General features: G+C 31.8%; 4 protein-coding genes across 4 annotated transcripts; 1 reads left to right on the forward strand and 3 right to left on the reverse strand.

Annotated features, from left to right (window-relative positions):
• Positions 1 to 1761: 1761 nt before the first annotated feature.
• On the reverse strand, positions 1762 to 18156 carry LOC111717445 (serine/threonine-protein kinase spk-1). Its single transcript, XM_023492948.1, has 11 exons — positions 15336 to 18156; positions 13972 to 14150; positions 11147 to 11196; positions 10676 to 10734; positions 9820 to 9907; positions 8464 to 8571; positions 6740 to 6826; positions 4776 to 4876; positions 3192 to 3253; positions 2822 to 2888; positions 1762 to 1882 (listed from the first exon to the last, which is right to left on the reverse strand). The coding sequence occupies exons 1-11, from the start codon at positions 17075 to 17077 to the stop codon at positions 1777 to 1779; spliced, it is 2649 nt and encodes an 882-aa protein (XP_023348716.1). The 5' UTR covers positions 17078 to 18156; the 3' UTR covers positions 1762 to 1776.
• Positions 18157 to 23755: 5599 nt separating this feature from the next.
• On the reverse strand, positions 23756 to 31021 carry LOC111717446 (putative uncharacterized protein DDB_G0290521). Its single transcript, XM_023492950.1, has 6 exons — positions 30744 to 31021; positions 28109 to 28181; positions 26089 to 27411; positions 25862 to 25920; positions 24456 to 24539; positions 23756 to 23773 (listed from the first exon to the last, which is right to left on the reverse strand). Exons 2-6 carry the CDS (start codon positions 28152 to 28154, stop codon positions 23756 to 23758), a joined length of 1530 nt encoding a protein of 509 aa, XP_023348718.1. The 5' UTR covers positions 28155 to 28181; positions 30744 to 31021.
• A 4770-nt stretch (positions 31022 to 35791) lies between these two features.
• LOC111717443 (ubiquitin carboxyl-terminal hydrolase 31) lies at positions 35792 to 41204 on the forward strand. The gene is made up of 2 exons (XM_023492946.1): positions 35792 to 37739; positions 39879 to 41204. The coding sequence occupies exons 1-2, from the start codon at positions 35992 to 35994 to the stop codon at positions 40714 to 40716; spliced, it is 2586 nt and encodes an 861-aa protein (XP_023348714.1). The 5' UTR covers positions 35792 to 35991; the 3' UTR covers positions 40717 to 41204.
• Positions 41205 to 46031: 4827 nt separating this feature from the next.
• On the reverse strand, positions 46032 to 50954 carry LOC111717444 (SET and MYND domain-containing protein 4). Its single transcript, XM_023492947.1, has 6 exons — positions 50891 to 50954; positions 50082 to 50165; positions 48972 to 49024; positions 48312 to 48362; positions 47299 to 47405; positions 46032 to 46176 (listed from the first exon to the last, which is right to left on the reverse strand). The coding sequence occupies exons 1-6, from the start codon at positions 50898 to 50900 to the stop codon at positions 46089 to 46091; spliced, it is 393 nt and encodes a 130-aa protein (XP_023348715.1). The 5' UTR covers positions 50901 to 50954; the 3' UTR covers positions 46032 to 46088.
• Between the last annotated feature and the right edge of the window lie 4053 nt (positions 50955 to 55007).

Consider the following 55007-nt stretch of genomic DNA (forward strand, 5'->3'; position numbering starts at 1 on the left):
AAGAGAAAGCAAAACTTTTACTTTGATGCAGTGTTGTAAACGTTATAGTATCTACATTATTTTAGTGATGGACAACGTGTTGAGACATTTAGGTTTTTTTTTGACGTAAAAAATTTTCCACAAAAATGTATATCATTAGTTCAATGGTATTCTCGATAAATTTACTTTTATTACATTATGCGAACATTATGATCAAAGATATTTACCAAAAAAAACGAAAAAACTCTTTTCTAATATCTTTGGTTAGAATAATTTATTTTTGTATAATGTAATAAAAGCAAACTTGTCTAGCATCGAATATGTTCCACATCTCAGAATGTTAAAAAATATTTAAATATTTTTTAAATATTTAAAAACTATGCTCATCAGAAAGTACACATATAATATATATTTTTTAAAAAGGTGTGTCCGCGTGTTTACCACATCTGATAAAAAAACAACTTGAACAACTTGGATTGGATTCAAGTATATTTAACTTTTATTTTTATTTTAAGAACTAACTTTAATTTTGCTATGACGTTAGTTTAAAAAATATTTTTGGTATTAATGGTGGTAGTCGACCGTAGAGCTATCATAGACAAAAAATTCCCAAACCCTATTTCATAGGGGCCCGGCATTGGGGGCATTTGTAAGTCACTTCAAAAAACTCTAATCAGCCCAAAACTAAAGAATGTAAAAAAATGAATGAAAGTTCTAAATGTAATCTTAGACTATAATGGGTTTTATATATATTCGCAAGCGTCACTATGAATATCTATTTCACTTCCAGAGAATCATTGTTGGTTGATAACAAATAAACTACGGGGATTTTACTGGTTTAAATATTTAACTCGTTGATTTAATCGAGTAAGGTAAATATTTGGTCTCTAGCTAGTTTACAGTCACGGCTTTATTTAAGTCACGAGTGGCATTTAAGCTGTGACTTTTTATTCTCTGGACTCTTTTCCTTGATTAAAATAAACCATTATTCACACAGCAAGGAAGGTTCTAGAACTTGTCTACAACCACTATAGGTTCGGTTTTATCTGTATTAACTATGGTGGTGTATGGTGTATTGTGTATTGTATGCAGTATTTTCGTCTAGTTGGTTAAATTTTAGACTTGCAAACTGTTCAAATACAGTCATGGTTTTCTTTTGGAGATTAGATAAGGAAAATACATGACAAAGACAAATTATCATCAGCAAAATAATCCAAAATTTTAATCCTTGGCTCCCTTCTTTTCCTCCTTTCTCTCGCGTGCGCTGTACGGACGCGAGGGAGGAAAGGCAACTACCTCATGTGCCACAATTAACCATATCGTTACGCAATACGCAGTCTCCTTTATTCAGGAAATACAGCCTTTAAGCATCATTTTGAAGTGGAGTATTGTTAACTTTAAAAACTTGAACTCGATTTCCAATTTCAATGTGGTTGCACTTTTGAAATTTGAGGATAAATGCTTTATTCCTTAATTCAAGTTATCTCTACAGAATATGACCACTATAGGGATAACGAGGAGTCATTAAATTAATCTAGCTGCATAAGATGAAGATGATTGATTGATTTCTAGATTTACAGATATAAGTTCAGGCTGTTTATTAAGGCAAGAGACTATTCAATGATTAAACTCAACGCTCCCAATTTTTGGATTTAGTAACACATACAAGCTGATCTTCTCATTCAACGTTTTTTTATTCATTTCAGGGAAAATCTTTTAGGGGAAAATACTCTTAAACAGAATAATTTAACAATGTTAAATTTTATTTTAATTACTGAACAGTTCCTTTCATTGTTTTTAAATGTTCATAATTACCTCGTTAAAGTTATCATCATCAGACATTATTCTACTTCTAGGACTCACAAGCTCATCCGGAGCACTAGAGTAGCTGTCTAGATTCCTCCTAGATTCAACATATATTGTAATATACTGAACACTAGAGTAGCTTTCTAGATTCCTCCTAGATTCAACATATATTGTAATATACTGAACAATACTATACATATTCCTCCTAGATTCAACATATAATGTAAATGAACTGAAAAAATCCACAAAAGAGTTTATATCCCTAAATGCAGCCTTTTGCCTAGAGTTTCTTTCTATAAATGTAGTTTCTAACCTAGAGTGTCTATCTATAAATGTAGTTTCTAACCTATAGTTTCTATCTATAAATGTAGTTTCTAACCTAGAGTTTCTATCTATAAATGTAGTTTCTAACCTAGAGTGTCTATTTATAAATGTAGTTTCAAACCTATAGTTTCTATCTATAAATGTAGTTTCTAACCTAGAGTTTCTATTTATAAATGTAGTTTCTAACCTAGAGTTTCGCTCTATAAATATAGTTTCTTACCTAGATTTCTATCTATAAATGTAGTTTCTAACCTAGAGTTTATATCTATAAATGTAGTTTCTAACCTATAGTTTCGATCTATAAATGTAGTTTTTAACCTAGAGTTTTATATATAACTGTAGTTTTTAACCTAGAGTTTCTATCTATAAATGTAGTTTCTAACCTAGAGTTTTATATATAACTGTAGTTTCTAACCTAGAGTTTCTATCTATAAATTTAGTTTCTAACCTAGAGTTTCTATCTACAAATGTAGTTTCTAACCTAGAGTTTCTATCTACAAATGTAGTTTATAACCTAGAGTTTCTATCTATAAATGTAGTTTCTTACCTAGAACTTCTATCTATAAATGTAGTTTCTAACCTAGAGGTTCTATCTATAAATGTAGTTTCTAAACTAGAGTTTCTATCTATAAATGTAGTTCCTAACCTAGATTTTCTATCTATAAATGTAGTTTCTAACCTAGAGTTTCTATCTATAAATGTAGTTTCTTACCTAGAGTTTCTATGTCTCGGACTTCTAGTTCTGGAACTGCGTGACATCAACTCCGGTGCTGAACTCACTAAATTTATTTTTATTTGAAAATATTATTTTACAACTCTCTACTTCTCTTTATAATTATGTTTAAAGGCAAGTAGAGATTTGTCTGGGTTCTGTTTTAATATTTATCAAAGACATTTTTTCAATTTGAAATAAATAGCTTTAATGTCTATACATGTGATTCACAATCTTTAAGCATACAGAGTTGATTGGCCATATGCTTTGAACAAAATGAGTTAAACTTAAGCTTTCCCCGCAAGAAGATTAATCGATCTCTCATTGGTGAAAACTTTTGATTGCTGTTGTGGGAACTATTAATTTTCACCTGCTGAGTTGGGAAGCTTGAGTCCGGATTTAAAGTGATATGTCGCCTCGGCTGCAATCCGTCTAAATATTTGTAATTACAGTATTTTAAGAAATTATCTCAACGTGATAAAAGGACCGATTCGTAAAGATCTGCAGTAAAAAAAGATTCTATTAAATACTAACTTTGCAATCATCAATTTTCTATTAAAAAAATGTGATGTAAAGAAACCATTCACCCCTTCACACGTTATAGTTAATACCTATGTTTTCCCATTTTACTCCACAAGATCAAATTGATCTTGAAAACCCTTGATAGAGTAAAAATCCCTGAACTTCCCTGTACAGTGTGCAGTAGTTGTAAATAGTTAATATTTCGTGTCTAAGAAAATATGGTTCTATATATAACCAATAAAGTAAAAAATACTTTTTAAACTCAAGCTTCAATTTTGCAATTTAGAACAGAGTTAAGAATTTTTTTCTGTCGCAAAAAAATGAAAGAGAAAACACACTTAACAAATTTCAGACATTTTAAAAACTCTTACGAAAGTTATTAGCATTAAATTAACATATAGTAGTCTGGGGGTGCTTGCAAATTTTATAAAATGTAGTAAAGTTTATATTTCATTGTCTTTTTGACATTAATAAGGGATATTCTGCGTGTCAAAGTAAAGTTGCATCGTGTATGAAATTCACTGTTTATTTCTCAGAACATCACTCACATTTGATTGATTTTTTTTCTCCTAAAGGTGAAGTAAAAGATTTGAGTTTGTGATACAACCTTTTATGAGGTGGTCGGTCTCCCTTTACTGTCTCTGGACATGGTTATTTGTTCCTTTAATTACTTTCCATTCATTCACCTTTTTATACTTTCTTTATATACTTTCATTCACATTTTTATACTTTCCTTATATATTTTCATTTATCTTTCATACTTTCTTTTACATTTTTATACTTTCTTTATATAATTTCATTAATTTTTAAAACTTTCTTTTTATGCTTTCATTTACATTTTTATACTTTCTTTATGAACTTTCATTTATCTTTCATACTTTCTTTTAAATTTTTATACTTTCTTTATATACTTTCATTTACCTTTTTATACTTTCTTTTTTTAATTAATCAAACTCGTCCAGACTTCTTTTTCTTAATTCTTCTGCCTTTTTTAGACTTTTTTGCACTTTTAATCATCCTTTTATTCCTATATATTATTTTTTCTACTTCTTTCTTTTTATTTATTAAAACTTTGATATAATTTTTCATTTATTCCTTTATTTTTCATTCATTCTTCAGTGACACTATCTTCTTGTCATTTTTTAATGTTTTTTTTTACTTTCAATTTTTCACCTTCTTTATTCTTTTTACTTCTATCGTTTCATTTATTTTTAAAAACTAAATTTCTTCCTTTCTTTTCGCCAATGATTTTAAATGTAGTACGTACAAGGAATATTAAAACATCCGAAAGTTTTTTTATTAATTTAAAAATTTTAAATGAGAAATGCGTTGATCAGATTACTATTTTTGTTGGAGATCATCAGATATATTAATATATATCCTTTAAAATTCAAGAATGAATTATTTTTAAAACTTTATTTTTTTATGTTACCTGATATAACCCTGGTCCACGCAGACTAGTATATTCTCAGGTTTTATATCTGTGTGGATTATCTTGCATTTATCATGTAGATACAGTAACCCCTCTAGTACCTATACAAGTATATTTATTATATAGATTATCTTATATTTATCATGTAAATACAGTAACCCCTCTAGTACCTATACAAGTATATATATTATATAGATTATCTTATATTTATCATGTAGATACAGTAACCCCTCTAGTACCTATACAAGTATATATATTATATAGATTATCTTATATTTATCATGTAAATACAGTAACCCCTCTAGTACCTATACAAGTATATATATTATATAGATTATCTTATATTTATCATGTAGTACAGTAACCCCTCTAGTACCTATACAAGTATATATATTATATAGATTATCTTATATTTATCATGTAAATACAGTAAGTAACCCCTCTAGTACCTATACAAGTATATATATTATATAAATTATCTTATATTTATCATGTAGATACAGTAACCCCTCTAGTACCTATACAAGTATATATATTATATAGATTATCTTATATTTATCATGTAGATACAGTAACCCCTCTAGTACCTATACAAGTATATTTATTATACGGATTATCTTATATTTATCATGTAGATACAGTAACCCCTCTAGTCCCTATACAAGTATATTTATTATACGGATGATGAATGCCTAGACAACATTATACCTACATTTCTGAATGCCTAGCTAACAGTGTGCCTATATTTCTTAACGCCTATAGGTTCATAATGACAAGATAACACAATACCTAGATTCGTGAATGTCTAGATAACATTATGCCTAGATAACATAAAAGTGTCTTGAGTACCAGGAAAATGTATTTCATCTAGACATAAACATAAAGGACATTAGTTTCAGAACTAACAAACAATCCTGCAAAGTTATCTTTTTCAAAAGTATATATCTTTAAATCCAAGTCAAGTAAAACACAACTTCATGAATCTAGGTATTCAGGAATCTAGGTATTCATTAATCTAGGCAATCATGAATCTAGGCAATCATGGATCTAGGCAATTATGAATCTAGGTATTCAAGAATCTAGGTATTCATGAATCTAGATATTCATTAATCTAGGCAATCATGAATCTAGGCAATTATAAATCTAGGCATTCAGGAATCTAGGCAATCATGAATGTAGGCAATCATGATTCATGAATCATGGCATAATGTTAACTAGACGTTACGAACTAGGCATAGTGTTATCTAGGCGTTACGAACTAGGCATAGTGTTACCAGGCATAACGAAATAGGCATAGTGAACTAGGCATTCACGAACTAGTCATTCACGAACGAGGCAAATTGTTATCAGACATTATGAACTAGGCAAAGTGTTATCAGGCATTACGAACTAGGCATAGTGTTATCTAGGCATGACTAACTAGGCAAAGTTTTATCAAGCATTACGAACTAGGCATAGTGTTATCTAGGAATGATGATCTAGGCATAGTGTTATCTAAGCATGACGAACTAGGCATAATGTTATCTGGGCTGACGAACTAGGTATAGTGTTATCTAGGCATGATGAACTAAGCAAAGTGTTATCTAAGCATGACGAACTAGGCATATTGATATCTAGGCATGACAAACTAGGCATAGTGTTATCTAGGCATGACAAACTAGGCATAGTGTTCTCTAGGCATGACAAACTAGGCATAGTGTTATCTAGGCATGCCAAACTAGGCATAGTGTTATCTAGGCTGACGAACTAGACATAATGTTATATAGGCATTACAAACTAGGCAAAGTGTTATCAAGAGGCATTACGAACTAGGCATATTGTTATCTAGGCATTACGAACTAGGGATAGTGTATTCTAGGCATTGGTAAAGGGGCGTCGTTCAAATAGTAAATTTAACTCATTCCATGAAGAACTATTTGAAACTATGCGAACGATCCCTTTAAATATGAATAATATTGATTGACCTGTTTCATGATGAGTTTAACATTATAGAGATGAATTCCCTGGTATTCGCTTCGTATTATAAACTTCAGAAGATTGTGCCCTAAAACCTGAAATTAACAAACATTAAATCCAATTTTAAAAAATTATTTATTGAAACATTAACAACTTTGGTTCCTGAAAAGAACAGGCCCGATTTTTAAGCATCTATAGCAAGTTGTATAGTATACACAATACACATGTACTACAGTGTTAGGCGATTATAACAATGTAATGAAGACGACTTTTAAATTTAAGTTTTGATTTTTAACAAGCTTTATTCTAATTACAAGTTTATAAATAAAAATAAAAGCTTCTTAATTGATATCTTCTATTGACTTCTATGTTTATATGTATCCATGCTGTTTAGCAGCTTGATTTAACTCAAAATTAAAATCGAAAGTCGTCTTCATTGTATTGATATGATCACCTACCACTGTATATGACGGCTAAACGGGATGGTACATTAAATGAATCATCTTCTTCTTGTTACAATAATAAGTTAGAGATTTTATTTTTGCTAAAGAATCGTAAAGGGCTTAACCCTATCCCTGCTGGGGTACTTGAAAACCAGGATACGCTTCCCATGTTTTATGTCCAAATATGACAAATGATACATCATTAGAAAGCTCTTGTGCTCTACTTTTAGAATCTGCAAAAAAATTTGCAAATTTGCGAAAATTGAATTTTTTATCGCAAAATCCAGTTTTATAGTAAAAATGTTTGCAAAAAAAAATTTGTCCAAAAAATGACAAATTATACATTTTTGAAAAGCCCTTGACCATGCCATTTCAAATATGCAAAAAATTTTGCAAAATTTTAAATAACCTGATTTTTAATCAAGAAAAACTAAAAATGTGCAAATTTCCTTTGACAGGTTGTTTGCAAAAAATTTGCAATTTTTTTTCTCGCAAAACTTGTGCAATCCGTTTCCTTATGTCATAGGCTTTCCAAAAAGCTAAATTTTATCAAAATCTGATAAGTGAAAGTGGGTCAAAACAAAGATTTAGTTTGTTACAGGCAAAAGCAGTCATTCAGGCAGTGTGCCTGAGGACTCAGGCAGTTAGTATTAAAGCCCGGTTTTAGGCCTAAAGGGAGGGCTTTGGGTATGTAAGAAAAGTCAGAAAATTTCAACAGCCTCAGACCAATACTTTTTGAGTTATGTAAAAAAAACTACAGGGGGGGTCAAATTGACCCCCCCCCCAGCGGGAATAAGGTTAAGGTTCGAATATTTGCTTGACAGCAAAAAAAGGAAAACCATCCAGATTACCGGTATGACTTTGTTATCTTGTAGCTTCTTGGATTTCATATACGAGTATCAGAAAAGCAAATTTATCTTGTTCCATTTCAATTCCAAACTCTTTTTTCATTCCAGAAGCTTTACAATGAGAAGAGTTATGATTGAAAACATAAAAATTTCAATCTCTTTTCTTGTTTCGTAATTGCCAACAAATAAATCATTATTTACAGCGTTTTATTTAAAAACAAATTTAATATTCATATCTTTTCTGTTTTGTTTACTTTTGATATTTCAGCGCGAATGTTAACTTATTGTATTTTATTTATTTTAGTTCTATTTTTTAAAATGTATTTATAATTTATAACCTCGACCTCGACCTTTCTGTAAAAAGCATCTTTACTTTATAATTTCAAAAATATAAATAAATATAAAATAGTTTTATTTAGAATTGGTAGGAAAAGACTTTACCTCAAAGACCATGCAAACATGGGTTCCATTCACCCCAACAATCTTAAAATCGTCCAACAGTTGGACGGTTCGTTCCCGGAAAACGTCTTTTTCGTCCGAGGTTCTAACCTGAAATAGTTTGAAAATTGTACACTTTGTTAAATTAAAATTAAATTAAAAAAACTAAATTATTAAGCGTTTAACCGACCATTGGCCAATGAAAAATGACAAAAAAATCAGGATCTTATCTTTTTCTAAAATATTTGTATAATAAACAAAGCCCCCCTTTAATTCGTTTTTTCTTACCGTAGCAATCTCAAAAGAACTCAAAATATTTAAACTTTTTCAGAATTGCAGAATAGATATTTTGGATTTATATAATTATTTTAATACACATTTATATTGCATGAATGCATTTGAAAAATTAAACCATTTATTTCTATTGTGCAATTTACATAATTATGCAGTTTAACAATTGCACGTTAGCCATAGAGGATTCAAGTTTATAGAGTGAATGTGAACATTTACCAAGTGTACGTTTTCCTGATGGAACATTTTCCCAAGTTTACGTTTTCATGAGGAAACATTTTCTCAAGTATACGCTTTCCTTAGGGAACATTTTTCCAAGTTTACGATTTCCTGAGGGAACATTTTTCCAAGTGTAAGTTTTCCTGAGGGAACATTTTTCCAAGTGTACGTTTTCCTGAGGGAACATTTTCCCAAGTTTACGCTTTCCTGATGAAACATTTTCCCAAGTTTACGTTTTCTTGAGGAAACATTTTCCCAAGTATGCGCTTTCCTAAGGGAACATTTTTCCAAGTTTACGCTTTCCTGAGGGAACGTTTTCCCAAGTTTACGCTTTCCTAAAGGGAACATTTTCCCAAGTTTACGCTTTCCTGAGGGATCATTTTCTCAAGTTTACGCTTTCCTGAGGGAACATTTTCCCAAGTGTACGTTTTCCTGAGGGAACATTTTTCCCAAGTTTACGCTTTCCTAAGGGAACATTTTCCCAAGTGTACGCTTTCCTGAGGGAACATTTTCCCAAGTTTACTCTTTCCAGAGGGAACATTCTTCCAAGTGTACGTTTTCCTAATGGAACATTTTCCCAAGTTTACGTTTTCTTGAGGAAACATTTCCCCAAGGTTACGCTTTCCCGATGGAACATTTTCCCAAGTTTACGTTTTCTTGAGGAAACATTTTCCCAAGTATGCGCTTTCCTGATGGAACATTTTCCCAAGTTTACGCTTTCCTGAGGGAACAATTTTCCAAGTGTACGTTTGAATGTGGCCTTTTCTATTTATTTTTCTCAATCATTTAAATTGTTTAAAAATGCAAACTGAACTTTAACTCTGTATATGTATATAATCTATGACTTACACATTTGAGGAGTTTAATTTCATCAAGTGCAGTCTCCGTATAGTGTGTGGCACTTTTCACAACTTTCAGGGCAACAAACCTTTGTCCCCTGCAATACAATACAATACAATACAATACAATACAATACAATACAATACAATACAATACAATACAATACAATACAATACAATACAATACAATACTATACAATACAATACAATTCAATACAATATACAATTCAATACAATTCAATTCAATTCAATACAATACAATACAATAAATTATAGGTCTATTATATAAAATCAAAAAAAATATTGTGTCTCCTGTTTTTTTGATCTCCCTGCTTACCTGGTATCCCAAGCTAATCAATAAAATACAATAAAATTTTCTATTTTTTATTCTGTTCTTTTATATTTTGTTCTATTCTGTCCTATTTTTTTAATCTGTTAGTGTCTGTTTACATTCTGTTCTTTTCTGTTCTATTGTTTTCTATTTTATTATATTCTGTTCTATTGTTGTCTACTTTATTATATTCTGTTCTATTGATTTCTATTTTATTATATTGTGTTCTATTGTTTTGTATTTTATTATATTGTGTTCTATTGTTTTCTATTTTATTATATTCTGTTCCATTGTTTTGTATTTTATTATATTGTGGTCTATTGTTTTCTATTTTATTATATTGTGTTCTATTGTTTTCTATTTTATTATATTCTATGTTCTATTGTTTTCTATTTTATTATATTCTGTTCTATTGTTTTCTATTTTATTATATTCTGTTCTATTCTGCTTTATAGTGTTGTTCTATTCTATTAATCTCTATTATTCGGATATCTTTATAAAACTTTAAAACTCTATTCTTGATCCCCCTGTATACCTGGTATCCCAGGCTAACCAAACTGTAGAGAAATGTCCCCAACCAAGTTTACGGATAACCTAAATATATTGAGTCTTAGCAATTCTCCAATCTCTATATTTTTGCAATCTGAAGATGTAAACCTTTTATATTTCAAACTTAGATTATTTGATCTGACAGAAATCAAAGTTTGAAATATAAAATGTCTACAACATCGGGTTGCAAAGATACAGATTAGCAAAACAGAGTTTGTGGCGAAAACTCAATTTCTTTGTTAAAAATGCAGGAAACAATATTGAACTAAATATTTTCCTGAACTCTAAATGTCCAATCTCTATATCTTTGCATCTAGACGATGTAAAATTTTGGCAATAAGAATTTTTTCGAAATATCAAAGATTTACGGCATCAGGTTGCAAAAATATAAGGGTTATATAATTAGAGTGTGAGGCAAAAGGTCAAAAGTTTAAAAAATATTTTATAAAGTTTTTGCCTGATATCTAGACTCGAACTGGTCTCCTATGTTTACAGGGTGATATCCACCTAGAAAAAATAAATAATCCATTTCTAGAGTGCACTGTCCAATTTACAACGGTTACCGTTTAACCATTATTTGATCAATAATGGGAAAAACATCGTCGTTGAAAACTGTTTAATTAGGACAATCTTTAATTAATGATTTAGCAAGTAACTCTTTAAAGAATTCATAATTGAAAAGAAAATAGGTTTTTGAAGAGACATCTCTACTTTTTTTGGTCTAACAAAGCTTTTAAGAGTATCGTAGTAAATCGGAATTACCACTTAATAAATTGAGGGTATCTTGAAATTATATGTTCTTTAGTAAAGAACTAGATAAAGAATAAATGTTAGAACTCGGAGGATAAAAAAGCAGAAATAAAAAAAATATATTTTGTCGATTTATAAAAATATTTCTATATAATACATAGTAACCCACAAAGGATGAGACTGTAAAGACGACTAAAAAGTCTTCAAATAAGACAAAACCAAGGTTAAATTGTGTATTTTTCCCTAGAGATAGTAATCTAATGGTTTATTTTATGATTTTGCAAAAAAACAAAGTAGTTTACAGTTGCAGGGATTCCTGAATATAAATACAGATAAATTTCGTAAAATCTGAGCTACAATGGTATTCTTTAGTCTAAATCTGAGTTACAATAGTATTCCTTAATCTAAGTCTGAGTTACAATAGTATTCTTTAGTCTAAATCTGAGTTACAATAGTATTCTTTAGTCTAAATTTGAGCTACAATAGTTACAATCGTGGTTGAAGTCTCATCTTTTGTGGGTAACCCTGTATGTAGATATAATGAATCGTGAACCACTGAGTTTTCATTTTCTTGATTTCTTAATTTGCTGAATTCTGTTAACCAACAAATTGCATTAGGAGAACTTGTAGAGATATTGCCTTTGATAATACACCGCTAGTGATCTAAAGAAACTTTATAGTACTCAATAATACATACATCTCTATATATATATACTTTATAGTACTCAATAATACATACATCTATACATATATATACTTCGCAATTGTTTTTTCTTGTGCATTTCCAACTTCTGACAAGTTGTAATATATTATTTATAGAAAAACAGACTAAATCTATTTTTCTATTTTTTCTTTGGATACAAACAATATAAATGATGGATGCCAGGGAAGAATTGAATCAGACAAGTATTGAATCCAAGATGGATGCCAGGGAAGTATTGAATCCAAGATGGATGCCTGGGAAGTATTGAATCTAAGATGGATGCCTGGGAAGTATTGAATATAATATGGATGCCAGGGAAGTATTGAATCTAAGATGGATGCCTGGGAAGTATTGAATCCAAGATGGATGCCAGAGAAGTATTGAATCCAAGATGGATGTAGTAAATACCTTACTCCAGAATGGTTTCTCTAACACGTATCTATCCAGGTACAGTTTAGTTTCACATATCTATCAATGTTTAAACCCGGAAACGATCCACCATGGTTACATTTGCGTGAACTATAAACGCCACTAACACTGTGCGTGATCACGGTAGCTATCAAACAAGCTATTGATCGATCTCTAAATGCCACAAAGGAACACAAGCATAGCTCTCAAACAAGCTATTAATCCAGGCTCTAAATGCCACAAAGGAACACAAGCGTAGCTCTCAGACAAGCTATTAATCCAGGCTCTAAATGCCACACAGGAACACAAGCGTAGCTCTCAAACAAGCTATTAATCCAGGCTCTAAATGCCACACAGTGACACATGCGTAGCTCTCAAACAAGCTCTTATTTATCGATCCCAAATTGAAGGGGACGATCTTCAACGTGTTTGTTAGAACAGTGTATGATCTATCTCCACACAGGTTTACAGCGTAGTTTAAGTTGAATATACGTATTAACCCTATCTCTGCTGGGGTACTTGAAAACGAGGATATGCTGGGGTTGAATAGGGTTAAAAGGATTAACATGGACAGATATAATCGATGTTAAATCTATCACAATGCATGTTTCAATCATTTTACGAAGCTTCTGTTTAATATATCAAGGTATGCTCAGGTTAACAAATATAAGGGTTGCTACGATATTTGCCACATGGATACCAGGGAAGTATTGAATCCAAGATAGATACCAGGGAAGTATTGAGTCCAAGATGGATTCCAGGGAAGTATTGAATCCAAGATGGATTCCAGGAAAGTATTGAATCCAAGATGGATGCCTCGGAAGTATTGCATCCAAGATGGATGCCTAGGAAGTATTGCATCCAAGATGGATGCCTGGAATTTCTTCTCACAACATTTTGAAGGCTATAAATTAAAGTAAATCTTTTTTGATACTCATTTGTTTTTTTCTATATAAACTGTTCAAAACCAAAGACGATCTTTCAGAGATCTTATATTTTTCAGGACGCAATAAGCCGGCTTTTTCACAACAAACATTATTAGTCTGGTTCTCTTTAATTACTTTATTGTATTATTTTATAGAGGCCGTTCTAATTGTTTGAAGCTATTGCCAGCCCCTTAAAATCGTAATTTATTGTATTACCTAGCAGAATTAAAGTTTAAAACCGGAATATAATTTCTTTTTAACAACTTTATATTTGGAGGCCATTTTATTTCCTGGCTGTAAAAAATGCGGGAAATGGAAATCAGTTGTTTAAAATTTGATTTCTTGGAAGAATTCGAATTTGAAAGCTGGAATATTTTAAAATTAATTATCTTTTCTTATTTCTTGTTTGAGAAGTTTTCTAAATGTTTCTAGTTCTATATCTGGAGATATCAAAAATTAAAAGAGGAAGAAAATAGACAATATCGAAAAATCAACCTTTTACATAATCGGCCAGGGCCTCTTGTTCGTCATCGTCGGACTGGAGACCGGCAACATCGTCGTCCTCGTCGTCATCAAGTCGGCGACCTCTTTCATCCTCGTCCTGATCGTCCTCCAGCCTCCGGCCTCTGTCCTCATCCTCTCCATCCTCGTCTGGTCTTCTCCCTCTCTCGCTTCTAAAAACAAGTTTTCATTTAACTAATTTTGTAAAATAACGCCTTTAGTGATGTATTTTTTAAAAAGATAATATGACGATAAAATCTCCCAGAACTGGTTTTGATATTATAAATTAAAGGGACTGTAAGAGTAATTTCAAGAGATTCTCTGGGCAAACATGGATTCAAACTTTACTAGACAAAGCGTTCAAGGATACCATTGTTAATTAGTGTCACTTGAAATTACGCTTACAGTCCCTTTAATAAAAGAGTAATGATGAAGAATTCTAACAAAAAATACAAAATATCACTATGTATGGCTGGACGTAAATATTTCATAAAGTCCCAAACTTAAATATTTTAAATTCTTAAAAATGTTGTTTTTGGAAGAATTGCAAACTTTATGAAAACTGTTTGAAAAGTTTAGTGCCGGGAGGAAGAAATAAAGAGAATAAATATGGTTTAGAAAAAGTAAACAATATTCCTTAGCTTTCTTTTCAAACTAGAGAGAGAGAGAGAGAGAGTTTTTGTGTCTGGTTAAACCAAGGATTTTGCAAGGTCGAATAATAATGCAAAAACTCCGGATTCTAATGTAAAAACGTCGTGAACCAAACTATTAACAGGAAAGGCAAAAAGAAAGGTAGGATATGAAGCAGGAAGGGGGGTGGGGTTTCCACGATATTTCTTTGCAGGAGGTTGGGAAATTTAGAAAGATTGAGGGCTGCAAAAACGTTGGAAGAAAAAAAGCGTTTAGGGGTTATAACAAAAAATAAAAGTGGTTAAATTTTACTAATGCAATGATTCAATTTATGAGAATTTGATCTAATACCATTTTACTAGGAATTGAAAGAAAAAAGCTTAATATTTTCCTAGTGGGGCAATGCAATATATATACTTTACTGACCAAAATGCTATTTTTATCTGCTTCTTTTAATTAAATCTTGGTCTTTTATTATTCCCTACTTTCTCTTCTCCAATATCTCCTCTTTCTCTTCATTTCCTTCCTGAATCCTGATATATTTGCTTTATCTAATTATCTTGCTTTCTACTCCTTTCTCTTTTTTACTTATTTATTTTCTCTTCTTACTTCATGCATGATTTTTTCTATACTTGATCCTGCGGTCTACTCTGTATCCTTCTCTTTTATATATATTTAGCTCTCTACCTTCTATTAGTCCTAAGTACTTCCCGAAGCTTGAGTATTACCTGAATACTGGACCCAAATATTCTTTATACCAGGATAGATCAGATACTGAGAATTCTGAACCTTCATCATCAGAACCTATGTCAGGTTCATCAGCTATTTCAGGATTATTGGTGTCAACTTTAGATTTGTCACAAGTAATTTCATCCTGATTATTACAAGAATTTGCAGCAGAGCAATTTTTTTTGCTTGTTGCTTGATTTTCCACAGGATCTTTAAGCTCATGACTATGTGCAGAATTGACTTGATTTACCGAACTTTTTTTTTGATTTAGTTCGCTATGATCTTGACAATGTTCTTTTTGCTCTTGATCATGTTTATTTTCTACTATTGCTTGATTTTCTAAATTTGTTTCTTGAAGTTTGTTTTCATTTGTCACAATCTGATCTGTAGTTTTATCAATGATATTTATAGGGTCACTTTGATTCAGTTCTATCTCACTTTGATTCTTAAAAGTTTCACTTTGATATTCCGAATATTTATTTTGATTTCCAGCATCATCTTTTATTTCAATGGGGTCATTTACATTATGCAAATGTAGATCATTATTTGAATCATATTTTCTCTCTCGGGATATCACTGTGTCCATATCCAAAATGATATCAGACTCAGAGAGATCAGCTATTTCAAGACCAGTTTTACGAAGAAGGATATCAGCTTTGCTAAGATCAAGCACAGATTTTATAAGTTCATTTTCTTTAAATTCTTGAGAAACTTCCGTTTGATTTGTGTATTGATCACCTTGGGCAGAAGAGAAATTTATTACAGAATCCAGATGATTTGTTTTTAGAACATCCTGAACGTTTTCATGCTCTGTTGGTTCTGTGCCATAATGTATTATATCTATAAAGTTGTGAATGGTAAGATCACTTTCAACTCTGAGTTCATTATTCTCATGTTTGCCTTGTGCATCATGATCAGCTGCTTCTCTTTTGTCTCTAATCTGATTAATATTATCATTTAGTTGTTTACTACATTCGATTGCAAATTGACAATCATTATATTCTTTAGGATCATTTTCTTCTTGATTACGCAAAAGCTGATTTTGGCAATTCAAAATTTCCATTGCTTCAATGAAACTACAGTTCTCCTTTAATTCATTATCTTTATTAGTGTCATTATGTTTTCCTTTATTACTTAATGAAGTTTTATTCTCTGCTTTACTTAAGTTATTCTCAACATTTAATTCGTTCAGATTTAGTTCATCAATAGGATTTGTGTGTTCTTCAGAGACTGAAGTGAGATAAGATTCATCATCAATACCAGGTCTTAGACTGTTGTTAACAGAGTTTACCTCTGAGACATCGATATTTTCAATAATGTCATGAGAGACAGATTCAGTCTCAGAGTAAGTAATGGGTTTGTTTTCATTATCTGTAATAGAACTGGTTTCCTCGTAAATCAAATTTGGTTTATAGAAATCAAAGGCTACTTTGTAGTCTGAGCCTAGGTTGCGAGATTCAGATGCTTCCTCAAGTGTTTCTTCAGTAGTTATAGTTTTTTGAAAGACTGGAGTCTGTTTTTGCTCATTCTGGGGTTGTTCTTCATTAGCTTGATCAGAACCTACATCACTTATAGTATTAGATTGGTCCAGTAAACAGTTAATGTTGGGCTGATAAGAAGCTGAACTGATATTTGGTTCTGAAGAGCCTGAACTCTTGTTAGATTGTTCAAGTTGATCAGAGGTCAAGGCCGTGCGATGTTGATCAGAGGTCAAACTGTTGCTAGGTTGTTCAGAGGCCATACTATTGATAGGTTGTTCAAAGGCCAAACCAATGCTAGGTTGATCAGAGGTCAAGCTAATGCAAGGTTGATCAGAGGCCAAGCTGCGATCAGGTTGATCAGAGGCCAAGGTGCTGTCAGGTTGTTCAGAGGCCAAGCCAATGCAAGGTTTATCAGAGGCTTCACTGCTTTCAGATTGATCAAAGACCAAGATAATGCAAGGTTGATCAGAAGCCACACTGAGGCTAGGTTGATCAGATGCTGAACATGTCTCAGGTTGATCACAGATAGGAAAAATGTCATGTTTAAGTGAGGTCAAAGGCAAAAATGAGTCATCAGCTACATTGATTTCATTGATTTCATTGATTTCATTGATTTCATTAATTTCATTGATTTCATTGATTTCTGATGATAACGTTGATTTTTCAAATGCCAGTGTGAAGTTTGAAATATTAGATGTGGGAGTCAGTTCGTTTTCACTATGACCTATGATTATATCTGATTTAATGTGATTTAGGATTATATTTGATTCACTGTGATCTAAGATTATATTTGATTCACTGTGATCTAAGACTATATTTGATTCATTGTGATCTAAGATTATATTTGATTCACTGTGATCTAAAATTATGTTTGATTCACTGTGATCTAAGATTATATTTGATTCACTGTGATCTAAAATTATATTTGATTCACTGTGATCTAAGATTATATTTGATTCACTGTGATTTAAGATTTCATTTGATTTACTTTGAGCTAAAATTGTATCTGATTCACTGTGATCTAAGAGTATTATTGATTCCTGTGAAGGTTGCTGGAGTGATGTTTGAGTCTGATTATATCTCTTCCTGGAGATAAGAGCAATATGACCATTGCAGTGCTCATCAGCTGAGGAACTCTCATCCCGACCTGACTCTTTAGAATCAACCTCTGACTCATCCGATACTTCAGACTCTTCAGAGTCATCGGAGTTCTCAGAGTCATCTTCATCTGACCAAGCTGATACCAGAGCACTGCGCTCATAATCAGAGTTTGATGACGATCTTGATTCATTTCTTGGTTGTCGAGACTGTTTTGAAGATCCTGCTGTACTTTCATCATTCCTTATCATTTATTTATAATTATTGTAAAATCAATTAAACATTTATTTTTGACGATATATTGGAAGTTTTGGAGTCATTAGACATTTGAAATTAATATAAAAACATTTTTAGTGAAACGAGATGATCAAGGAAAATTGTTTTTATTGTTCGAAATCTGCCCACTAAGCGATGACTGTCAAAATGTTGAATCTATAAAAACCATAAACTGCCCCCCCAGCCCCACCCCTCCCTACAGGTTTTGTGAGATTGTATTGAGATTGGACCGGACATAGAGTGTGCAAAAATACAGAGTTAGTTCGATCTATAATATATGTCTATATAATCAAAGACACTTTGCAAAATATTCAACAATCTTATCATATCATATCATATCATATCATATCGTATCATATCATATCATATCATATCATATCATAACATATCATATCATATCATATCATATCATATCATATCATATCATATAATATCATATCATATCATATCACTAATTTTTTGTATTTTTCTAATACAATGTCTTTTTTATCTAAGAAAATTTGACTATTAAAAGTTGAAAATTTGTTCGGGTAATTTTTTACAGTGAAACCCTTAATAACGAATACATCGGAAGAATTTATCAAATGTCGTCTTGACAATTTTTCAATGAGTTTTATAATATATTACGTAAATTTCAGTATTTGCGAAAAAAAATAAATAGCCATGAATATGCGGGAACAGTTTTAAAGAGTTCCATATAATAATTTAATTAAAAAACTAAATATCTGCAACATTCCATTATCAGAAAGTAAAGAATACGACATTTGATGAATTCTTTCGATGTATTCGTTATTAAGGGTTTCACTGTACAAAAATTAATAATAAGCTCAAGATATCAAGGTTTTAACTCTTTAACCACAAAGTCTGAAATTTTTATTGCAATTAATTCCACATTGAAAATAAATTTGTGAATGATGATGATATATATCTTGGTACAGAACAGCTGTAGGAAACCAGGAATTTTAAAAGTAAAACTGTAAGTAAAGTACAGTCGTCTTCGAAGTCTCAAACTTTGTGACCAAACGATGCATGTTTCTTTGTTAGTTGGCAAAATCAGCATTAAAGAACCTGTACGCTAAATTTCAAGTGAACCTTCATGCAAAGAGATCCGATTTACAACGGTACAAGTATGAATTAGATATCAATGTTTTTTTTTAAACTGTTTATTTTTATTTGCGGGTTCTCTGCTAAAGTGACTTGCTCATGTAAGGGTACCGTTGTAAATCAGGTAGTGCCATCTTTGCATGGAGGGTCATTTGAAATTACGCTTACAGCCTCTTTAAGTTTTATTTTCTACCCTCTCAGATTTGAATGAAAAATTAATCGGAGATTGGAAAAAAATTTTATGTTTAAAATTCACCTTCTTTGAAAATTTCCTTCTTGCTGCAGTAATGTTAATGGACCACCTTGTAGGGCAAAACAGGTTTATATTTTCTTTATTTAAAAGATATATTATCATTTTTAATATTATTATCATTATTATTACNGAAGTTTAAATAACTTTTATATGATAATTCAAGCTGTATTCAACCCGGTTATGAAACAAAGATCTTATGTAAACTGTAATGGAAAGAATGAGAGCTTTCATAACTTCAAATCTTAAAATGTCAATTCTGGGGCATTACTTGTTTTAATCAATTGCATTATTTAGGTCTTGAAATTCTTTTTGTTTGGGATTCTTGGGATTTTTCTCAGGAAGGTTGGGTTGGGGTTAGAACAGGATCAGGGTTAGCTTTTCAGTTACAGGGACACAGGGACAGTAGACATAATTTCAAGTTAAAGGGGCTGTAGGCATAATTTCAAGCTAAAGGGACTGTAGACGTAATTACAAGTTAAATGGACTGTAGACGTTATTTCAAGTTAAAGGGACTGTAGGCGTTATTTCAAGTTAAAGGGACTGTAGACATAATTTCAAGTTAATGCTGTTGACGTTATTTCAAGTTAAAGGGGCTGGGGCTGTAGTCGAAATTTCAAGTTAAAGGGACTGTAGACGTAATTACAAGTTAAAGGGACTGTAGACGTAATTACAAGTTAAAGGGACTGTAGACGTAATTACAAGTTAAAGGGACTGTAGTCGTAATTTTAAGTTAAAGGGACTGTAGACATAATTTCAAGTAACATTTCCGATTTCAAATTACAACGAATACACTTTTAATTTCTGTATGAGTAACAATGATTAATTTATTTTTCTATCTTTCAAGTGCTTAGATCCATTAGTTTTCGCCATTGTTTTTAAAGCATTTTTGAGCAAGTACAATTTTAAAATTAATTTTTCAAGGGGAAAATTATGAATATCTCATGCTTTCTTGGACAGATAAATGGAGATTCACTTGAAAGAGGTTGGGACGGGTTACACGAGATGAGGGCAAGCTTTCAAGCTGAGCACATGTTTTCCATACTTTAAAGTTCAAATTGGCCATGTGTCAGAGCAAACAGATTTTTCAAGGCTTTAAAATAGAATTAGAAGAATATTTTGTGCTTGAATAAGGAAATAAAACTCGCGAATATTCAGGAGAATTTAACAAAAGAGAAATTCCGTGAATTTTTCTATTCAGTCTGTTCCTTGTTACGTTGTTTAAACTATAGCGAGCTGTGACGGATTTTTGAAAAGATGATCAGTTTGCGTAATTGACAAGAGAGGAGAGGGGGGGATTCAAACTTCTTTTGTATATACACCATGTTTGACTATGTCATGAAAAAACAAACAATTTTTTCTTGTAGATTGATTTTAAGAAATGTTCTTGGATCTTTTTTAAATGATATAAAATAGTAAATAAACACTCGCCACAAATTCCAATTTCACAATCCCTATATTTTTGAAGCTTGATGGTTCAAACCTTTTATGTTTCAAACTATAAATGCCGGTAGATCAAACAATTAATGTTTTTAATATTAAAGGTTTGCACCATCAGGTTGCAAAGGAAAAGGGATTAGAAAATTAGCTTGTGGCAACATTTATTTCTTTTACTAAATCATAATTTCTACCCCCCCCCCATATTCTATCTTTTTAAAATCTCTATCTATGGTTTCTCCAAAACCCATGTGACATGAACATGTAATCAATGACAGCTCTATTCCGTTGAATATTGAAAAGTTAAATTTAAAAATTCATCTCAATTAATATTAAAATGTTTGTGTAGATACTGCGGAAAACTTAAACCAAGAATAAAAACTGTTTGGCAACTTTGATCGTTAAGCTGGAAAGAGAAGAATTAAAATATTTAATTCAGTTTGCCATATTATCTATTGCAACAAAAGTTTTCAAACTCTCTGAAATTAAACATGTCTGAATTTAATTAGTTCAGAACTCTGTAATAACCTCAACAGTTAGAGTAAATACAAAAAAGGCAGGAAAATTGTCGTCTTCGATCTCTGTTATGATGATAAACTTTAACTCGTTTTCGAAAAGCCAATGAGAAAAAAGCTTTGCATTTCTCGTATGCAACCATCAGATTTGCTTTTCTTCTTCTTGGTTGTGAAATTAAACATTGAGATGAATGATGTTACAAAATTGTACAAGTAATTTCGCATAAACTTGACCTTTTTCTTGACCCTTCAGCTAGTATATAATATATTGTTTTCTTGACCCTTCAGCTAGTATATAATGTATATAATATATTATTTTCTTGACCCTTCAGCTAGTATATAATATATTATTTTCTTGACCCTTCAGCTAGTATATAATATATTGTTTTTTTTTGCAAATGTGCCGTTTATGAATATCTTCAAGCAAAGTATAATTTTTGATACAATTTCGTAAAAAGTGTCAATTCAATTTGAGTTCAATTCATTTTCAAACCTTATTGATGATTTTCCGTGTCGTTCTTAATAATTCTAACAAAAATCGTTAATTTCGAATTTTTTAATCTGAACAGTATTTAACCTGGAAGAACTGAAACTTTTCCGTTTCCATGAATCTAGAAACCTAAAAGCTACAAGATTTTATGTTCTTGCGCATTTTTAAAGACCTCTTCCATTCTTGTATTTAGGATGTATTCAACCAGAATTTTCAGCATTCTCCAAAGTTGCAGCGTGTTGAGAAGGTTTTTTGATGTTTTATATCTAGTTTTTTTTTCGTATTTTCGATTTTTTCAGTGTTCACTTCTGTTTCATGGTTGTTGCTTATTGTAACTAAATCACGTGTAATTGTGGCGTAATAGTTTAAGGTTAAGGTTTGAGTTTATTGACTAGTAGTTAACTAATCTTTCTACTCAGCGCTTTCATATTTCAGATGTCCTTGCCAAAATGCTTTCTTTTCTCTATACTGTACACATATCCTTACTTTACACCCTATTCTGCAGTTGTTAAAAACATATTTTTCATTTTTATTTTTGTTTTATTTATTCTTTCGTTATGTTTGGTTTCTCTTTAACTTTAATTCCTTTTTTCAGCCACTGATTAAAAGATATAATTGAGTCTTAGCAACAAACTTTGATTTTTTAATCTCTATATCTTTGCGATCCAATGTCGTAAGCCATTTGATATGTCAAACTATGCATTCTGATGTTAGAAGTTTGAAATATCAAAGGTTTACGTTATATATATTTTAAAGATTTAGGGATTACAAATTTCAGTTTGTGGCAAAACTCAAATCTTTTAATTCTCTTCTATTCTCTCGCTATTCTTTTTGTTTTACTTGTTTTTTAAAAAAAAATTTCAATTTCATTTTCAATTTGTCCAAGGGGGGGCTTACAATCTGTCTAGGTGGGCTTAGCAACCTGGAAACCATAGCTTTCATAAATCTATGGGAGGGGGCAGAACCCCGATAGCCCCCCCCGTACACGACAATGTTCTTTTCTTTATAAAAATCTCTTTTCTAGCTTTATATAACTCGGTCAGGTCAAAGTCAGACAACAAATCTCTCAGGTCAATCCATTTTCTATTTCCGGCTGGTCGCAGCTCAGAACCGGATATTTGTTAACTTATATCATAAAATCAGATTTCTTTTGTAATTATCTATCTCTATCTATCTATCTCTCTACTTATCAATCTATCCATCTATCCTTCCAAGGTTGCATTATATTCTTGTATCCTATCTCTATCTATCTATATATCTATCTATTTATCTTTCTATCTTTCTATCAATACATCTATCTATCTATCTATCTATCTATCTATCTATCTATCTATCTATCTATCTATCTATCTATCTATCTACCTGGAAGTTGAATTAAATGATTTATGTTGAATCCATCGTTTTCTTCTTTCCTCGGCTTTTTCATTTATCTCATCCTAGAGTACACATTTATTCATTTATCTCATCCTAGAGTACACATATCTATCTNTCTTATAGTATACAGTTATTCATTTATCTCATCCTACAGTCTACATTAATTCATTTATTCATTTATCTCGTCTTAGAGTATACAGTTATTCATTTATCTCATCCTAGAGTATACATTTATTCATTTATCTCATCCAAGAGTATACAGTTATTCATTTATCTCATCCTAGAGTATACAGTTATTCATTTATCTCATCCTAGAGTCTACAGTTATTCATTTATTCATTTATCTCATCTTAGAGTATTCATTTATTCACTTATCTCATCTTAGAGTATACAGTTATTCATTTATCTCATCCTAGAGTCTACATTTATTTTTTTATTCATTGATCTCATCTTATATGTATACATTTATATATTTATCTCATCCTAGAGTACACATATTTTTATTTATCTCATCCTTGAGTACACATATTATTTATTTATATCATCCTAGAGTACACATATTATATATTTATATCAGCCTAGAGTACACTTATTATTTATTTATCTCATACTAGAGTACACATATTTTTATTTATATCATCCTAGAGTACACATATTGTATATTTATCTCACCCTAGAATAAACATATTTTATATTTATCTCATTCTAGAGTACGCATATAATTTATTTATCTCCTTCTAGAGTACACTTATTATTTATTTATCTCATCCTCGAGTACACATATTTTATTTATATCATCCTAGAGTACACATATTGTATTTTTATCTCACCCTAGAGTAAACATATTATTTATTTATCTCATCCTAGAGTACACAAATTATTTATATATCTCAGCCTAGAGTACACACATTATTTATTTCTAAATATAAAGTATACATTTTTACTTAAACCACTTAAATTTAATAATCCTGTACTATGCCTGTAAAAGTAATGACAATAATTCCCTCACTTGTCCCGGTTTTTATAATTGCTTTGGCATAATTAGCCTGAAAAACATCTTTACTTGATCAGAGAGATAATACTTATTTATTTACCTGAAGATCCCATTCCTCTGTATCCCACTGATTTGGAAAACTGTTACTTTTTAAATCTTTCAGTCTTGGTACATCAGTGTTCTCCTGGGAATATTTAAAGATTAAAGAAAAAAGAAAATCATTTTAAAAGTATCTAAATAAAAGTAAGTAAATGAGTTTTTGCCATAAATTGTAGTTTTTAAACTATATCTTTGCAACCCAATATCGGAGACCTTGGATATTTTGAGGTTTAAAATATCCAAGGTTTACACTATTAGGTTGAAAAGATAGGGATTAGAAAATTTGAGGTTGTTACAAGAATATTTTATTTTCTTAGAAAACGTTTTCAACGGATTTCGAAAATTGTGAGTGGTGTGCGGCATTCTTAGATAGTTGCGCAAGCGATGAGAAAAATAAACAAATTAATTAAAAAATATTATAAAATATAAACTATAAAAAAATAAAAAAATAAAGTAAATAAAAGTAAAAGACATAAAAGGTAATAACAAATCAAAATCAAAATACAAAATTGAATTAGAGAAAAAAAGATATAAAATTGAATAAAAAGAACGATAAAAAATGTAATTTAAAAAAAAAAAATAAGTAAATAAAAAAAAGAACGATATAAAATTAAATAAAAAATAAAGAGAAATTATTAAAGAAAAGAAAAAAGACATTAAATTAAATAAAAGAAAAATATATAAAAACGTAGATAATAAAGGAAAAACACAAACATTTTAAAATAGTAGTACATAGATAAAGAAAATAATAGCTCAGACATTCATAAATTAAAGATAAAAATTGTATTTCTCACAAATATGAAATTAAAAACTCAAGGAAATACAAAAGTCTATAAACTGGAATCTGCTTGAGAAATAAAATGTAAAAGAAACCCAAGGCTATAATGGGGAAAAAGGTTCTTTCCTCTAATTTTCTTGAAAAAACATATTATGGACTCAAATTGATACAAGGTTTTGTATTCAGTGTGTCCCACTAAACATAATAATTTTTTGAAAATTATGCGTCGTCTTCGGAAGAAATATTGCGGAATTCTGCGTATTTTTGTGCTTTCAAAATTATTAAAAATTAAAGACTTCGTTTAGGGGTTTTTAGGTTTTCAAACAAAACAAAAATTTTCTAGCGTCAATTATCAATATAATTTGTTAAATATTAGACCATATATTTAAAGACTAATATAGCATGTAAACCTATATCAGAGGCGTACACTGGATCAGTAAAATGGGTGCTGGCTGATCCCCCATGGAAGAAACATGATTTAAACCCCCCTGGGCAAATTCTAGTCTATGTCCCTATTCACCTAGCTGTACATTATGTCAATGGTTTTGAATTCAAAAGCATCTTTAATTAGTCCCTGGATCATTATGTTTATTAAGACACACTGTATAAAAAGAATTGAACTCGCTTACCTTCATCCAACCATTATTAGATATACTATGATCCTCTGGGGTACCCCCATTCATATATCCTGTATTCACAGATTCAATACATTATACAAGGAAAATAACAAACTGCTCTTGAAAGTTTTTTTTTTCAATTCAGCCATGACAAAAGTTGTTTTGATTTAGATTAAAAATCAATACTAGGGGTCTCATAATCAATTTTTTGATATTGCTCCTAAATATATAATCTGTTCCTATATCATTGTCATTGCACGTATTTGCTCTCTCTGGTCTTGGTCTCTTCTGATACTTATTGTGATTGTCTAGTTGTTTGGTAGCTTTGTGCTCTACCAAAGCCTTTTCGCTATCTGGCAAGCTTTGACGCCGGACAGTGTTGACGTTGGTATCTGGGAGGGAAGAGTTCGACGATGTTTCAAGAATATTCGACTTCCTCCAATTTAATTGTCGACTAAAGGTTGGGGAATAATAGAGGATCGGAGAGGATGTGTTGGTCCTCGAGCAGCAGTTGACAGAGTCCGACGTGTTGCTTCTGGAGTACATGCCAGAGTCCAGTGAGGTGTGGGAGGAGAGGGATATATGATATTTCTTGTGATTATCTACAAGATGATGACTAGTTCTTACCGGTCTTGTCTTTGTACAATTCACAGCTAATGTGTTTTTTACCCCAGGTGTTTCCGGAAGAACCCTGCGACTTAATCTGGCAAGCGGGGGTGAAGGAGCTGGACTCTGAGGAGATGATATTTCCGGGGTTTTTGGCGGACTTCCTGAGCTCTCATTGGAGTGCAAGGAGTATGATGGAAGTAGTTTAGGGGATCCATGCAGCTGTGGAGATGACTTGCTGGACGAGTTATAGGATGGAGATGGAGACTTGTTAAAAGAGGTATTGCAAGGAGATAGTGTGCGTCCTATGTTATTATTGCAAACAGGTCTATCTGCTTGCTCTGACATTCTTCTAGATGAGAGATACCCAAGCTTACATTGCTTGTATGGAGAGCGAGGAGAACCAGGGGTTGGAACCAGATTCCCTGGAGTGGGTCTTGACAGTGCATGGAAAGATGCACGTTTGGACGGTGTCACCGGAGATCTGGATGGAACAGGAGATCTTACCGGAGAGTTAGGCGGGTAGGCATTTTTTCCATCTCTATCGTTGTTTAAAGGTGGGGAAGGAGAACTGGACCCACTTGCCAGCAAACAGGCAATTCCCGAGTCAAAGCTGCGACTTGACTTATTCTTTGTCATGCTAGAGGAGATATAAGGCAATCTCCTCCTATGTTTCACGCAGTTTTCTCCACCCTCATTTTCCTTGAAGGCAACTGGGACCTCATTGAACCCCTCAGATCCTTCAGCACTTGATGAACTTGGTTCTTCAAGCACTGTAGGAAAATGAGCTGTGGGTGGAATGGGAGACAGGCGTCTAACTGGACGGCGTTCAACTGTCAGTGAATTGGTGTTGGATTCCATATGAAAAGTGAAGATATTGCCTTCACTCGATTTCTGATGAATATCTGGAGATCTTTGAAAGGAATGTTCATTCTTCCTCATGTTCTGCTCCAGGTCTATATATACCATACATCAATATCTTATTCCAAGATTGGTTTCTCTCATCTTAAAAACCTCCGGCCTTGGGCTCTTACAAATTGCTGTTACAGCTTATACAGAGAAAAATGATTTTGCATTTATATAACTAAAAGTCTGAAATAAAGTGTTCCCATTCATTTTAGTTGTCAGATCAAATCCATGATTTCAGACTAAATACAAAGACAAATGATTGTTGTTTTAGCAAACTTTCAGAAAACTTTAAAAAAGAAAGATCTAAGAGGGTTTAGATAAAGGAATTTATTTCTTGTCATAAACATAATGTTCTAATCCCTAAATCTTTGCAAACTGATTTTGTAAAACTTTAATACATGGTACACACTTAGATTATTTGGTCTAACAGAATTAATATTTTGAAATATTCAAGGTCTACGATATTGGGTAGCAAAGATTTAAGGATTGGAAAATCAGAGTTTGTAGCAAACACTCAGTTCCTTTAAGCTACAAATAATTAATAATTGGAATTACCTTTGTTGTAATTTCAAGTAACACTCTTGTTTAGAAAACCCAAACTCGAAACTAATCAATATTTTCAATCTTTTAACGGGGAAACATAAATATCTTATTTATTCTTGTTCAGAAAAAGCTTCCAAGTGTACCATTTTTAAGTGTACAGTCCCTTTTATAAATAATTTAATGTATTTCTGATGTATGTTCCTATTGAATCTAGTTCTACATATGTATTCTTGATTTCAACTTTCATTATAAACCTCCTCCAGACCCTCCACTCCTAGTTATATCAGCAAACCATAGAATTTTAAAGGGACTAATCTCGTTTTTCAATATGACGTAAAAATACAACAAAGTTCATCCTGTATGTATCGGAATACTGTCGGTCATATTTTGATCTCTCATTCAAAATCCACGAAAAAAACGACACTGTATATACTTTTTTTAAAACATAAACCAACAAAAAATTCTATAAAAAGCTTAACACGACAAATCTAGTTTAAAGGGTATAAATCGGTTCTAAAGTTAACACTCACTTGACTCAAAACTGGTTAACGGTGTTTTCTCGTTTAAAGATTAGCTAAAAGTGAATAAATTGAAATGTAACATTTCTCTATGGTCTGAGTATGGAATATCGAGATGTTCATAGTTAAACTATCTACGGTTAGTTCAATTACTTAAAGAAGTTTTGCAGAGATTATATTGAACCACCACCCTAGCTCAAACTGATCACTATACTAAAGAAGTTGCTGAACTAGCTGTAGAAAGCTCAATTACATCTCCCTATAGTTTATAAATATGGACTTCTGACAAAAAATCGAAATGTTTAAAAAATTAATCGCCAATATCTTTTATGATTCATCTTTTATATATGAAAGATTAATTAATCTTAATCCAATCGATTTTTTTTACATTAAAAAAATGTTTTCCAATGCAGCTCTAGTGTCAAGAGTTGAGACAATACAATGGTCTACATATATTCAATATGCATAGTACATACACAGTACATTCATCTTATACAGTCATAGTCAAATAGAAGAAGGGAAAAGGGGGAAGGGAAGGTGGGGGAGGGGGGGAATACATGAAACCATTTTTGAATAATTTCATCAAAAAAGAGTTTTTAAATAATTTGAATTTTCCGATATTATCTAAATTTGTTCCCATATTTCTCGAAAGAAGGGGAAAAACGGTTCTGGAAAGGGGGTAAGTTGGTTCTGGGAAAGAGGGAAAATTTTGAAGAAAAAAATGTCGATTTTTAAAGCCTTTGTTACCCCTGGGAAACCTTAGGGTTCCGTCAAGAAATTTCGACCAATTTGGTCCAGCCGTTTGGCCAGCTATATAGCTGACATAAATATATATACATTAGCAAAGAGCTTTATTAAATTAATATTAAAGACTAATTTTGTTTTTTTCTGAAAACTTGTATAAGTGATCTATATTCGTATAAATATCTATATTATATGCTTGAGGCCGAATTTAAAGAATTTGAGCCGCGGCTTAAATTTGACACACGGCTCAAATATGGTTGGTCCCACTTAATTGCGCTCAATTGAAAAAGAGTTTTGGCGGATTTTAGACGCGGCTCAAATTCATTAAATTCGGACTCAGGTCTAATGTAAGCTTGACTTTAAATGAAAAAGATATGGATTTATGGTATAGAAAGAAAAAGAAGAGTGAGGGACCCATGATTTAGGTTTTAAAATGTCTTCTTGAAAAAGTTCAATTATTTATATTAGTTATACACCCACGGTAAAAATAATGATATTCATTGTAGATCATTAGATACAGATATTTTTCCCATGACGGGAAACACCTATACACACCTTATTAATTTCACATATTATAGCTGGAAATGTTTTCTGTTCTAGATGGTTAGAAGAAAAATTATGTCATTCGTTTATCAGAAATTCGTTTCAGATAGAATTCTAGATTTTCTTAAAAACAAGTCAGATATAATCAAGGTACTAATGCAAGAAAAGCTAATTGCAGTTGCGTATACTCTGCGTACATATTGAAACCAGTTCTCTCTGGGCGGAATTTGTAAACAAGAATAGATGCATCAGTGTTCGTTTTGTTTCCGAGGAGGTTAAAAGCATTAAACTTTGATAATTTTGATAATTCACATAATAGTTTCCTATGACCAGAATATTTCATTGATTATTTATGTGAAAGATGGATCCCATTTCAGACTTCCACATCCGTCTTGTGTTTACATTACCACCCAGAGACAGCACACTGCAGTACAAAAGATGCGTACACCTCTGAAATAACTCTCCTTGCATTATTACCTTGGATATTATAACTTTTACCAAATCTAAAACACTCACGTAAAAAACCCTTGGATGTTAAATGATAGCAAGAAATGTTATTGGTATAGATCATAAAAAAAATATCTTAACCAATTTATGAAAATAACCTTCGGTCCTTATTGATATTTTAAATGAGCTTTAACGAGAAATATTTTTCGTTTTAAATGATTGGAAGAAAAAACATCTCATCAGTGTTTTTCCGTGGTTCTCTATTTTATATTCATCTTTTAAAAGAAAAAATAATACTAACCAATATTCTACTTATATATAAATACTATTTGTTTGAATTAAATCTATAGCCGTGCACAATGTATAAAAAACTTATTCATTTTACAATCAAATTATTTTGTGGAGTTTTATAGCTAGAATACTGCAGGACACATTAATTACAGAAATGGTGGAATCTAGTCTGGGATCGTTCTATGGAAATATTATATTATCATATCAAAATATACATTACGTAATAAATACATATAAATTGAGTTTTTTCAACTCTAGAGATTTTCTCAAAAAGATTTTTTGGTTTGGTGAACCTGGTTTTAGCCTGCAGTAACTCTTTAGATTTTGTTTAATCATCAGGCAGGTTTGAGTTCACTATTACACCGTCTCTAGGTATCAAACATTATCCAATACCTTCTCCAACCTTCTCCAACATCACGTAGAACTGTACTGATGAAGATATAACTAAGAAAAGGGTTCTAGGTTGCCTATACAGGAACTGGAGCTGGATTAGGTGGAGCTCCGGACTCAGATCCGACCTTGAGGATTGGTTGGGAGTTGAGACAAGCCTCCGGTGGATGTTTAGTGAGGACTGGAGCTGTTTATATCCTCCTTCCAGCCTCAGCAGCAGACTCCAGACTGTTCTCTACACCTGGATACATAGATCCATAGTTCCACAGATCCATCCTGTAATCCATACCTGGATCCATAGTTCCACAGATCCATCCTGTAATCCATACCTGGATACATAGATCCATAGCTCTATCCTGTAATCCATACCTGGACACATAGATCCATAGATCCATCCTGTAATCCATACCTGGTTACATAAATCCATCCTGTAATCCATACCTGGATACATAGATCCATAGTTCCATAGATCCATCCTGTAATCCATACCTGGATACATAGATCCATAGCTCTATCCTGTAATCCATACCTGGATACATAGATCCATAGATCCATCCTATAATCCATACCTGGATACATAGATCCATAGTTCCATCATGTCATCCATACCTGGATCCATAGTTCCATAGATCCATCCTGTAATCCATACCTGGATACATAGATCCATAGATCCATTCTGTAATCCATACCTGGTTACATAGATCCATAGATCCATCCTGTAATCCATACCTGGATACATAGATCCTTAGTTACATCATGTCATCCATATCTGAATACATAGATCCATGAAACCATCCGCAATCCATACCTGGATACATAGATACGTGGATTCATCCTGTAATCCATACCTGGATACATCTACACATCCTAGCATCCATACCTATAGCTCTGCATGGATATATGATCTATAGATTCATCCCGGTCGTAATCCTTACCTGGATCCATTGATCCACCTTGTAATCCCTACCTGGATCCATAGATGCACACATCCAGAGATCCATTCTACAGTAAATAAATACTTCCAATCAACCTAAAATTTTAAAAATAATATTTTAAAAAGTTTGTCAAAAACTTTAATTTAGACCTTATAATTTCATTTTTCTGATACAATACCGGGAAAAGGTTTCTTTTTAAAGAGGGAATTTTTATTTTTGACGGTCCTGGATTTTTATATAGTGCTCTATAAGAATTCACAAGTTAAAAACAAGTATACATAACAACGTGCTCCAAGTATACATATCAATATGTTCCATGGCCTAAAAACAAGTATACATATCAACGCATTCCAAGTATACATGTCAACGCGTTCCAAGACCTAAAAACAAGTATACAAGTCAACGCGCTCCAAGACCTTGCACATGGATCCAGACAGCTATTAAAATTGCATACATTTTCAAGTCTGGGTCGAATTTTAAGTGTGGCAACAAAGCGTTAGCACATTTAAAATTCGACCCAGTTTTGAAAATGTATGCAATTGATAAAATTGTCAGTTCTTTAAATATTATTTGATGTTTTATCTAATTTATAAAGTTGTCTCTTCTAAAAACATTATTTGTTGTTTTATTTTAATTATATAGTTGTCTGTTCTATAACGTTATTTAATGCTTTATCTTAATTATTATAGTTGTCTGTTCGATAGACATTATTTAATGTTTTATTTTGATTATATAGCTGTCTGTTCTATAAACATTATTTAATGTTTTTTCTTAATTATTATAGTTGTCTGTTCTATAAACATTATTTAATGTTTTATCTTAATTATTATAGTGTCTCTTCTTTAAACATTATATAATGTTTTATTTTGATTATATAGCTGTCTGTTCTATAAACATTATTTAATGCTTTATCTTAATTATTATAGTTGTCTGTTCTTTAAACATTATTTAATGTTTTATCTTTATTATTATAGTTTTCTGTTCTTTAAACATTATTTAATTTTTTATTTTAATTATTATAGTTGTCTGTTCGATAAACATTATTTAATGTTTTATTTTGATTATATAGTTGTTTGTTAATTCGATAAACATTATTTAATGTTTTATCTTAATTATTATAGTTGTCTGTTCTATAAACATTATTTAATGTTTTATCTTAATTGATAAAGAGGTCTGTTCTTTAAACATATTTTTTTGTTTTATTTTAATTTATAAAGTTGCTGTTCTATAAACATTAAATATTAGTTCTAGTTATATTTTAGTTGATAAAAGTAATAGATGTACTTTGATATTAACACATTATTTGTTTATTTTTCTTGTTAAAATTGTATGTTCTTTATGCAATATTTGTTGTTTCATTTTAATTCCTAAAAGTATATATTCTAAAAACAATATTTGTTGTTTTATTTTAATTTATTAATAAAATTGTATGTTCTATATACAATATTTGTTGTTTTATTTCAATTTATAGAATTGTATGTTCAATATACAATATTTGTTGTTTTATTTTATTAATAAAATTGTATGTTCTATAGACAATATTTGTTGTTTTATTTTAATTAATAAAATTGTAATAGATAATATTTGTTATTCTACTTTAATTAATAAAATTGTATGAATTCTATATATACAATATTTGTTGTTTTATTTTAATTATATTATTATTATATATTATATATTATATATTTGCTGTTTCACCTAAATTGATCAGAAAATAAATTTTAAAAAACATGGTTTTTGTTTTATTTTTTAATTGATAAGTAAAAATATGTTCTTAAAAATTATTTGTTGTTTTTATCTTAACAAAAAAAATATACTTTTAAACATTATTTGTTATTTTATCTTATTTAAAAAAGGAATTATGTTTTTAACCATTATATATGTTGTTATTTATATAAATTGATAAGAAAATAGTTTTAAAATATTTTTTGTTTTGTACTTTAATTGATAAAGGAAGTATATGTACTTAAACATAATTTGTTGTTTTTATGATATTAACCCTATCCCGATAGGGCTTTTATTTTCTAATATAGATTGGAGATTTTACCCTTAGAGTTGAGATAGGGGAGTGTTATACATGTCTGTAGTCCAACATTTCAAGGCCTGCTCATTAAACCTCTGTCTGATGGTTAGGGTGCAAGGGAGGATTTAACAAAGTAAAAAAAGTATGTCGGAAAATGTCGAAGACCTTAGATATTTCAAACTATAAACTTTATTAGATGTAAGTTTCAAATATCAAAGGTTAACACCGCCAGGTTGCAAAGATAAAGGGAATGGAATATTCAAGGTTGTGGCAAAGACTCAACTTCTTTTACACACATATCTACATACTTTTCAAAAATAAAGGAATAGAATACTTCATAGATTACAAGATTACAAGAATTGCAGTCAATTTTTCAGCAGTATGAAACTTGTTGATTTATGACTGATACCTGTTATAATTATGCTGGGACAATGCGCAGAGATAGGGTTAAAGTTAACCCCAAGCTAGTTCCTGTTCATTTGTATACAAAATTCACCTGTTTGGATGCTTTGCTCCTTGCTTGGTAACTTGCCAGAAAGAAGTTGTTAATTTTAAAACAAGTTTTGCATGTTATAACAGAAAATGGAAATCTTATGTGGAAGTCATGATATTCATAGTCAAACAGTACAATAAATCGATGGGTGGAGTATGGTATGGTTTGACCAATCATTTAGGAATTAAGATATAAAATAGTACTTAGGTATCCTGGGCTGAATTATAGACTCAATGCACAATGCCTGGCAGAAAATTAATTTGGAATAACATTTCAGTCCAGATACCATTATTTTCGACGTAAATCTTGCCAATGTGATTTCAAGAGATAGAGTAGAAAAGTGTGCATGAGGAATGTAGGGCGAATTGGAGATTATGATATTCGCGTTACTGATATAAAATATGTCAGCCGTTTTAAGTTATTTAGAAATCCCACAGGGGGGATTGAACAACCCCCCCCCGCCCTCCGGGTTTAATTGAAGTATATGTTCTTTAAACATTTTTGTTTCTAATTGATAAATGATAACGTTGTAAGTTCTATAAATATTAATTTTTGTAGTTTTAATTTTGTTATGTATAAAGTCTATCAGACATTATTTTTTTTTTTATATAGATTTTTAATAAGATATGTTCCAAGACGTGTTGCTTAGTAAAGGAAATATGCCCTTTACATTTGATATTGTTTTAGGCAATTAAAAAATGTATGCATTATATGTTGTCCATTTTAATTAATAATGATGACATGTCCTTTAAAAATGTTTAATATAATATTTGTTATTTTATTTTTGTGTTATTTGAAGAGTTCAAGCATTATATATTCTTTAATTTTGAAAAATAAAGGTTGCTATGCATGTATATAATTGTAGAAGAATCTAATTAAAATAATTTGACCGTTTCTACACTCTACAGTCAATTTCTCAAGCATAATGCTAAATATTTTATCTAGTTTTTACAATTTTGTTAAAGAATTATATATTATGATGTATAGTTCAATCGGTCATTAGTGCAAATGATATAGCATCGCTCAACTCGTTAAAATTCATGAGGCGTACTGAAATTCGGATTATTACAATGTTTCAAACATTATATATATTTTATAAACATCTTTTCCCACGGTATTGTAATTATTTAAATGGGATTAAAAGTTTTTTTTCAGTAAAATGATTATTAACAAAAAAGTATGAATTCTATATATAGATATAATTGTTCATTATCCTTATCGGTATTTTAAGGAATGAAGGTCGTTGTTGAACAGGGCAAATAAACCTGTTAGGAATGACGTCATAACTACGAAGACGACAAACCTTTAGAATATTCTAGGAATTTTTAATAATAAATTCTTTTGCGATATTTTGCCAGATTTTTAGTTGCCTATAAATATTTTTTCGTTTTATGTGTCTTTATTTTACACTTTTAACTTTTGAATAAATAATAAAAGATGATATGAAGAAATTATTCATTAAATGATGTCATTGTTGAAATATTTCTCTTTTCAGCCGCAAGATGTCTCATTTACGTTGACTGGACAGAGAGCTGAGAGCCGAGTATACAACCTAGAACTAGGCGTGTACTTTCGCTAGACAAACTGCCAGCTTGTATCTTTAAATATCAGATAGACTTGTACAAGTAGCAATGTAGTGATTGTGCTAAATTGTGCGATAAACTAGATTTGTCAAATTAACCTGAAGTTTAATATTTAAAATGGTGGAACAAAAGGAAATAATATTTGAAAGGAAAGTGGAAAACTTTGTTGATACGGAAACTATAAATCATGAAACTACAAATTCATGTTCGCCCGAGCACAGTGACAAACCTAAGGCCTTGAAGGGGAAGGTAACTCTAAAGAGATCCATGACACTAACAAAAAATCCGTTTGGTTTGAACAGGAAGGAAGTGAAGAAACATCTAAAAGAAATGGCGACCAAAGTGAAAGAAGATTCATGCGAATCCCCCAGATTAGATAACAATGGCCTAGCTTCTAAAGCAGATTCCGTTAAAAACTTTTTTACCAAAGTGGTGAACCATATTGCAGTGTCCAAAAACAAACTACGCTCAGATCCTTCTGACCTGAATTCAAGAACCGAGGAATGGAAATCATATTTCGAGGAAACTCAGAAGGTTCCCGGGGTTATTGGGATCAGAAATCACGGAAACACTTGTTTCATGAACTCCATTCTTCAGTGCCTTAGCTACACGGATATACTGGCTGAATACTTCGTCCTAGACCAGTATAAATCTGACCTAAAGCGGCGAAGACGACTTACCTTTACAAAATCCCCTGCCATGGGGAAAGGCGAGATTACTGAGCAGTTAGCTGTGGTTCTAAAAAGTTTATGGAGTTTACAGTACGATCCTGAGATATCAGATAAATTTAAAACCTTGGTAGACAAATATGGAAGTCAGTACAAAGGTGGAAATCAACATGATGCCCAAGAGTTTCTTCTTTGGTTGCTTGACAAAGTTCATGAGGAATTAAACACTGCTACAAGTAAAAAGTACAAGCGGTTAAAGAACTTTCCCGGCAAATCTGACGACGCCTTGGCCGCCGAAAGTTTAGCTAACTACATGCGGTGCAACAACAGTTTTGTAGTTGACATTTTTCAAGCACAGTTTCGTTCTAGTCTAACCTGTCCTACATGTGAACGACAATCTAACACTTTTGATCCGTTTCTCTGTGTTTCTCTTCCAATCCCTCAGATACAAGTTCGTCCTGTTGTTGTGACAGTTCTGTACCTAGATCAGTCCCCCAGGCAGGTTAGGATTGGTCTAACCCTCCCTGTCGACTCCTACATCAAGGATCTAAGAGAAGCTCTGTCCAAGGATACAGGGATCGAAATCGATCAATTACTTATCACAGAAATCGACTCTGTAAGCTTTCAAAGAACCCTGAGCGACGGACAAAGTTTAAGTTGTATAGAAGCTGAAGCTCCGGTCTACTGTATAGAAACCCCCAAGATTAATCAAGAAAATGAAGACGACGGAGCATTTGTTGTGCTAACTTGGATCAATGTCTACAAGGAGGGAAGTATAGAGAAAAGGTTTGGTAGTCCCTATACAACCCAGATATCCAGAGAAACTGTCTACGCCGACGTTCAGAAACTTTTAATGAAAGAAATGTCTCCGATCTTACACGACGACATTCTCATCTCCGCCCAACGTGTTCCACTCTTCCGAATTCGTGTGGTGGACGGGTTTCAGGACAGAGTCTACCTGGACGACAAGATGGAGCTCCCCCTCTACATGGAGTGTGTCGAGACCGCGATCAATATCTCCCAGGTTGAGGACGTAGGAGGACCGGTCCATGTGAAGCTAGTCCTGGAGTGGGATATGCCGGCCAAGACCCAGGTTATCTATGATGATGAGGACAAGATTGAGGAGCACTGCAGTGTAAACCAGGTCAGGGAGGAACCAGAGTCAGGATCTTCAGTCACGCTACAAGATTGCTTTAGGTAATACAGTTTAAACATAAATATTTGTTTTTGCAAACACTTTTACTTTTACATTTAACCTAAATTAAAGTATTTTTTCATTTTAATTACACTATATATAATTGGTTCTTTATTTTTAAACGATAGGGTCAAAGTTTACAATAAGAATTCTGTAGAGTTACATTATAAGTATATTTTATTTTTAAAAAATAACAGTCAACATCTATTTGGCTCTCGTTTCTATTCTTTAAAAAATGCCCGATTTACAACGTAGATATCCATTTTTTTTTGTTTCTTTAAACTGTCTTTTTCATTTCCGGTTTATTTATGAAATATCCCTGTGATTACTTTTATTTTTTATCTTTCTATATTTTTTGCCTTCAACTTCATTTTGTTAATTCAGCAAAAATTTAAATTAACTTTTTTATATTTCTTTTTATTTATAAATAATCTGAAATATTTTTTTTTTGTGTATGTGGGGGGGGGGTTAAAGGGTACGTCATATTCTATGTCCGATTGACAAGAGTACAGTTTAAACCTTTGTTTGAGTAAACATTATGAAGTTTCTCATATCTGAACATTGATATTTTTAATTGTTTTTCTAAATAATATTGGTTTGCGGATATATGAAGCAAAAACAAGAAAATGAAATTAAGAGAATATAAATAAAAAAGACAATATCTTACATATCGTATTGTTAATCCAAAAAATGGCTTAAAGGTACCATTGTGAATCGAGCATGTAACGGTTTTTTTTAATTGAGGGTCACTTAAGATACGTGAACAGTCCCTTTGAATATCCCCAGCCTGTCCTTGGGTTTATTGATATCATGGATATTTGTTCGTGTCTCTAGCCTGTCCTTGGGTTTGTTAATATCATGGATTTTTGTTCGTATCTCTAGCCTGTCCTTGGGTTTATTGATATCATGAATATTTGTTCGTGTCTCTAGCCTGTCCTTGAGTTTATTGATATCATGGATATTTGTTCGTATCCCTAGCCTGTCCTTGGGTTTATTGATATCATGGATATTTGTTCGTATCCCTAGCCTGTCCTTGTATATTTGTTCGTATCCCTAGCCTGTCCTTGGGTTTATTGATATCATGGATTCGTATCCCTAGCCTGTCCTTGGGTTTATTGATATCATGGATATTTGTTCGTATCCCTAGCCTGTCCTTGGGTTTATTGATATCATGGATATTTATTCGTGTTAGCAAAGCAATAAATTCCATTCCTATAACCTTGCTCTTTTTTCATCAATTAATTATGTTTTAAAGGGACTAGAAGCGATAATTTTAAGCGGCTTTCCATTTAAAGAGGGTCTGATTCTTAACGGTTTGGTATCTGATGAAAAATGTGGGAAATATCGTCGTTCTTGGCTTTAATTTGAAATGTGTTAAATTCTAGTAATTACAGAAAAACTACAATTGAAATTTTGAAAGAGAAGATGGTGGATATTTTATACATTCTTGATCCGACAAAGGGTTTAAGGGTAACAAAGAAATTAATTGTGGTCGATATGAATTATGAAATAATGAGGTTTAAATAATTTAATCAGACCTTGGAAACTAGGCTTTCAGGGGCGTTTTACCAGGTTTTTTGAGAATTATAATTCATGAGAAAAAAAATTCAGGTTTTGTCTCAGATTTTTAGGCTTGTTTATTTACATTTAAGAAACTTGGATTCTTGGGATTTTTAATTTAGTAAATTTGGCTTTTAATTTGGTTTAATCAGATGTTCTGAATTTAAGGGGTGTTAAATCAGATTTTTGGAACTCAGCTCTTAGGGGTGTTAACTCAGACAGCAGGACCTAATATATAAAATGTTTTTAAAATTATTTTTTTCTTAAACTGTAAATAAAATTAAAAAATTGTGTACAAGATATCTGAAAATGGCCTTTTGTCTGTACTAATAGTATGTACTTTTCTGTACTCTGTACCCAACTTAGAGAGATAAAAACAAAAGTATTTTTACATTTTATTTTCGAGTTTTAAAAGAAATAGAATACATTTTAGTTATATGAAAAAATATTTCATTGTTTTTTATCGTAAAATAAGGATTATTTTTATTTATTTATTTTTTTGTATTAATTACTGCTCTAGAGAGCTAGCAGTACAGAAAGAGAAAAAAGAAATTAAAATTATTGAAGTGAAATATTTTCAGTTTGTACACCAGTGAGGAGAGGTTGGGAAAAGACGACGCCTACTTCTGCCCTCAGTGTAACAAGAAGCGTGAGGTTGTGAAGAAGCTCGGCGTCTGGTCCGTCCCTGACGTCATGGTCGTTCATCTCAAGCGCTTCCGTCAATCCACAAAATCCGCAAACAAGTTGGAAACCCTGGTCGAGTTCCCGTTGGAAGGGTTCGACATGAGTCCTAACATGGCGAGGGCGGCTGAGCCAGGACCAAGTTCACCCGAAGCTCAACCCAGCAGTTTAAAGACGACCTTCTCTCCGTGGAAACATCCTAAACGGTTCCGAGCCTACGACCGTGAGGAAACTGTGTACGAGCTTTACTCCGTGTGTAATCACCATGGATCCGATCTACTAGGAGGACACTACACCGCATACTGTAGGAATCCAACAGACGGGCGCTGGTATTCCTTTGATGACATGCAGACGAGGCAGGTCGAGGAGTCCGAGGTGGTTGGCAAGGACGCGTATATCCTCTTCTATCAGAAATCCTGCCTCAATCCTAGTTCTTCCAGTAGTTCAAGTTCAGGATCCTCCACCAGCTCTACAGCAGAACACTGGGTATACAGGATGCCAGACTTCTGCTACAAAACTAAGAACGAGACGAGATGTGCTCCGACCTCGAAACCGAGGTCGGAGAAGAAGAAGACAAAGACGACCTCTGATACCGCCACGGCCTTTACACGGAACAGTGCTAAGTACGCAACACTGCCAGTTAAGAAGTCTAAAACTTTTGAGTTTGATCGTCATTCAGATACAGAGACGGGGGATAAGGGAGACTCGTCAGACGATGATACGGAAACTGAACGCTGAAAACTTCATCTTCATCCAGGGAAGATTAATTGATTGAAATAAAATCGATTTATGGATGATCAAGGAATCAGTGCGCAAAGTTATGGATTGATTTGTCAATCAATGATGAACAACTTTAATTGATGCGATTGATTAAAAACTATTTGACAAAGCACGAATTGAATTGATGAATTGATCTAGTGACACGGATTGATTAGCTTCTGCTTGATTAAATTGAATTTAACTGCGACATATCTTGATGGAAGTTTATCATACTTTTATAATAAGCTTTGTATATATATACATAATATTTATTTATTATATATATATACAAATTTGTTCGTCCAGTTCCTAAATGGGCTAAAAATGCTCAAATCACCTTTTGGAAACATTTGCACGTAGAATATGGCAAACCTTCAAAATATTGTTATGCTCGATTTTCTTTTTTAAGACCATTTATCAGCATACCTATGTATTCTGAACCTGTAGAATAAATTTTTGTTTAATAATTTCTATAATTTAGTTTGGTGCGTCGATAAAGCTTGTTATATTTTCATTTAGTTTATATATTAATATAATAATAAATATTATATGATTTACTTGATTTTATTATCTTTTTGAGAATAAGAATGTGAAGTAAAATTTAATTTTTTATCACCGGGTGTATTTTTGGTACTTTTTCGGGGTAAATAAGACTCGACTCGGGTATGTTTTTTCAAACAATTTAAAAATTAAAATTTGAATTTTGACTCGAGGAGAAAAAGTATTATCTAAAGAGAAAAGTAAAAAAGACTTAAATTCTTTAAATTTTTTTGCGTCCCGAGTTCGTAATATTTTTACGGAATTCACCTAGTTATAAAGAAGAAGAGTGACTAGTCTGATTCACATAGGTACCCTGTAGACCTCTTTATGAGTAACCACGGAAGGATATCATCGACGCGTTATCTGAAAAGAGTTTTAATCTTTAAATTTCCTTCCTTCTGAAGCAAGTCACTGTAATTGTGAAACTGCAATTGAAAAAAATAAATGTTCGGATTGTAAAACGCCAAACGGGGTTAAGTCTTTCCATTTTTGATCTTCAGAAAAATGTTTAAAGGATATGATTGCGAATCAGACATGGTACTTTGATATCTAAACATTACGTCGTCTACAATACCTTCAAGGGAAATGTTATTTTTTTTATAATTTTGAAACTTAAATAAATTCGTTAATTCAGAAGCGGTCGTTGTCCGTGTTAACAATATTGTCCGTGTTAACGTTTGTCCGTGTTAATAACGTTGTCCGTGTTAACAGCGTTGTTCGTGTTAACAGCTTTGTCCGTGTCAACAACGCCCGTCTCAGTTTGCAAAGAACAAATATTTTTTCCCACAACCGTTAAAAATATGTAAATATTTAAAGTGTTTTTTAATCTATTAATTCTAGCATGTCATGGTAGAAATTGATCAACGAGTAAACATATGGACATTAATTATTTATCATGGCTAATTATAAATCATTAGTAATTACGGACATCAGGGTCAGTTTCAATTTGGAAAAATTATAAAAAATATTAACTTTTTTCTTATAAAATTTATGTTCTAAAAAGAAGGACAAACAAAACTATTTTTAGGAATGAGATCGGAGGGGGAAAGTAAAGGAAGTAGATACAGGGTGTCCCACGAAACATGACAGTCGCTGAATAGTTCAAAATGTCTTCTTCCATAATTTGATAAATAGTTTGATACTAAAGAGACTTATAACAGTTTTTATATGATTTCACATTAAAATATATATGAGTTAACATTTTTTTAAAGAAATAAACTGGAAAAGTTCTTAAACATCTAATACAGCATGTGGAAGAAGACATTGAAAACTGTTATGTTTCGTGTGACACCCTGGAGGAAAGAAAGTAAGAATAGAAACCAACATATACAGGGTTGTATTCAGGAATTTGTCCAGGGGAGAAGGGGGGCTTAATTTTCTATGTTCTTGGGGGGGTCAAAACCCCGTGAATGGATAGATAGAAAGGATGGATGAGAATGGATATAAGGAAAGGAAGATAGAATGGATAGAAGAAAGGAAGATAATCGATAGAAGGAAAGGAAGGTAATGGGTCAAAGGAAAGGTAGATAATGAATAGAAGGAAAGGAAGATAATGGGTAGAAGGAAAGGAATATAATTAGTAGAAGGAAAGGAAGAGAATGGGTAGAAAGGAAGGAAGAGAATGGGTAGAATGATAAGAAGAGAATGTGTAGAGGGAAAAGAAGAGAATGGGTAGAAGGAAAGGAATATAATTAGTAGAAGGTAAGGAAGAGAATGGGTAGAAAGAAAGAAACAGAATAGGTAGAAGGAAAGAAAGATAATGGGTAGAAGGAAAGGAAGAGAATGGGTAGAAGGAAAAGAAGAGACTGGGTAGAAGGAAAGGAAGATAATGGGTAGAAGGAAAGGAAGAGAATGTGTAGAAGGAAAAGAATATTATAAGTAGAAGGAAAGGGAGAAAATGGGTAGAAGAAAAGGAATATAATGGGTAGAAGGAAAGGAAGAGAATGGATAGAAGGAAAGGAAGAGAATGGGTAGAAGGAAAGGAAGAGAATGGGTAGAAGGAAAGGAAAAGAATGGGTAGACGGAGAGGATTATAATTAGTAGGAGGAAAGGAAGAGAATGGATAGAAGGAAAGAAAGAGAATGGGTAGAAGGAAAGGAAGAGAATGGGTAGAAGAAAAGGAAGAGAATGGGTAGAAGGAATGGAATATAAGGTATAAATGTGTTGAAGAAACTAGAAAATAGAAAGGACAAAGAAAGGTATTTTATAAGAATTCTTCAGAGTCTAAGTAATTAAATTCATTTTCTTACTAAATAACAAACACGCACACTCCCTCACCATCTTTCTTATGATTCATGATCCTTTTCCAGTCTCTATCCTTCTCCCTTCTCTTCTCTTCTTCCTTCTCCCTTCTCCCCTCTCTCTTCTCTTCTTCCTTCTCCCTTCTCTTCTCTTCTTCCTTCTCCCCTCTCTCTTCTCTTCTTCCTTCTCACATCTCTATTCTCTTTTCTCTCTGTTCTTTTTCCTTCTCCTCTCTTCTCCCACTTTTTCCCGTCTCTCTTTACTTCTATCTTCTATTCCTGTATCCTCCATTCTATTCCCCTATCCTCTCACTATGTTTTTCTTCCTTCTCTTCTCTTCTCTTATCTTCACTTCTCTCCTCTATTCTTCCTATCCCGTCTCTATGGTCTTTTTTTTCTCTGCTCTTCTCTTCACTTCTCTATTCCCCTCTTTCTACTCTTTCCTTTTATTTTTTCTATTCACTTCTCTTCTCTCAATTCTTTTCCTTCTCCTCGCTTCTCTTTACTTCTTTCTTCTAATCTCTCTTCTTATTTCTAATCTCTCCTTCTCTCTTCTTCTTCCATCTCTCTTCTCTTCTCTTATCCGTCTTTCTCCCTTCTCTTCCCTTCTCTCTACCCTCTTCCTTCTCTTACCGTACCTGCTCCTTTAGCTTCCTTAATTCCAACCTTATTTCCAACTGTGTAAAATAAAAATTAGGTAAAAACCTTATATACAATGATAAAAATAAGTACAAAATAAAGCTCATTTTAAGAAAAGAAGTAAAAAACGTTAATTTTATTCTCTAAAAAAACTTATCAAAAATAATCAATCACTTGTCTTTACTTTTAAACAGTTTAAAAATATGAAGGAAAAAAAATAAAAATACTATTTACAAATAAAACATAGATAAACTTCAGGTTTAGAAAAAATTACATTTCGTCGAATGTACAAATTTGTCATGTTATTTTATTTAGACAGTTTTTGAATTGAACCTTCATTTAAACATACACATTTATTTACATTTTTACATTTTCAATTGGGAAAGTCGATGTGGAAAACATCCTAATATATGTGCTTGGAAAATATCCTAATATATGTGCTTGGAAAATATCCGATAAAATTATGGGGAAAAAACATTTTGACTTCAGACGAATTTAAAAACAAAACTAAGCACTTCTAATATTTAACAAAAAAACCAATGCAAATAAAAAAGGTTTATAAAACAAGGTTTTTATAACCTTAAATCTGTGTAAGATTTAAACAATCCAGATTTTAATACTTAGATCCGGATTTGGGTCATGAATACCTTGATCTAAATCCATATTTTAATACTTGGATCCGGATTCTTAGCACTAGGTTTTAAAGACTGATAACTCAACTTTGCTTTTACAATTTCACAACTTTTTCTTCTTTTTCCCCGTTTTTCATTTTTCTTCTTTTTTCTATAATTTATCTTTCATCTTCCTCCTTCACCTCCCTTGCTCTGCATCTATTAGGAGACAGCTGATACACACAGTTCCTTATACCTTTCCTGATAATAATAATAATAATAATAATAATAATAATAATAATAATAATAATAATAATAATAATAATAATAATAATAATAATAATAATAATAATAATAATAATAATAATAATAATAATAATAATAATAATAATAATAATAATAATAATAATAATAATAATAATAATAATAATAATAATAATAATAATAATAATAATAATAATAATAATAATAATAATAATAATAATAATAATAATAATAATAATAATAATAATAATAATAATAATAATAATAATAATAATAATAATAATAATAATAATAATAATAATAATAATAATAATAATAATAATAATAATAATAATAATAATAATAATAATAATAATAATAATAATAATAATAATAATAATAATAATAATAATAATAATAATAATAATAATAATAATAATAATAATAATAATAATAATAATAATAATAATAATAATAATAATAATAATAATAATAATAATAATAATAATAATAATAATAATAATAATAATAATAATAATAATAATAATAATAATAATAATAATAATAATAATAATAATAATAATAATAATAATAATAATAATAATAATAATNTTGGGGGGGGATTTCAGATGCTTTCAGGGGAAAGATGAAAAATTGGACATTAAATAAAAGGCAATTGTTTCGGTTATTTTCATACTTTTAACCCAAAAATTCATTTTGTTTTTCCTTAAAAATTATTCATTTTCCCCAATTTAGATTTTAAACCTTTAAAACTTTTAAACAAATGTTGACGCTCCGTGTCGACAAACCGAACATCTGGGAAAAACATAATTTTGAAAGAGGAAGGGGGTGATTTTTCACGATAATATATACCTCTGGCATTGTCAATTATTATTTTCACAATTGTAACCTAATTTTAAATATTGCAACTCTCTGTTATCTGTTTCTGTTGTGAGTCTATTCCATTAGATGACAAATATATATTTTTTTGTGTAATTTTTGAAAATGTGGCAAATGTCAATCAATAAGAGCCAATTCAATATTAGATGGTAATCATGAATTTCTAACTAAGTCTTATTTAATGGGATTTAATGTAATCGAAAACAAGTTTTTCTTTTACCTTAAAAACGTGTCCTTTTATCTCTTTCTTCAGAATTTCCACATCTCTTAAAATATATAAACTTATAACTTACTGTGCCCTTGTCCAATTCACTACAGTACCCTTTTCCAATTCACTACAGTACCCTTGTCCAATTCACTACAGTACCCTTGTCCAATTCACTACAGTACCCTTGTTCTATTCACTACAGTACCCTTGTCCAATTAACTACAGTACCCTTGTCCAATTCACTACAGTACCTTGTCCAATTCAATACAGTACCCTCGTCCAATTCATAACAGTACCGATAGTTTAGGACACTCCACAAATAATACCAATAGTTTAGGACACTCCACAAATAATACCAAAGGACACTCTACAAATAATACCAATGGTTTAGGACACTTTACAAATAATACCAATGGTTAAGGACACTCTACAAATAATACCAATGGTTTAGGACACTCCAGAAATAATACTAATAGTTTAAGACACTCCACAAATAATACCAATGGTTTAGGACACTCCACAAATAATACCAAAGGACACTCTACAAATAATACCAATGGTTTAGGACACTCCAGAAATAATACTAATAGTTTAAGACACTCCACAAATAATACCAATGGTTTAGGACACTCTACAAATAATACCAAAGGACACTCCACAAATAATACCAATGGTTTAAGACACTCCACAAATAATACCAATGGTTTAGGACACTCCACAAATAATACCAATGGTTTAGGACACTCCACAAATAATACCGTTAGTTTAGGACACTCCACAAGTAATACGAATGGTTTAGGACACTCCACAAATAATACCAATGGTTTAGGACACTCCACAAATAATACCGTTAGTTTAGGACACTTCACAAATAATTGTTCACTTTAAGTTACGTCTACAGTTCCTTTAGAGGGACTGTTGAGATAAAATGAATAGGGGTTTAGGCTAAAGCCAAACATTTCTAGGAGTTGATTGCGTCTAATTAATTAGTTCTATCTGATATCCCTATTTAAAGACGCTCCTATTATAATTCGAATAAAATTCTTAATCATTTTTAATAGATAAAAATGGTTTTATTAAAATCTTGCTTCGGTTGTATGATGTGACCAGAATTTCCACCAATGGAAGTGCAGTATCATTTTACCTTAACAGTCAAGTTCTTTTTCTACAGATATTCTACCTGTTAAGTTTTTGTCTATCAACCCGTTTATACTTGAACGCTGAACCGGGCAGCTTTTTATAGTCTTTAGAGCAGCGTAGAAATTCCGGATAGTTGCTTACACACGCCTGAAAAGCAGCTTTTTTTTATAAAATTATAAAAAAATTATGTTAAGAGCAGTACAAGAAGATCTGTGGGTATGTTGCATGTGGCCAGACTTCTCCGGAGGCCGAATTTAAATAATTTAAATTTGAGACGCAGCTTAAATTTGAGAGGCGGCTTAAATATGGTTGGTTCCACTGAAAATTGTATTCAATGTTTCAAGATTTTAAAGTCGGCGTACAATTAAAACCGGTTTTTGACGGATTTGAGGCACGGCTCAAATTCATTAAATTTGGACTCAGGAAACCTTTAACTTAGCTCTCAGACAGGAGCTTTACCTTGTCAAAATTGGGTTTTGTTAATTTAAAGAAATTTTTTTAAAGTCAAGTCTGCACTTTGTACAGGATACCGACTGAGTTTCTGCTAATTTCGTCTCCTTGACATAAACCATAAAATTAGCTTTATGAATATTTATGTTAATATCTAATTTGCTGTAATATGACAAATAAATATTTCATTTGATTTAAATTAGACTAGTGCATGCCCAGTCTATATCTCAAATGTTTCAGGAAAACTTGTTGGCATAGGTTTTGGGAGTTTAAATTTAACCTTTTATTGTGCAAAAGAAGAATCAGATAAAACATTTATTTCGGAAAAATTTGTATTTATAAACAGTGAAACAGTGAAACAATGAAATTCTAAATAACCCAGAATAGTGAAAATTGATTGACGACCGGAGATATGAATGATTAGTTTAGGATGAAACATTTTAATTGATAAATTGAAATTCAAACATAATTCTAAATTTCTATGGTATGTTTGAGAGCAATAAAATGGCAGACCACATTTTGAAAATGGCAGGATTGTGTTTATTGTTTCATAAAAAATTTAATCATGAATTATGTTTTGTAAACTTATTCTGAATATGTCACCTTACAAGAACACTGGAACCAATGAGACTTCTGAAGGAAGGGTTGACGTTCCTAAAAAAAAATCTATGTATAATTTGCTTGTCTGTCTGTCTGATTGTTTGTGTTCAATAAACTCCAAAACAGCTATAATCAAATCAAACTTTTCTGTTGCAACTCTCAGGCCCCAAGAATTACTTGAACAATTTTATTGGAAAAAATGTCGACATTGTTACTTTTGAAAATGCTCCAACTTAAACAGAACAAAATGTTTTAATTGGAGAACGAATGACAGATTTATTTCTTGATCGTAAAAATATAAAGAATCTAAAAATCTAGCTTGTATCAATATACAGTGAAAACCTTAATAAGGAATACATCGGAAGAATTTATCAAATGTCGTCTTGACAATTTTTTAATGAGTTTTAGACTATATTACGTAAATTTCAGTATTTGCGAAACTAAATAAATAGCCATGAATATGACGGAACAGTATTAAAGAGTTCCATAAAATCATTTAATTAAAAAACTAAATATCAGCAACAATCCATAATCAGAAAGGGAAGAATACGACATTTGATGAATTCTTTCGATGTATTCGTTATTAAGGGTTTCACTGTATAAATATAATAGTGTCAAAAGACCATGTAATCAGGTTTGTGGGACACACTGTATAATTTCTACCTGTCGTGGCATGTTAGCGTAGTTAGCTCCGTAATTATCATTTATCTCTTCTCCTACAAACAATAAGAACAAATCAGTTTTAATCAGATTTTTCCATCAATTTGAAGGGTCTGTCATTGTAATTTCAAGTGACAATTCCCAACGGTAACCTTCGAAACCTGGTGATCTATGACAAAATGGAAAAAATCGTATTTTTTTGCTTGAAAATACGTTTTGTCTATAACAGTCCCTTACAAAGAGACTCCCCTTTCAAAACTTTTACTGAAAGCAGAAAACCCCAAAAAATTATGTTAGGGTTGGGCTCACTTCTTTTTTTGTTGAAATTCGAGATAGAATCCAGTCTGGGAAAATCATGCTAGAGGATCTATTTCATGTCTATTTTTGTATTGACAAATTTAATACAAGAAGCAATTTTAAACTACTCTCTACAAATTGTATACCACGGGACTCACGTGACTTATAACACGATGGAAAAGCAAGAAAACTTAAGTTATAATTTATAAAAGTCCAATAAACATGAAACACAACAACAGTGCAGTAAATTACTGGTGAAATTGTTTGCTCTATAACAACATTAAATCAACATAAGCTTGCCTATGTTTGAATGTTTGAATTTGTCTCATTTTGAAGTTTTTCCAATTCCATTGAAATAAGAATGAAGAGTCTCAAAAAGACGACATTTAAAAAATCTTTTATCTTGAGCTATTGATCTACTAGCAATAGTTACATCTACTCTACCCTAGTATATTGTTTAACTTGAGGTATTGATCTAGTGGCTATATACTTTTACTTGGTATATATAGATTACCTTGAGCTATTGATCTACTAGCTATAGCTACTGCTACACCCTAGTATATATAGTTTACCTTGAGCTATTGATCTACTAGCTATAGCTACTGCTACTCTACCCAAGTATATATAGTTTACCTAGAGCTATTGATCTACTATACTATAGACTGCTACTCTACCCTAGTATATATAGTTCAACTTGAGGTATTGATCTACTAGCTATAGCTACTGCTACTCTACCCTAGTATATATAGTTTACCTTGAGCTATTGATCTACTATACTATAGCTACTGCTACTCTACCCTAGTATATATAGTTCACCTTGAGCTATTGATCTACTAGCTATAGCTACTGCTACTCTACCCCAGAAGACAAGAATAAAGTTTGGATCACAGCTGTGGTTTACTGATCAAATTTAACACAATATAATAGAATCAAGAATAAACTAGAAAACTGCAGAAAGAAAAAGAATGAGTTGAAATTAATTAAATTTATAAATAAAAAAGAAATGAAGAAAACAAGGATCAATACGAGGAATATAAAACACCTGACAACAGTAAGATTATTTAAAACATTAACCGACGAATTAGAAATGCAGGAAAAGGAATAGAATCTAGAGTACAGAATTAAGGACGGAATTGGAAACTAATATGAAAGTTGAATCAGAAATAGGAACAGAAACAGGAACAGGAATAGGAAGAGGAACAGGTACAGGAATAGGAACAGTAACAGGAACAGGAACAGGAACAGGAACAGGAACAGGAACAGGAATAGGAACAGAAACAAGAACAGGAACAGGAACAGGAGTAGAAACAGGAACAGGAACAGGAGCAGGGTTAGGAACAGGAACAGGAACAGGAACAGGAACAGGAACAGGAACAGAAACAGGAACAGAAACAGGAACAGAAAGAGAAGCAGGAACAGAAACAGGAACAGAAACAAGAGGAACAGAAAGAGAAACAGGAACAGAAACAGGAACAGAAACAGGAACAGAAACAAGAAAAGAAACAGAAACAGGAACATAAACAGAATTAGGAGCAGAAACAGGGCAGGAATAGAAGAATCAAGAAAAGCAGGAATTAATGACAGAAAATTGGGTTTATCAATGATTCTAAAAAAATGATGCTTCCCTAGAGCCATAGTTGGGTACACTCCTCCACCCAGTCTTATAGTTTCTACTGAATCCCCAATATTACACCTTTAATATTAATATTTTTATTATTATTATTACTATNAAATAAAGGAAACAGTTTTAAAACAAGAATTAGCAAATTCATTCTTAACACATTAAAGCAAATATTATTGTAACGCTCCTTAGTTTTGTGTGAATTATATTATATTAATAATTGTTGCTAATTAAGCATCTATGCTCTTTGTACAATAGAAAAAAACATTTTTGTAGTTCTGAGCATCCATCATTTCAGCTGTTTATACGTTTATTGGGTACAAACAAACAGACAGCAAAGTTTAACTAAGGAAGATTATATATGTTTAGTTTACCAGTAACTCCAGAAAATTGGTCGCCCATTAAAGGAAGTTTCGAAATTTCTAGATGGTTCGATCCGAGAAATTATTATTCTAGATCGAGACGTTTCGTGATATTCTAAATAAATTCTCGAGACTGGGTTTAAAAAACTCCAAATAAATTCTCTATAATTGGTTGATATTTTCGAGTACATAAACTGGCAACCATTAACTGGTGTTAGTTTAGTGTGAATGTATACCTGGCAATCAGTAACTCGTGGTAGTTTATCGTAAATGTATACCTGGCAATCAGTAACTCGTGGTAGTTTATCGTGAATGTATACCTGGCAACCAGTAACTTGTGTAAGTTTAGCGTGAATGTTTACCTGGCAACCAGTAGCTTGTGTTAGTTTAGCGTGAATGCATACCTGGCAACCAGTAGCTTGTGTTAGTTTAGCGTGAATGCATACCTGGCAACCAGTAACTTGTGTTATTTTAACGTGAATGTATACCTGGCAACCAGTAGCTTGTGTTAGTTTAGCGTGAATGCATACCTGGAAACCAGTAACTTGTGTTAGTTTAACGGGAATGTATACCTGGCAACCAGTAGCTTGTGTTAGTTTAGCGTGAATGTATACCTGGCAACCATTAACTCGTGTTAGTTAAGCATGATCGTATACCTGACAACCAGTAACTTGAGTTAGTTTAACGTGAATGTATACCTGGCAACCAGTCGCTTGTGTTAGTTTAGCGGGCATGTATACCTGGCAACCAGTAGCTTGTGTTAGTTTAGCGTGAATGCATACCGGGCAACCAGTAGCTTGTGTTAGTTTAACGTGAATGCATACCTGACAACCAGTAGCTTGTGTTAGTTTAGTGGGAATGTATACCTGGGAACCATTAGCTTGTGTTAGTTTAACGTGAATGTATACCTGGCAACCAGTAGCTTGTGTTAGTTTAACGTGAATGTATACCTGGCAACCAGTAGCTTGTGTTAGTTTAGCGTGAATGCATACCTGGCAACCAGTAACTTGTGTTAGTTTAACGTGAATGTATACCTGGCAACCAGTAGCTTGTGTTAGTTTAGCGTGAATGCATACCGGGCAACCAGTAGCTTGTGTTAGTTTAGCNGAAATGTATACCTGGCAACCAGCAGTTCGTGTTGGTTCAGCGTGAGTGAAGGTTTGTTATCAAAGTACCCTGTCTCCTTTACATCAATTAAATTTCGGTCAAATATTTTTGGAAAAAATCTTGCAAGGTTTCCAAAATAAAACAAAATACAATCAAAAGAATTTCATGATAATGTTATTTATTTTACCCTTAATGTTTTAAGATTAGTTTCTGCTCTTCTTAATAATGCCTTTAAAACTAAATGGCAAGAATATTGATTTTTGGGCTTGTAAATTTCAAAAACAAGATTTTCTCTGTAAATTGCCAAAAAATAATTTTATCAATAAGCTTAAAAATGGGACCTTAAAACGTATTTTTAAATTACCATAATGAGGGTCTCATAACGCCTTCTAAGAACATAAATGTGATCTTATTTTTTAACTTAATTCTTTAGTTTTCGAAATACGTTTTTGAAGAAACGCTCTATTTCTTATTTTTTCTTCATTAACGAATAATCGGTCTATTTCTGTTTTTTTCCATGCCTGATTAAAATTTGTCCTCAACTTTTGACAGTAAAGAGTCTAAAGTAATTTGAAGAACAAGAACTAATTTGCATAATTTAACTTTCTCTATAGTACAAGAGGGGAGGGGGGGGGGCATTTTTAAAAATTTAAAGTGCATTCTGTCTTTTTTTTCAGTCATATTTTAATCTCTCATTTAAATCCGTAAAAGAACTAGGGCAAGAAGTATATTAAAGGCATTAAATACGAAAAGTGGGTTTTAAAGTTATGACTCATTGAATTTTAACCTGCAGGTACTCTAGTTTACCGTGGAGGTTGAAAGGAACTCATCTCTTGCTTCCAACTATAATTTTTTTAAACTTTCTAAATCTTTTCAACCTAATGTGATATATTGATATTTCAATCTTTAAATTCTGTTAAATCAATCAGTCAAAATTAAAAAAAAATTAAAGGTTCAAAACATTTGGTTGCTAAGATATTGACATGAGAAAATTAGAGTTTGAGGCAAGACATCAGTTTCTTTACAATTATATTGCTGGGGTTATCAACATTGAGATCGTAAAAGTGCCAACTTTTACTACAGGGTGTCCCAATAAACATGTATCTGAAGGGAGTGTTCCTACAGGGTGTCCCAATAAACATGTATCTAAAGGTTTTCCTACAGGGTGTCTCAATAAACATGTATCTAAAGGGAGTGTTCCTACAGGGTGTCTCAATAAACATGTATTTAAAGGGAGTGTTCATACAGGGTGTCCCAATAAACATGTATTTAAAGGGAGTGTTCATACAGGGTGTCCCAATAAACATGTATTTAAAGGGACTGTTCATACAGGGTGTCCTAATAAACATGTATTTAAAGGGAGTGTTCATACAGGGTGTCCCAATAAACATTATTTAAAGGGAGTGTTCCTACAGGGTGTCCCAATAAACATGTATTTAAAGGGAGTGTTCCTACAGGGTGTCTCAATAAACATGTATCCAAAGGAGTTTTCCTACAGGGTCTCCCAATAAACATGTATCTAAAGGTTTTCCTACAGGGTGTCCCAATAAACATGTATATAAATGTTTTCCTACAGGGAGTCCAAATCAACATGTATCTAAAGGTTTTTCTATAGGGTGTCCCAATAAACATGTATCTAAAGAAGTGACATATTTTATTTGTTGAAGACTGATATCTTTAATTCACTCGACGTTTCTGCGAAAAAAAAACTTTTAAAAATCGCATACACTCCCTTTATATAAGGTTCCACTGAGTCCTTACGAATAAGGGTCTAAATCTGCCTAATGAGAGAAAGGATTAGTATCTGTATTCTTTACTTCGTGAAATCTTAGAGAGAAAAGTTTTCAATTTTGTAGAATCCAGTTTTCTATATTCAGAGCAGGATCCAAATATACTGCGGCAGGGGGAGAACTGGCGGATTTTCAGTTAATAATCAGTATTCACAAAACCAGTTTCAGGACAGCCCGGCCACATTTATATTCAGCATTTGCAGCCGGACTGCATAAATAATTGCAAAATGCTTTCTGGTTTACTGCATACCTTCTGTAATTTGCATTTGTTTTTCAAGCCACAAATTTAAATACATTAAATTCCACGGGGAAACGGGAAGGCCGGNGTTGTATTTCCAACAACGACATCAATTAAAATTAATGTTCATGAATTAAATAGGGGTTCAATGTAAAAACTAATTAAGAGCAATGTTTTCAAAAAGTATTTTTACGAAAAAACCCTTAAAATATCTGTTTTTTTCCCATTTTTGTCAAAGTATACTACATTTCGCGGGATCTTTGTAAAAAATTATAATTTTTGTTTGTGAAACAGATTATGAAAAATAATTTATTTTGAATATTTTAAACTTAAAGAGAAATGTAAAGGTGCAACACAGTAGGTCAACAATCAAGTATCGAGAAGTTGCCAAAGTAAATACGAAAGTTAAACAAACTCAACTAACATTTTTTGTCACCGGTCACGTGATATTTTCAATAATTTTATAACACGTATTTCTATAATGTTATGCATCTTAACTTTCATACATTAATCTAAAAATTGTTCTCGATAGAATCAAAAGAAAATTAAATTATTTTTGCTGCATTTTTAATGTTAACCCTATCCCTGCTCCGGGGTACTTGAAAACCAGGATATGCTGGGGGG

The sequence above is a fragment of the Eurytemora carolleeae genome, unplaced genomic scaffold (genome assembly GCF_000591075.1).
Source record: "Eurytemora carolleeae unplaced genomic scaffold, Eaff_2.0 scaffold1697, whole genome shotgun sequence".
Classification (NCBI taxonomy): Eukaryota; Metazoa; Arthropoda; class Copepoda; order Calanoida; family Temoridae; genus Eurytemora; species Eurytemora carolleeae.

Excerpts from the sequence above, each read along its gene's own strand:
- LOC111717445 (XM_023492948.1), bottom strand. The coding sequence starts at position 17,077 with ATGGCCTCTGAACAACCTAGCAACAGTTTGACCTCTGATCAACATCGC. Across the intron at positions 8,572-9,819 it reads AAATTAAACTCCTCAAATGT|GTTAGAACCTCGGACGAAAA; the intron begins GTAAGTCATAGA and ends AAACTATTTCAG. Across the intron at positions 1,883-2,821 it reads CCGAGACATAGAAACTCTAG|GAGGAATCTAGACAGCTACT; the intron begins GTAAGAAACTAC and ends TGTTGAATCTAG.
- LOC111717446 (XM_023492950.1), bottom strand. The coding sequence starts at position 28,154 with ATGAAAGTTGAAATCAAGAATACATATGTAGAACTAGATTCAATAG. Across the intron at positions 27,412-28,108 it reads TGTAGAACTAGATTCAATAG|ACCTGGAGCAGAACATGAGG; the intron begins GAACATACATCA and ends TGGTATATATAG. Across the intron at positions 25,921-26,088 it reads GTGCAATGACAATGATATAG|GATATATGAATGGGGGTACC; the intron begins GAACAGATTATA and ends CTGTGAATACAG.
- LOC111717443 (XM_023492946.1), top strand. The coding sequence starts at position 35,992 with ATGGTGGAACAAAAGGAAATAATATTTGAAAGGAAAGTGGAAAACTTT. Across the intron at positions 37,740-39,878 it reads ACGCTACAAGATTGCTTTAG|TTTGTACACCAGTGAGGAGA; the intron begins GTAATACAGTTT and ends AAATATTTTCAG.
- LOC111717444 (XM_023492947.1), bottom strand. Across the intron at positions 49,025-50,081 it reads TAGTAGATCAATAGCTCAAG|GAGAAGAGATAAATGATAAT; the intron begins GTGAACTATATA and ends TATTGTTTGTAG. Across the intron at positions 47,406-48,311 it reads GGTTCCAGTGTTCTTGTAAG|GCGTGTGTAAGCAACTATCC; the intron begins GTGACATATTCA and ends GCTGCTTTTCAG.